This window comes from Rhipicephalus microplus, unplaced genomic scaffold, assembly GCF_043290135.1.
Source record: "Rhipicephalus microplus isolate Deutch F79 unplaced genomic scaffold, USDA_Rmic scaffold_49, whole genome shotgun sequence".
NCBI lineage: Eukaryota > Metazoa > Arthropoda > Arachnida > Ixodida > Ixodidae > Rhipicephalus > Rhipicephalus microplus.
In genome coordinates, this window is record NW_027464622.1 from 2,315,873 (window position 1) to 2,387,961 (window position 72,089).

General features: G+C 45.4%; 2 protein-coding genes across 2 annotated transcripts; both read right to left on the bottom strand.

Annotated features, from left to right (window-relative positions):
• Nucleotides 1–13,098: 13,098 nt before the first annotated feature.
• LOC119161970 (uncharacterized) lies at nucleotides 13,099–25,136 on the bottom strand. Its single transcript, XM_075884837.1, has 2 exons — nucleotides 24,940–25,136; nucleotides 13,099–13,552 (listed from the first exon to the last, which is right to left on the bottom strand). Exons 1-2 carry the CDS (start codon nucleotides 25,134–25,136, stop codon nucleotides 13,099–13,101), a joined length of 651 nt encoding a protein of 216 aa, XP_075740952.1.
• Nucleotides 25,137–45,519: 20,383 nt separating this feature from the next.
• On the bottom strand, nucleotides 45,520–45,807 carry LOC142788243 (cold-inducible RNA-binding protein-like). The gene has a single exon (XM_075884838.1). It carries the CDS (start codon nucleotides 45,799–45,801, stop codon nucleotides 45,520–45,522), a length of 282 nt encoding a protein of 93 aa, XP_075740953.1. The 5' UTR covers nucleotides 45,802–45,807.
• Between the last annotated feature and the right edge of the window lie 26,282 nt (nucleotides 45,808–72,089).

The following is a 72,089-nucleotide window of genomic DNA, read 5'->3' on the forward strand; positions in this document are numbered from 1 at the left end:
GGAGGAAACCGTGGGAAAACCTCTGGTGGCCAAGTCGTATGACACTACCCCAACAGGTTGTCGCTCTCCCTAGTAGAGGGCCCTCTCCTTATTAAAAATGTGTGAGGTCAATATATTTTTGGGGCGGAGTTCCCATCAATTAAACGCGCACGATTGGACCCATGTAGAGGTCCCTTGTCCCCAAGGAAGAGAGCGAGGAGACACGAGGGGGATTTAAGCGCAGGATTTTGCCCTGCTAGGCAGACTAGTCGCTGACCAACATGGTGAAGAAACAGATCAACAAGTATCTCTTCTAGGAGTTTTTAGTGTGGCTCTGTATCGGCTGGCCACCTGAACTTAGCCGTTCGTCTAGTTGTGACGCGATATAAACGTCTGCAACGTAGACATCGAGACTTCGCCTCGAGTTTGCTAAACCTGCCCGAAGGCACCTGCAAGCACTAGCCTCCCGGAGCCACCAGCGTTGCAACACCGCCGACATCGCAGTCGTGCCAGAACTCTCGTCGACTTCTCGCACCCGATCGTCGGGGACGCAACGCTGCCGGTCATCACACCTATGCCTTCACCTGTTTATATCTTCGAACTTTCTCCTCCGTCGTTCTATTGTTATTAGTTTGTGTAGTTTGTAATAGTTCTCTTTCGTAAGCTGATTTATTGTGTTGTTTATATACTTTTTAGTTGTATCAAGTGTTGATGTATGTTGTTAGTTGTATTGAAGTGTTGTACTAGATCCTGTGTGCTGCAATATCACTAGACTAAAGTTTGTTTTGTTTTCTCACGTCTGTGATCTCTTCACTGTCTCTGCTTGCGTATGGAATGAAATAACCAGCTGTCATTCCCGTCGCCGACTTCGCGCTGGTGACGCTAGAGTGGCATTTGTAACACGAATCAAAGAAAAAGACTGTTCGAACCTCTCCGTAGGTTGGCTTTAAATTTATATCTTCCACTGGTCCTTTCTTTTGAAGCAACTGAAAAGGGTTTTAGCCACAGGAACGTTTCCGGGGCCATGATGTGTGATTTTATAAAAAAAACACATAACAAAATTGAGTGTTAGGCTTTGGCAAAAATTCACTTTATTTCCAATCATATTAGCTTGTTGGCTTTTCTTTTTCTTAACTCAACTCCTTCTATTTCTAATCTATGGTTTACTAACCTCTTCTTTTTTGAAACATCCTCATCTAAACATCCCGTCTGGTAAAACTATTTCATCGCAAATATGAAGTACCATTCGTTTCATGGCCGATCTCCCATGGGAGGTCGCACCAGAATCTGAGGAACAACCAACCAACCAACCAATCAGTTGCGGCCGACACTTAGTGGAAAAAACAAGGTTCCTGGTCTGGTTCAACGTCTTCCTGCAGGGCTCTAGGTTAATCAGACTTGAACCCCCCCCCCCCCCCATTGGGTGCCCAACAGAATGCTCCCCGGCGTTAGAGTACGGATATCTAGGCCAATTTTAGGACGCTGCTCGAATATGTAAGTCTCGACATTTGTATGACGCTAAAATTATTTCCACAGGTATGAAGTGAGATTGAGCTATGCTACTATGGGTATGTTTCATTGGGAGAAAGAGGAGATAACGAAAAAAAAGACGTCGATGAGCTCGTGTTTATTGTAAATGATTAGACTCAAGGTCAGGTGCAAATTGCCGCGAGATCAAGCAGAGTCCCCGCCTGACGGCAACTGGCCGAAACGGTGAAGTTGGGATTGCTCCTTGCGTCGTCTGCTATAATAGCCACGTCGTGTTTCTATGTGCGCGTACGTCAAGCACGTTCTCAAAGTGTGGTCTGTCCCGTCATGTCAGCGCGAATGTAACAGTTTCTACATAAGCCTGAAGTACGAAAGGAATTGGTACAGCACACTGGAAAACTTTCCAGTGTGCTGTTTAGTGTCGTCGTACCCTCTATTAACCAGAATAATTTAGGAGCGGGTGTGCCGCTTTTTGTTTCAAGCACATTGTATAAAGCTTGCTTTAGGCCGTGGACCTCAACATTAGCCCGACACCCTCCATGCCACATTGCCTCTTCCCGAGGGGTGGACCAAGTGCCTGAACCTGCACCGTCGTCATACCCTATACATGGCCAAGAAGAAAGGTGAGGACAGGCATGTGGTGTTATGACCGGGGCTCGGCGGCATCGCACCGCTGCTGCCAGTCATTGCGGCTCGGGTTTAGCGGGTCTCATCATGGATAGCTGGCTGCCGCCACCAGATCCGTTTAGCCTAACTAATCTTGCAGGGAAGAAGGCACCTTCTTCGAAACGTGTTTACGCCGGTTTATTCACATTAAATACAGCAAGGCGTATCTCGCCAAATGACGAACATCTAGAAGTATCTGAGCACACGGGCCTACAACGTTTCCGCCTTCATCGGAAATGCAGCCGCCGCAGCGGGGATTTGAGCACGTGACCTGCGGGTCAGCAGGAGAGTACCTTAGCCACTAGACAACCGTGGCGGGGCTCTCCTGTTGACTTCTGACTTCCGTACTCGATGTTCATCATCAAATTACGCAAACACTGATCGAAGATCGACCAATAGATTTTCAATTTTGATCTTTTCTGTCTTGCGGTCTTCGGTTCGTTTATATTTTTTCATATCTTCCTAAAATCATCAGTTCATCTTGTTTGGTAGAACATCAGCATCAACATACGTAGGCCAGTGTTTCAGAAAGCTGTCTCGCATGCACTAGTACTCTTTTTTCAGTGCATGACACAGCGTCACACCTTGACAACTGATAAACGGAAAGTTGTTTGTACTCCTTTATTGAAGTCAAAAGAGTAACAACGGCACTGCATATCCAAGTGTATGTTTAAATGCAGAGAGATGTATGGTATCTTGAATAACGTGTGCCGAAAAATGTGTCCGGCTCAGACCATCTTGTAGAAAAACGACCATCACAAGACAGCGGGATGAAACGGCGACACACAAATGCCATGGCATGCAGGCGACGGCGGGCGCTCAGCTGGCGTGGCGACGTCCGGGAGGCAGAGGGGACGGTGTGTTTTTTTTTCTTTTTTTTCGCGCTCACACTTGTGACTGAACGGTTCTGCGTAAGTGGATGCGGGCTCCTGGTGCCAGGCTGGCGCGACAGTGATGACGGCTCTCCCCCTTTTTTTCTTTTTTTTTCCTTCTTGCGCCTGCTCTTGCCAGCTGTATGCGCGACTTCCGTGCCACGTGGATGTCACGGGTATTTTTTTATTGCTGGGCTCCCTATAGTAGGGATTTTAGTCAGTAAGCAAGAGCGCTCCGGCTATGTGTCGTTTGTTATCCGGCGCCCGACTTTGAGTGTACAGACCGAACATATACAGATGTAGCGCACGAACGGCGTGATGTAGTGGCGACACCATTTAAGGCTGAAGAAAAGGCTACAGGCCGGAAATTTTCAGATGTAGTGCACGAATGGCGCGATGTAGTGGCGATGCCCTTCGAGGCCGAAAAGAAGGCTAGTACCTGTAAGGACATGGTTGAGATTCGAACCCGTTGCGAAAAAAAAGAGTTCGCGATCGAAGCAGGGTGTGAGGGTTCCGTGGTTGTAGAAACGCTTATAAGATTCACAGAGTGTTCCACGAAAATTGAACCTTGCAGCCCTATAGACGATGTTGATTATATGTTTTACTCCCAGTGCCAGCTGTGTAGGATAAGAAGAACCAGAAACTCGCAATACACGAACGGCCCCTACGCTTGATAGCTGTACATGCTTGAGGCCACGTATTCAGAAATACCCTCAGGCCTGCAAACCCTACTGATGAACTTGAGTATGGCATGACTATAGCGCGAGAACAGAACGTCGACAAAGAGACAAGAAAGACACGAGCACTAACTTCTTATTGAGTTTATCGCGCAGAGTGCGAAAACATATAGATGAGACAGTAAACCATGTGACGAAAACCATGTGGCACAAAGAGCTACGCATGGGTAAAGGAAAAAATAAAAAAGCACTGAAAACACAAAGAAAAGTCTCTAAGGGAACGAAACAGAAAAGCAAAAATATAGACTAAGTAGACTGTTTTTTAGTACACAGCATATATGTTGGTGTTACGAACCACTTGCGCAGAAACCATTTGTTCCTTTTTCTTCCGCTCAGAGCAAGTTAATACAACGAGGCATAGCATGGGCCTGCCTTTAGAACGCCTTGAATAGGTCGTGCGTTCACATCATCTCTGCGAGCTTCAAAGCTCATGTGCCTCGGCTTATGGCTTCGGGTATTCCTGGGGCGTTTATCGCTTCTGTTGCTGACACTATCCTGTGGACCAATAGCAGAGCAGAGTCAGGAACAGGATCCCAGCAATACGGATACAGAGTGTGAAAAAATATATAGCCGCTGTTCCGTACAAACACCAGATATCACACAGACTCAAGAAAATCGAAAAACGTGGGGGAGTTCGTGTGATGTTCTCTGCACCGTTCAAGTTAATCAGTCTCACAAAATCTACAAAGCCCCTGAAAACGCAGTCGTCAACGGAATGTAGAGTTAAGCATAGAAACAGGTATGTGGCATGCGGCCGGGAGAATGTCTTTAGGACCCCCCTTTCCTGCGGTGCTTGTTATGTCGGAACGACCGAAAGGTGTCGGAACGATTGACTGAGAGAACATGCCAACAATGTTAGAAATGGGAAAGATGGATTTCTCACTCAGCACTTCACTGAGTGCAAGTGTTTGCCCCTTTTAAAGGACACAGTGACGTTGTCCAAGCACAGGGATAAATGCACCCAAGTCGTCGTCGAGGCCGCCCAGATGGCACACGAATAGGTATCATTCATTAGCAAGCCCTCCGTGTCTTTTTCCGAGAAGGAACTAAGGTTCCTCGAAGGGAGTACGCGCAAGTAGTTATACTACCATAGCTATAGCGCGAGAACGGAACGACGACAAAGAGGCAAGAAGGACACGAAGTAGCGCTTGTGTCGTTGTCTCTTTGCCGGCGTTCGGTTCTCGCGCTGTAACTTTCGGCATGTCATCCCAACTAGCCAAAGCTGCCACACTTCAAATTATATTACGTTTACTTTTCTGTTTCGTCACCTTATAGACTTTTCTTTGCCTTTTTCTGTGCTTTTTTCCTTACTCATACATTGCTCTTTGTGCCAAATGGTTTTCGTCCCATGGTTTAAGCTCTCCTCTATGGGCTTTCGCGCTCTGCGCAAAAAACTCAGTTGGAAGTTAGTGTTCGTGTCATTCCTGTCTTTGTGTTGTCGTTATGTAGGTGAGGCACCAGTGTTAACTTCTTGACTCAATCCTATTAAATGACTATTGTATCCAGTGACTGCATAACGTTGTGGCTCCCGAAGTATGTAAACAAATTTCGCAGAAACGCGGTGCGCCATGTGCATTACAGTTGCGATTGAGCTGCGCTTTATTTTCTGCGTATGCTCACCGGAATGAAGGGACTTGATTCATTGGGTACACTTGCGAATAACATTTACTGTGTGTATTAAGCCGCAATTCAGCAGTTTCTGCGACGATTGTCTTTACACGTGGCGGGCACCCTGGAGGCATTTAACGTTTTGGTCCAGCACATCGGTAGCGCAACTTAAACAGGTATCGGCAGTTCTGCCGTTTACCAGTATATTATCAGCCAGTTCGGGAAGGTATCGTTGTAAAGTTGGCACTTTTTGAAAGCTCAGTCAATGGTTTGCGTGGCACGGACGAAATTGCAGTGCACGCAGGCGCTTCCCAGCGCACAAGTAAGGAATTGTTTTCGTTTCACGCGCGAATGTGTTGCATATGATGCTGGTATTTCACTCAGAGAGTTTCATGCAGTATTGGGCCACAAACGCGCCAGCCTCGCGTGAATTTTGAACCTTCTTTTTGGCCTCAAATGGCATCGCCATTAAGCCATCAATCACCACTAATTGACGATTGACGGCGTTGAAGTGACGGCCTTAGTTGACACGGGTGCAGACTTTTCCATATTGAGTGAACGATTGGCAGACAAACTGATGAAAGTCAGGACGAAATGGACCGACCCTTATATCCGAAATGCTGGAGGCCAGATAACGACACCCACGGGAAAATGCACAGCAAGACTCACAATGATAATGTGATTTTTGTAGCCACATTTCTGATCCTACCGGTGCGCTCCAAACCTCTTATACTGGGAATGGACTTCTTAGGAGAGTACGGTGCTGTGGTCAACGTACGTGGTAGTGTGATAACATTCGCCGCTGACAAGCCTGTGACCCATGATCCAGACCAAGAACCCAGGGTATTACGTGTGGTCGACGACGACGTCTGCGAGCTACTACAGTCATGTAGTCTTGTTTCTGTGTGTTGTGGTGTGAACTGTAATGAAGACGTCATTGCCGAACGCATCACTGCCCTTCTTTTTCGACAAGGCATTGCCATGGCTCACGGCATCGTCAGCTTAGTGGATGGGCACGCAGACGTGCTTCTGACCAACTTCAAGTATGAGCGCCGGCACATCGGTAAAGGCACGGCTGTGGTATACCTCGAAAGGCTCGACTACTCTAACGACAGTCTTATGCAAAAGGAAGCCACAGCCCAATCAGATCCGCATATACCACCAGTCGATATCGGTCCGAGTCTAACACCGACTGAAAGATGCCGTCTTATGGAGCTGCTCACCAGTTCAAGGACTGCTTGTCATCGATATCACGAGTGGGTCAAATGCCTCTGACTAAGCATCGCATCATTGCGGAAGACACACCAAGACTGATCCGACAGAACCCATATCACGTCGCTCAGAAAGAACAACAGGTAATCCAGAAGCAAGTCAAGAAGTTGCTAGAGGATGACGTATTTCAACCATCAAAGTGTCCTTGGGCATCGCCAGTGGTACTCTTCAAAAAGAAAGATGACAGCTTGCGTTTTTGCGTCGATTATTGTAAGCTGAACCACGTTACGAAAAAATACGTTTATTTGTTACCACGGATCGATGACTGTTTGGGCATGCTCGCTGCTTCTCGTCAATTGACCTTAAAATTTGATACTGGCAAAGAGAAATAAATAAGTGCGACCGAAAAAAGAACGCCTTTGATCGTGACCGCAGACGGTATCTATGAATTCAAAGTCGTCGCTTTCGGTGTACGTAATAAATACTAATGGGTACCATTCTGTCCGGCCTGAAATGGAAAACAAGCCTGGTGTACCTCGACGACGTGATTGTTTTTTCGGCCACGTTTGAAGTACATCTAAAGCTGCTACTGTCAGTCCTTCAAGCCATATACAGGCCGCTGGACTCACACTAATACAGCAAAAATGCCACTTTGACTTCGAAGAACTCCAGCTCCTGGGACACGTGGTCAGTCGCGAAGGTGTCAGGCCTGACCCAGATGAAACTGAAACCATCGCAAAGTTCGCAAGTTCTTTTGATAAGAAAGCATTCAGACGTTTTCTAGGTCTCTGCGCCTACTACCGGTCATTTATAGCAAGCTTTACACACATCACCTCTCCACTCAACCGCTTTACAAGGGAAGACGTTGCGCTTGTATCGGAGGAAGAGCAAAAAGTGTCGTTTAACGTGCTGGGGCAGCGTCTACCAACTCCACTCGTCCTCGCTCACTTCAACGAGGATGCACCAGCACCCACCCATAAAGACGCCGGCGATGTGGGCCTAGGTGCTGTTCTTTTCCAGTGCCAAGATGGTGTGGACGAAGTAGTTGCCTACGCTAGCAGAACGTTGACGTGTACCGAGTCCAACTACTCAACAACGGAGAAGGAGTGTCTGGTTGTCGTTTGGGCAGTTGTGAAGTTACACGAAGAACAAAATTATTACTAGTCAAGATTCGCAGCAGAGGTGAAACATCACTCTTTTTTGGTTGACCAACATAAAAGACCCATCTGGACGTTTAGCACGATGGAGTTTACGGCTCCAAGATTCCGACATGGCCGTAGTTTACAAGTTCAGAAAGCAACACTTAGACTCCGACTGTTTGTCAAGGTCACTGATTGAATCACCGGCTACAGAGGATGATGAATTCACAGGTGTTTTAGGAGTTGCTGATGCGGCTATCATTTCTCGGCAATAACAAGATGAGCGTGAGAGTGATCTCAACTCGCTTATAGAATTCTTGAACTGACGAGCAGCGAATGCACCAAGAGTGTTTTCGAAGAACTCATCGTTATTCTGTTTACGGGACGTAATTTTGTACAAAAATAATTTTCACCAACAAACAGAAGCTATCTGCTGGTAGTTCCTGAAGCTCTCCGCGCCGAAAGTTTACAAGCCTGCCATGGCGAAGCCACTGTGGGCCACCTCGGTTTAACAAGAACACCGACACGCGTCAAAGAAAAATATTACTAGCGAAAAATCGCTGCAGAGGTGAAACATTACGCCCGAACATACACTGACTGTCAGCAGCGCAAGGTTCCGCCTGTCAAACCCACTGGGCTATTACATCTTGAGCTAATACCAGAAACTCCGTTTTCTCACGTGAGAATGGATCTGCTTGGCCAATTCCAAACATCGGACATCGGCAACAAATGAGTGATAGTGTGAAGCGTGAAAATTTGGGCAAGTTGGTAGGACATATCTGAATGTCCTACCAACTAACTACCTACTACCTACTAACTACCTAACTACCTACTAACTGAAGCTAGGTCCTTTGCCTACTGCATCCGTGTCAAGGTCTTGCCAGCAGAGGTGGCGTTCCTTTGTGCTGGCTTCACTCCTTCGCTTGGACATGGTGCTCGCATTTGCAAGATTTTGCGATCAGAATGGTTGCGCCAGGCTTTCCTTTGTCGTGAGAGCCTCTATCTGCAGCTACACCATTCAGAAACGCCCTCTACTGCCAAGAAGAAATGGCGCGAGCTATCTGCCTTGGCTGACAGCACGACAATATTTATGTGGCAACACACACTCCTTAGCATACCAGCTGTCCCTTCAATGAAACCAGTGTTGCCGAAGAACTGGGTACACCTCGTTAGTTATGTTGAACTTCCTGAGGAAGTGAATGAGGTTTTGGGACTTGGACCAAAGTTTGCTGTTGAACCTCGAAAAACGCCACAAGGGCTACTGACCCTCGTACGACAAGTTGCTCGACGCACCCCGGACAGCGAGATGAACCGGTGTGTTTCTGATGGTGTGGACGTTTTAACACGCTATAAACCACCTAGCAGTGCAATGCCCACTAGAAATGTTGTATCTTTCTTAAAAGCTCAGTCTTTAGCTCTTTTACCATCGAACAATGAAGGTGGCTTTGCTGTTTTGCCTTCCCTTTTGTTTAAGGACAAGGCCACCATGGCTATAAACTCTGTTTTTAAACCCAGCGACTCTTCTATAGAAGAACCTAAAATGAAAACGAAAAGGCTTTGAAACTCTCTCGGCCTAGATAAAGTTGCAAAATCAATGGACAAATAAAAAAAGCTAAGTCTTGACATCATTTTTACCGCTAAGACGAACAAGATTGACTGCCCACTGTGGGCAATAGTTTCTGAAAACGGGACCTGGCAAAACAGGTCGCCTTGTTTTACAAAAACAGCTGAACCTATTACCTATTGACGATCCTTTCCTGGTAAAAGACTCTGAGGCAGTTATTAAGTTTTAAAGGTCTAATGAGCAAGGACTGAAGGCTTTCTCGATAGACGTGAAAGACCTATATTATTCACTTCCACAAAACGCACTGCTCCAGTGCTTAGAAGAATGCATTGATTCGTTTGGCTCGTTAAACTTCCCAATTGCGTCAGGTATGCGAGTTCATTGTTTTCTGGAATTCCTTTCACTTTATTTAAAGTCAACGATTGCGTCTTGGAATGAGCAACATTTAATTCAAAAAAGTGGCGTTTGCATAGGTTCCTGTTTGGCACCAGTCCTGAGTGACATCTTTCTCGCGCATAAGGATCGCCACATTTAAAAAGATCTCCATTTGTCTCTCGTTGTGAAGGTCTGTAGGTTTGTTGATGATTTCATTGTATTTATTGACTGTTTGGATACTGTTTTTGAAGTTGTTGTCCGTAGTCTTTTTGATTCGTTTAAGAAGCACTTGTATCCTCTTGAACTTACTAATGAGCGACCGTCTGGAAATTCGATTAGGTTCTTATACCGAACGCTCCGTCTTAGAAGTAATCATTTGTGCTGGCTGCTTTCACCGAGAAGTGGTAAACCCCTTTTACCTCTCCACTCATCTCATTCAAAATTGGTGAAAATGGGTATCATAAAATGTTGCCTGGCAAACGCTCTCAAAAGGTCATGCCCACACTCGATGCAATGCAGTTTCAAAGCACAGGTAGAGCGCCTCTTAAGTGCTGGTTAGTCGAGCACCCTGATTTCGGCTGTTGCGGAGAACTTTTGAAGCAAATGAAAAATCAAGGAGGGCGATCGCAGCCTCAAAGCGCGTCTGTCCCCATGAAATATGTTGCATTTCCTTATCTGCATAACGTGTCGCATCGGCTAAAAAAAAATCGGTAAACGCGCTGGTGTCACTGTTGTGTTTTCCGCCCCAGAAAAGCTTGCAAAGTTCTGTAAGCTGGTGAATAATCCAGCTGCTATTAGAGAAAGATGCACTGTCAAACACAAAACGCGCTTTGTACCTTGTGTTATTGGTGTCGTATATCTCATTCCGCTTTCGTGCGGAATGTTATACATAAGAAACCGGAAGGTGCCTTAATAGCCGTTTAAGAGAGCGCAATAAGAATGTGCACAACGTAGTTCAAAGACACCTTGGAATTCACTGCCGAGACTGCGGCAGCGTGCCAGTTGGCGAGTGTTGCGAGGTAATAAGCAAGCAACACTCGCAGGCTACGCGTGAGATAATTGAAGCTTATCAAATAAACAAGTTTGACGGTAAATGTGTAAGTTGCCCATCGGTTGCGTTGTTGCAAGAAGAGATTGCGTATCTCGATCTTTTTTCATTGATATGTGGGGTTTAACGTCCCAAAACCACCATATGATTATGAGAGACGCCTTAGTGGAGGGCTCCGGAAATTTCGACCACCTGGGGTTCTTTAACGTGCACCCAAATCTGAGCAGACGGGCCTAGAACATTTCCGCCTCCATCGGAAATGCAGCCGCCACAGCCGGGATTTCTCGATCTTTTTTAAGTTACACATGTATTTGTTTTCAGCCTATTCAACAAGAGACAAAAGCTTTTCTGAGATTGTATCGCAGTCGTTGTTTCTGCAGCCTTCTACACATGCCCAATTTTCTCATTTTTCGCCTATATATACACACTATTCCCATATTAAATCTTTGCTGAAAGTCAGCGCTCTTTTTTGTCCTTGTTTTTTTTCGCTTCCGTAGTCACGAGGTCACAACTTTAAGGTGTCGCTGTTCCTGCATTCTGCATTGGGTTATAGTGGTGACAGACTACCTCACCCGATACGCGGAGACCAAGGCAATTGCGAGTGGCACTGCAGCTGAAGTGGCCCAGTTCTTCATTCAGAACAATGTCCTGAGACATGGGGCTCCAGCTGTCGTCATAACAGACAAAGGTACTGCGTTTACAGCCGAGTTTTCGCGCACTGTGCTCACGCTAAGTGGCACAGAGTATAGGAAGACGGCAGCTTACCACCCACAAACGAATGGGCTTCCAGAACGACTGAACAAGATAATCGGTGACATGCTTTGCTTGTACGTCGACGTGAAAAACGAGAATCGGGACGAAATCTTGCCGTACATCACATTCGCGTATAATACGGCGCGCCAGGAAAGATAAAAAATCGCGCCGTTCGCACTCATTCATGAAGGAGAAGTTACTACAATGCTTCACGTCATGCTGCCTAACGATTGCAATGATTCAGAGAAAGACGCCTCAGACTTCACTGAGCGCACCGACGACGCAAGGCAGCTTGCCCGCGTCAGAATAATCAACCAGCAGCAACTTGACGCCCAATGGTACAACCTTCACCATCGATTCGTCGCTTATGAACCAGGCGATAGAGTCTGGGTCTGGTTTTACGTACGACAGTGAGGCTTCTCGGAGAAGCTCATATTTACTCCGATACTTTGGACCCTACAAGGTTTTGGCCGTCCGTGACGTGCGAAGTCGTGCCCGACGCCTTCTGCTGTTCGAAATGTCGCCAGCGTCTGCCTGATACAATGCACGTGGTCTGCATGAACCTTTACCACTCTGAGTGATGTAAACACCCACTAGCCGCATCTCTACTGTTGAGCACCGGGACGACGCTCACTCTGGCGGGAAGGTAATGCCGTGCATAGCTGCGTCTGGCTGCGAGATAGCGACGACAACGAAAATCGCGGATTTGCTCGAGAGGCGCAGCGCAGGTGTGTGAAGAAGATGACAATCTTAGTGGCCTTCTTTTGTGAGCATCTCTATGGGTTCCACTGTCCGTGTTCCTAAATAAACCCTCTGTATTTTACAACCCACGACATGATATAGCGGGTACCACGCTTCTCCGAAGAATGAGTAAAGAGGGAATAGTGAATGCCTCCCTACTACACAAAACATATATCATGACTTACGGCATGATGAGTACTCTGCAAGTGTGCTTGTATAAGTCATTCAAGAAGTGCTTAACAAAGGCTCTGAAAGGCCGCTCTTCCAGCTATCTCTGTGACTGCGCTGCGCGTTTCGCGCAGGGCTGGAGATTTTTTGTTTGTGTTGAGTAAATGAAATTCGGCAGATGTCACGTGCTTCGCAAATCAATGTTATGCGAAGCATGCAGGGGGAAGGGGACTGTGTTGTTGAGTGAAACGTTACGAAATGACGCTAACAATACTGCTACGGCCATTGAAAGAGATTGAGCTCTATACCCGAGTGGGTAAGTGCTACTGGGAGACCGAATAGAGGACAAAAAATAGAAGTCCATGAGCTGATGTTTATTGTAAATGACTCGGCTTGACGTCTAGTGCTTTACCGAGGACGAAGGACATATCGTCTTGTATTTATCGAGACCTTTTCTCGTGGAGGGGCCGTTTAGCCTGGTGCTCGTGCCGCAAATCCCGATCCTGGTGCCACGAATGCGGTCCCATAGGCCGACTGCCAGAACGCAGCCGTCGGCAGAGCCGGTGCGTAGGTTGGTGGCGTGGCGTATGGGTTGAGCCTCACTGCCGTTGACACGTAGTCGTAGCCGTATGCTGGGGCACCAGGTGTGGCTTCAGCGGCATAGTTTCTTGAGGACTAAACGCGACCATCAACTCTGCGGCACGGCGAATCATTCTCTCTTCGAGGCCAGGCTGCTTGTACGATCCTGTCACGGCCGCGTCGCCGCCACCACGGAAGAATTGCGGTAGGAAGGGTCCGACCACGCCACCGTTGACTGCGACACCGCACGCTCACTCGACTTTTGTCGAGCTCGCTCGACCCGAAGCAGCACGCCATTGACGATAGCACCGTTCATCTCGCGCATCGCTTCGTCTACGTACGACATGTTTTCGAACTCGACGAACGCGAAGCCCGGGGATCTTGGCACCATCCACACTTCCTTGTGCTGTCCGTACTTGCCGAACTCGCGCTCCAGGTCGTCGTGGGTCATGGTGCCGTCGAGCCCTGCCACGAAGGTGCGTCCCAACAGTGAGCTGCCGCCTGGCGTGGTGGAGATGTTCGGGGTGACGACGGATAACGCTCTTGAATGCTTTTCGCCCACGCCACGATGCTCTTCAGCGCCACGACGTACCGCTTCCTTTTCTTCTTCTTCTTCTTCTTCTCTGATAGTTCATACAAGATACAGAGGATTGGCTGAGTAGGAGGTGAATTTTCGCAGTATTTTTCTCAGTTTACAACTAAGGAAAGCTAGAGCTAACTAATATGGCAAATTTAAATACGAATTATTATTGATGATAAGATTTAAGCATCGTTAAGTTGGATAGAATTTCTTTCAGACTGATTGATAAATTCCGCAATAGTGAAGAACACATGCATTTTACATATGGCAGCGGCGGCCGCGAGCGCACCGACATCAGAGAGAAGAGGATCATGATGGTCGCGGGTGCGCTCGTGGCACGCGGCAGTCGCTGATAGCGGGCAATTGAAATGGTTAACTGGTTGGAATAACACGTGATTTTAAGCCCATGCACGCTTGGATTCAGGCGTGGCTGCTCCATTTGGTTGGCTTATGTTGATTTAAAAAGCAGGATACAACTAGCTTGTTCTAGAAACATGTTTCCGCCTTAGTAACTGTAGGTATTTCTAAAGCTTATGACAGTGTAGAACACGATAAAGTAGTAAATTCGCTAACGCACGTGGGTTTACCCAATTACTTCGTTGCATGAATTTACTTCTTTTTAAAAGATAGAGAGTTTAATCGCTTTAAATCTGGCGTGCCTTCTTCGAAGTATAAACAAACTAGAGGTCTCCCCCAAGGTTCGGTCTTGTCACCATTAATATTGATTGTTTTATTCAGCCCAATTCCTGCACGATATTCGGTATTGTCACCATTATTATTTCATGTTTTATTTTGCACAATTGCTGTACAACATGACGTACATATATACTCACGTACGTATGTATACGATGAGGACCTCACAATTTTGCTACAGCTGTAGTTATACATGCACTATATTAGGTGCTACAATTTTATATGAGTGCTCTGAACCCGTGGTTGGGCGACATTAATATTTGAATAAACATCAAGAAAAGTACAATCATAATTTTTCCGCTAATTATTCTAGTGCAGATTTTTGTACTTTACAGACAATACCTTATTCCGCAGATCAAATTGATTAGGTAGTTAGAAGTTATTTATACCGAAAATCTAAATTGAAGTCCGCATGTAGCAAATATCGTAGCTAAAGGAACACGGGTGGTAGGGATGCTTCATAGACACAGCAGTAAGCGATGTTGTTTACGTCGCGATGTGCTTGTCACAATATATTGTATGTATATTAGGTCGATATTAGAGTTTGGCAGCGTCTTGGTTTCTGGAGGACCCACCCATAAATTTGACAACTGGTACTTCTCTAACGCGAAACGTTACGATTATGTTTTGGGCTGCACAAATTTGTCACAATCATATTTATATGCGGAAGTGGGCCTCCCTTCCCTTCTTGCAAGGTTCCAAATACTATCAGTTCGTACCTTATTAAAAATATATGCATCTACACATAGGAGGTCGCAGTACGTTTTCAATAATGCATTCACCTCCTTTTTTAAACAACGGTGGTCTAGACTAAGGTGCCCACAAGTCAACGTCGTACAGAAGCATTTAGAAACATTACAACCGTTGTTTAAAAAAGAAGGATGCTTCAGTTTGTGCAGAAAACGCACGAGTTGGAACTGCATCTTCAGTGTTGAATTGGTTTTTTTTTTCAATTCGTTCACCTACTTTATACCTATTTATCAAACATAATTACGTGCAATTCTCTTAGCATTACCTAAATATACTTTTTCTATAACAGATGATATCATTCTTACAGACTGCCCGTCTCTGTGTAATTCATTCCCTTCACCTAATATGTTCGATGCTCGACAAGTTTTTCACGCTTTGCCAGAAAATATTTACGCCTCATTCACTTGGTATGAACACCAGGGCATAAAGCAAGAACCTTTAATGAGTAATGTGCAGATGCACTTCCTATGGCCTCACATATTGATCCCATAATGTCTATATTTCGACGCTATTAATCATTCTCGTGACACAATTTGAGAAATACGCCACATCAGATAAATTTTGAAAACTCTCGCTTGGAAACATCTGAGTTATTTAAGGTACCCTTGAAAAAACCGTTGGTGCTTTCCTCGAAATAATGGCGGAGATATCAATTACAGGGCTACGATGCCGAATCCCCCCACTAAACTATTATTTAAAAGGCCAGGTCTGGCGCAGTCTCCCTTTTGCCTCCACTTCAAGGACAATGAATCTCGGCATCATTGTCACTTGACACGCTGGTTATTTACAAATTATCACGGACGGCCGATTTTGGCGACCCCGCGTCACGGCAATTAATGGGCGCCGTATTCCCCCACTGACCGTGGGAACGGTGGGCGCATGCAAGAGAGCCGAGAAGTGCAGAATGGGGTGCTCTTTTTCGAACGTCGCCGCCGACCTTTGATCCTTTTGTAACTGCGGCGGCGTCTGCAAGGTCGTGGAAGGCCGCGATGTACCCCGAACAAGGATTAGACTACGGGACGCACCGGCTGAAAGCGAAACAGACTGACCGTTTCCCACGGAGGAAACCGTGGGAAAACCTCTGGTGGCCAAGTCATATGGCAACACCCCAACAGGTTGTCACACTCTCCCTAGTTGAGGACCCTCTCCTAATTAAAAAGGTGTGAGGTCAATAAATATTTGGGGTGGAGTTCACATCAATTAAACGCGCACGATTGGACCCATGTAGAGGTCCCTTGTCCTCAAGGAAGAGAGCGAGGAGACACGAGGGGGATTTAAGCGCCGGATTTTGCCCTGCTAGGCAGACTAGTCGCTGACCAACATGGTGAAGAAACAGATCAACAAGTATCTCTTCTAGAAGTTTTTAGTGTGGCTCTGTATCGGCTGGCCACCTAAACTAGCCGTTCGTCTAGTTGTGACTCGTTATTAACGTCTGCAACGTAGACATCGAGACTTCGCCTTGAGTTTGCTCAACCTGCGCGAAGTCACCTGCAAGCACTAGCCTCCCGGAGCCACCAGCGTTGCAACACCGCCGACATCGCAGTCGTGCCAGAACTCTCGTCGACTTCTTGCCTCCGATCGTCGGGGACGCAATGTTGCCGGTCATCACACGTATGCCTTCACCTGTTTATATCTTCGAACTTTCTCCTCCGTCGTTCTATTGTTGTTAGTTTGTGTAGTTTGTAATAGTTCTCTTTGGTAAGCTGATTTATTGTTTTGTTTATACATTTTTTTAGTTGTATCAAGTGTTGATGTATGTTGTTAGTTGTATTGAATTGTTGTACTAGATCCCGTGTGCTGCAATATCACTAGAGTAAAGTTTGTTTTGTTTTCTCACGTCTCTGATCTCTTCACTGTCTCTGCTTGCGTACGGAACGAAATAACCTGCTGTCATTCCCGTCGCCGACTTCGCGCTGGCGACGCTAGAGTGGCAGCTTGTAACACAAATCAAAGAAAAAGACTGTTAGAACCTCTCCGTAGGTTGGTTTTAAATTTATCTCTTCCACTGGTCCTTTCTTCTGAAGCAAATAAAAAGGGTTTTAGCCACAGGAACGTTTTCGAAGCCATGATGTGTGATTTTAGAAAAAAAACACATAAAATAGAGTGTTAGGTTTTGGCAAAAATTCACTTTATTTCCAATCATATTAGCTTGTTGGCTTTTCTTTTTGCTTAACTCAACTCATTCTATTTCTGATCTATGGTTTACTAACCTGTACTTTTTTGAAACATCCTCATTTAAACATCCCGTATACTAAAACTATTTCATCTCAAAGATGAAGTACCATTCGTTTCATGGCCGATCTCCCATGGGGGGTCACTCCAGATTCTGAGGAACAACCAACCAACCAACCAATCAGTTGCGGCCGACACTTAGTGGAAAAAACAAGGTTCCTGGTCTGGTTCAAAGTCTTCCTGCAGGGCTCTAGGTTAATCAGACTTGAACCCCCCCCCCCCCCTCATTGGGTGCCCAACAAAATGCTCCCAGGCGTTAGACTACGCATATCTAGGCCAATTTTAGGACGCTGCTCGAATATGTAAGTCTCGACATTTCTATGACGCTAAAATTATTTCCACAGGTATGAAGTGAGATTGAGCTATGCTACTATGGGTATGTTTCATTGGGAGAAAGAGGAGATAACGAAAAAAAGGCGTCGATGAGCTCGTGTTTATTGTAAATGATTAGACTCAAGGTCAGGTGCAAATTGCCGCGAGATCAAGCAGAGTCCCCGCCTCACGGCAACTTGCCGAAACGGTGAAGTTGGGATTGCTCCTTGCGTCGTCTGCTATAATAGCCACGTCGTGTTTCTATGTGCGCGTACGTCAAGCACGTTCTCAAAGTGTGGTCTGTCCCGTCATGTCAGCGCGAGTGTTACAGTTTCTACATAAGCCTGAAGTACGAAAGGAATTGGTCTTGCTCGGCTGCCAATGCATGTAATAGGATTGGTGAGTTAAACTTTCCAGTGTGCTGTTTATTATCGTCGTACCCTCTATTAACCAGAATAATTTAGGAGCGGGTGTGCCGCTTTTTGTTTCAAGTACATTGTATAAAGCTTGCTTTAGGCCGTGGACCTCAACATTAGCCCGACACCCTCCATGCCACATTGTCTCTTCCCGACGGGTGGACCAAGTGCCTGAACCTGCACCGTCGTCATACCCTATACATGGCCAAGAAGAAAGGTGAGGACCGGCATGTGGTGTTATGACCGAGGCTCGACGGCATCGCACCGCTGCTGCCAGTCATTACGGTTCGGGTTTAGCGGGTCTCATCATGGATAGCTGGCTGCCGCCACCAGACCCCTTTAGCCTATCTTGCAGGGAAGAAGGCGCCTTCTTCGAAAAGTGTTTACGCAGGTTTATTAACATTAAATACAGCATGGCGGTTCTCGCCAAATGACGAACATCTAGAAGTATCTGAGCACACGGGCCTACAACATTTCCGCCTTCATCGGAAATGCAGCCGCCGCAGCGGGGATTTGAGCACGTGTCCTGCGGGTCAGCAGCAGAGTACCTTAGCCACTAGACCACCGTGGCGGGGCTCTCCTGTTGACTTCTGACTTCCGTACTTGATGTTCATCATCAAATTACGCAAACACTAATCGAAGATCGCCAAATAGATTTTCAATTTTGATCTTTTCTGTCTCGCGGTCTTCGGTTCGTTTATATTTTTTCATATCTTCCTAAAATGATCAGTTCAACTTGTTTGGTAGAACATGAGCATCAACATACGTAGGCCAGTGTTTCAGAAAGCTGTCTCGCAATGCACTAGTACTCTTTTTTCAGTGCATGACACAGCGTCACACCTTGACAACTGATGAACGGAAAGTTGTTTGTACTCTTTTATTATTGTCTCTTTGCCGGCGCTTGGTTCTCGCGCTATATCTATCGGCATGTCATACCAACTAGCCAAAGCTGCCACACTTCAAATTATATTACTTTTACTTCTCTGTTTCGTCCCCTTATAGACTTTTCTTTGCCTTTTTCTGTGCTTTTTTCCTTACTCATACATTGCTCTTTGTGCCAAATGGTTTTCGTCCCATGGTTTAATCTCTCCTCTATGGGCTTTCGCGCTCTGCGCAATAAACTCAGTTGGAAGTTAACGTTCGTGTCATTCCTGTCTCTGTGTCGTCGTTCTGTTTTCGCGCTGTAACTATTCGTGACTCCAGCAATTTATGCGGCACCTAGCGGCAATATAGTGAACATGCGTACTGAGGTCCAAACAGTCCAAGCACCAGTCGTATATGGTAGGAGCATGGTAGGATAATGACGCCCGGAAAGAAAAAACAAACGGCCAAGCAGTTCTGCTGTGTTCTTCAGTGCGCGTCAGCGAGATGGAAGGACAGCGCGATTTCGTTTCACGCATTTCCTTCCGAGGCCAAAGACCGAAGCCACGGAGCTTGGTGGATCGCGAATCTCCGCATCGGCAAGGACGTGAAACAGACGATACCGTTTGCTCAGGGCGTTTCGCACAACACGATTTCTTCTTTCCAGGTGAGGCACCACTGTTAACATCTTGACTCAAACCTACTAAATCACTATTGTATCCAGTGACTGCATAACGTTGCAGCTCCCGAAGTAAGTAAACAAATCTCAGAGAAATGCGGTGCGCCATGTGCATCTTGCGATATAGCTGCGCTCTATTTTCTGCGTATGCTAACCGGAATAAAGGAACTTGATTCATTTGGCACACTTGAGAATATTATTTGCTGCATGTATTATGCCGCAATTTAGCAATTTCTGCGACGTTTGTCTTTACACGTGGCGACCACCCTGGAGGCACTTAACGTTTTGGTCCTGCACATCGCTCGCGCAACTTAAACGGGTATCGGAAGTTCTGGCGTTTACTAGTATTGTGTTAGCCAGTTCTGGAAGCGATCGCTGTAAACTTGGCACTTTTTGAAAGCGCAGTCAATGGTTTGCGTGGCACGGACGAAATTGCAATGCACGCCGGCGCTTCTCAGCGCACAAGTAGGGAATTGTTTTCGTTTCAAGCGCGAATGTGTTGCATGTGATGCTGGTGTTTAACTCATACAGTTTCATTGCAATAATCGTCGACAAACGCGCGACCCTCGCGTGAATTTTTAGCCTTCTTTTCAGCCTCAAATGGCATCGCCACTAAGCCATCAATCGCCTCTAAGTGACGATTGATGGCGTTGAAGTGACAACCTTAGTCGACACAGGTGCAGACTTTTTTGTATTGAGTGAACGATTGGCAGACAAACTGATGAAAGTCAGGACGAAAAGGACGGGTCCTTATATCCTAAATGCTGGGGGCCAGATAATGACACCCACGGGAAAATGTACAGCAAGACTCACGATGAGAATGTGATTTTGTAGCCACAATTCTGATCCTACCAGTGCGCTGGAAACCACTGATACTGGGAATGGACTTTTTGGGAGAGTACGGTGCTGTGGTCAACGTACGTGGCCGTGTATTTACATTCGCCCCTGACAAGCCTGTGACCCATGGTCCAGATGAAGAACCCAGGTTGTTACGTGTGGTCGACGACGATGTCTGCGTGCCACTACTGTCATGTCGTCTTGTTTCTGTGTGTTGCGGAGTGCACTGTAATGAAGACGCCATAGCTGAACGCTTCACTGCCCTTCTTTTTCGACAAGGCATTGCCATCGCTCACGGCATCGTCAGCATAGTGGATGGGTGCGCAGACGTGCTTCTGACCTACTTCAAGTAGGAGCGCCGGCACATCAATAAAGACACGGCAGTGGTATACCTCGAGGAGCTCGACTACTCTCAAGACTGTCTTATGCAAAAGGAGGCCACAGCCCTATAAGCTCCGCATACACCACCAGTCGATATCGTTCCGATTCAAACACCGACTAAAAGATGCCGTCTTATGGAGCTGCTCAACCAGCTCAAGGACTCCTTCTCATCGATATCACGAGTTGGTCAAATGCCTGGGACTAAGCAACGCATCAACGCGGCAGACACATCAAGACTGATCAAACAGAACCTATATCGCGTCGCTCAAAAAGAACGTCAGGTAATCCAGCAGCAAGTCAAGAATATGCGAGAGGATGATGTAATTCAACCATCAAAGTGTCCTTGGGCATCTCTAGTGATACACGTGAAAAAGAAAGATGGCAGCTTGTGTTTCTTCGTCGATTATCGTAAGCTTAACCAGGTTACAAAAAAAGACGTTTATTCATTACCACGGATCGATGACTGTTAAAAAACAGGCTACAGCATACTCGCTGCTTCTCGTCAATGGACCTTAAAATTTCATACTGGCAAACAGAAGTAGATGAGCGCGACTGAGAAAAGACCGCTTGTAGTCGTGACGCCATACGGGATTTATGAATTCAAAGTCGTCGCTTTCGGCTGGCGTAATATACAAATTGGTACCATTCTGTCCGGCCTGAAATGGAAAGCATGCCTGGTGTACCTCGACGATGTGATTGTTTTTTCGGCCACGTTTGAAGAACATCTAAAGCTGCTACTGTCGGTCCTTCAAGCCATATACAGACCGCTGAACTCACATCAAAACCGGAAAAATGCCACTTCGACTTCGAAGAACTCCAGCTCCTGGGACACGTGGTCAGTCGCGAAGGTGTGAGGCCTAACCCAGATAAAACTGAAACCATCGCAAAGTTCGACACACCTGAGGATAAGAAAGCAGTCAGACGTCTCCTGGGTCTCTGAGCCTACTACCAGCCATTATTGCAGGCTTTGCACACATCGCGCCTATTCACCGAACCGCCTTACAAGGGAAGACGTTGCGTTTGTATGAGAGGAAGAGCAAGAAGTTTCGTTCAACGAGCTGGGGAACCGTCTGCACACTTCACTCGTCCTCGCTCACTTCGACGAGGATTCACCAACAGCCATCCATAAAGATACCGATGATGTGGGCCTAGGTGCTGTTCTTGTCCAGTGCCAAGATGGTGTGGAGGGAGTAGTTGCCTACGCTAGCAGAACGTTGACACGTGCCGAGTCCAACTACTCAACAACGGAGGAGTGTCTGGTTGTCGTTTGGGCAGTTGCGAAGTTACACGAAGAACAAAAGTATTACTAGCCAAGAATCGCAGCAGAGGTGACACATCACTCTTTGTTGGTTTACCAACATGAAAGACCCATCTCGCCCCGCCGCGGTGGTCTAGTGGCTAAGGTACTCGGCTGCTGACCCGCAGGGCGCGGGTTCAAATCCCGGCTGCGGCGGCTGCATTTCCGATGGAGGCGGAAATGTTGTAGGCCCGTGTGCTCAGATTTGGGTGCACGTTAAAGAACCCCAGGTGGTCTAAATTTCCGGAGCCCTCCACTACGGCGTCTCTCATAATCATATAGTGGTTTTGAGACGTTAAACCCCACATATCATCATGAAAGACCCATCTCGACGTTTAGAACGATGGAGTTTACGGCTCCTAGAGTTCGACATGGCCGTAGTTCACAAGTTCGGAAAGCAACACTTAGATGCCGACAGTCAAGCTCACTGAATGAATCACCGGCTACAGAGGATGATGAATTCGCAGGCGTTTTAGGAGTTGCTGATGCGGCTATGATTTCTCGGCAACAACAAAATTAGTGGGAGCTCAACTCGCTTATAAAATTCTTGAACGGACGAGTCGCCAATGCACAAAGAGTGTTTTCGAAGAACTTATCGCTATTCTGTTTACGGGACGGAATTCTTTACAAAAAGAGTTTTTATCAACAAATAGAAGCTATCAGCTGGTAGTTCCTGAAGCTCTCCGTGGTAAAAGTTTACAAGCCTGCTATGACGAAGCCACTGTGGTCCTCCTCGGTGTCACAAGAACACCGACATGCGTTAAAAAAATATTACTAGCCAAAAATCACAGCAGAGATGAAACATTACGCCCGAACATGCACTGACTGTCAGCAGCGCAAGGTACCGCCTCTCAAACCCACTGGGCTAATACATTCAGTGCTAGTGCCAAAAGCTCTGTTTTCTGAATCAGAATGGATCTGCTTGGCCCATTCCTAACATCGGACATCGGCAACCAATTGGTTATAGTGGCGACAGACTACCTCACCCGATACGCAGAAACCGAGGCGATTGCGAGTGGCACTGCAGCTGAAGCGGCCCAGTTATTCATTCAGAACAATGTCCTGAGACATGGGGCTCCAGCTGCCGTCATAACAGACAACGGTACCGCGTTTACCGCCGAGCTTTTTGCGCACTGTGCTCACGCTAAGTGGTACAGCGTATAGGAAGACGGCAGCTTACCACTCACAAACGAATGTGCTTACAGAACGACTGAACAAGGTAATCGCTGACATGCTTTGCATGTACGTCGACGTGAAAAACGAGAATGGGGACCACATCTTGCCGTACTTCACATTCGCGTATAATACGGCGCACCAGGAAAGAACGAAAATGACGCCGTTCCCACGAATTCATGACAGAGAAGTTACTACAATGCTTCACGCCATGCTGCCTTATGATTGAAATGATTCAGAGACAGACGGTTCAGACTTCACTGAGCGCACCAAGGCAGCAAGGCAGCTTGCCCGCGTCAGAATAATCAATCAGCAGCAACTTGACAACCAATCGTACAACCTTCGCCATCGATTCGTCGCTTAAGAACCAGGCGATAGACTCTGGGTCTGGTTTTCCGTACGACGCCGAGGCTTCTCGGGGAAGCTCCTATACGCCGATACTTTGGACCCTACAATGTTTTGGCCGTCTGTGACGTGCGAAGTCGTGCCCGATGCCTTCTCCTGTTCTAAACGTTGCCAGCATCTGTCTGAGACAATGCACGTAACCTGCATGAAACTTTACCACTCTGAGTGATGTAAACACCCGCTAGCCGAATCTCTACCTGGTGAGCACCGGGACGACGCTCACTGTGGTGGGAGGGTAATGCCGTGCATAGCTGCGTCTGGCTGCGAGATAGCGATGACAACGAAGATCGCGGATTCGCTCGAGAGGCGCAGCGCAGGTGAGTGAGGAAGACGATAACCTTTGCGGCCTTCTTTTGAGAGCGTCTCTATCCCCCTTTGTGGGTGAGCGCCATCCATAAGAAGTCATCATCAACATCATTACTATCATCATCATCATCATCTATGAGTTCCACTGTCCTTGTTCCTAAATAAACCCTCTGTATTTTATAACACACGACATGATATAGCGGGTACCACGCTTCTCTGAAGAATGAGTAAAGAGGGAATAGTGAATGCCTCCCTACTGCACAAAACATATGTCATGACTCACGGCATGGTGGGTACTCTGCAAGTGTGCTTGTATAAGTCAATGAAAAAGTGATCAACAAAGGCTCTCAAAGGCCGCTCTTCCAGCTATCTCTGTGACTGCGCTGCGCGTTTCGCGCAGGGCTGGAGATTTTTTGTTTGTGTTGAGTAAATGAAATTCGGCAGATGTCACGTGCTTCGCAAATCAATGTTATGCGAAGCATGCAGGGGGAAGGGGACTGTGTTGTTGAGAAATGTCGCTAACAGTATTGCCGCGGCCATTGAAAGATATTGAGCTCCATACCTCAGTGCGTATGTGCTATTGGGAGACAGAATACAGGATGAAGAAGAGAAGTCGATGAGCTCGTGTTTATTGTTAATGGCTCGGCTTGACGTCTAGTGCTTTACCATGGACAGAGGTCATATCGTCTTTTATTTATCGAGACCTTTCCTCGTGAAGGTGCCGTGTATTTCGGTGCTCGTTCCGCTAATCCCGATGCTGGTGCCGCGTATGTGGTCCCATAGAGCGATTTCCAGAACGCAGCCACCGGCAGAGCTGGTGTGTAGGCTGGTGGCGCGGCGTATGGGTTGGCCATCACTGTCGTCGACGCGTAGTCGTAGCCGTATCCTGGGGCACTGAGCGTGGTATCAGCGGCATAGTTTCTTGACGACTAAACGCGACCATCAACTCTGGGGCGCGACGAATCATGCTGCGTTCGAGGCCAGCCTGCTGGTACGATCCTGTCACGGCCGCGTCGCAGCCATCACGGCGCGATCGCGGTATGAAGGGTCCGACCGCGCCACCGTTGACTGCGAGACCGCACGCCCACCTCCACTTTTGTCGAGCTCGCTCGACCCGAAGCAGCACGCCATTGACGATAGCACCGTTCATCTCGCGCATCGCTTCGTTTACGTACGACATGTTTTCGAACTCGACGAACACGAAGCCCGGGGTTTTTGGCGCCATCCACACTTCCTTGTGCTGTCCGTACTTGCCGAACTCGCGCTCCAGGACGTCGTGGGTCATGGTGCCGTCGAGGCCTGCCACGAAGGTGCGTCCCAACAGTGAGCTGCCGCCTGGCGTGGTGGAGATGTTCGGGGTGACGACGGATAACGCTTTAGAATGCTTTTCGCCAACGCCACGATGCTCTTCAGCGCCAGATGATGATGATGATGAATCCACAGACATGGCTCGTACCCACTCAGGGGGATTGGCCAAGAATCGATTGCTTAATTAAGTAAGTTTTTTTTTTAATATCGAAACCACCCACCAGAAAAAAGAATGAAAAAAGTAAAGACACCCTAGTCAGAATGAATGGAGTGCAATAGTTGCTAGTCACTCGTGCAGATAAGACAACTATTCATTACCTTGAATAAGAATCAGGATAGTTAAACAATGCTCTTGTGTTCGTTGGAAATATTATTATTATTTTTTGCATGATTAATAATCACGCAATTAAAAGCTTAATTCTTTTACTTTCATTCAGGTACTTGCAAACTGCGTAGAAAACGTTCTCGTGGCTGAAGCCCAGATCGAAAGCACCGAAGGAAAGTATGTTTTCTATAGTGAAATTCAACCCCAGGCTAGTCAATGGGAGGGCTAAGAATGTTTTCCTAAGCAATTTGTATCGGCGGCATGATAAAAAATAGTGCTCTATTGTTTCCAATTCTGAACAAAAGTTGCATAGTGGTGATATCGCCAGACCAGCCCTATGTGAATAGAAATTTAACGGGGGGACACGACATCGAAATCTGGTTATTATGGTTTCCAACTGTTTTGTAGGACACCAATGACTTTTCCATGGAAATCTTAAGTGAGTAAATTCTGGTGTTGACAATATTGCTTCCATAGCGTCTGCACTGAGCGCAAGCTTTCTGTATCTGGTCGCTGTTATAGTGGCCACTTCGGGAAGGACTGATAGTACTGGCCCTTCCAATGCTGCTCGTGCTAGAGAATCGGCGATTTCATTTACTTCTAAGCCGCAATGACCGGGTACCCATACTAATTTCAGTAGCTGCAGCTGAGGAGGAACTAGCATATGGAGCGTCTTTAGGGCCATCGATTTTGTTGACGCCGTAATCGACGTACATACTGACAGGGAATCCGTTATTATGATCGCATTAGCGGCATGCAAAGGTAGCTTTCGCAGCGCTAGAACTATTGCCAACAGCTCAGCTTCAAAAACTGGGGTGAAATCCGGTAATCTTAATGAAAAAGACCAGTCAAGCGAATGTGAGTATATACCTACACCTGTCTTTTCATCCAATACTGAAGCATCTGTGGCTATAATGTTATTCGTTTCCGCGTGTGCAAGATAATCCTGCAGTCGGCTATTTAAGACCCTATAGGATTGTAATTTGGGCTTAGAGGGAAAAATCTCATCGAATTCAATCTTAAGAAATTGATTTGTATCCTGCGCAGCAATCACATCTCGTATTTTTACATTTAACCTATCTAGTTGTTTCTGGACAAAAGCAATTTGAGGTGTTCGAAAGCGTGGCCAATGGGCAAGAAAAAATCTGTCTGGGTCATTTATAAAATCATACTCAGATCGTCTCTGCGCATAGCTATAAAATTTCAGAAACGTCTGAACCGTTAGGATACAAAAACGGCAAGGCAATGTAGGTAATCGTGCTTCCTGATACAAAACATTGTTTCTTACAAACCTCGGAAGTCCTAGACACAATCTCAAGGCTTCTCGTTCCAGCATAACCAGAGGCTTTATTTTATAGGCAGGGCCACCTGAGAACAATACGCACCCGAATTCTAGGATTGGTCGCATATACATTTTACAGATCATCACCATTGTGCTTCTGCGTAGACCATATCGGCGGCTGCTCAGTCTACGAAGAATTCCTAAGGCGCGTTGTGCTTTAGATGCCATGCTTTCTATGTGAGGAGTCAAGTTTAGGTTGGCATTATAAGTTACTCCCAATTATTTAAGAGATTCCACATGTGGAATGGGCTCTTGTTTATAACATATTGAAATTGAGATGGGATCAGATAACTTGAATATCAATACTGCACTCTTATTTACATTTAAGGTCATGCAGACTGCATCTAGCCATCTCTCCAGCATATTGACATATCTCTGTAGCGTTTGATATAAAGAATATATGACACTATGTGCCGTGAAAAATGCAATATCGTCAGCATATACAAACACCTTCACGTCCTGGCAATGCGGTATAGTGCTCATTAAGATGTTAAATAGAACTGGCGATAATACAGCGCCTTGGGGGACACCACGTGTTTGTTTGCACTTTGACGATGCGCAACCATCCTTAAAGCAATAGAACTCCCTTCCTCTCAAAAATTCCCTCACCCACGCCAATATATATTTTGGGAGATTGTGGCTCTCTAATATGTCTAATAATACTGAATGTTCTACACTATCGTATGCCTTAGCTATATCCAATGTCACTAGTGCCGCATGTTGTCTTTTTTTGCGAGCAAGCTGAATGCGGCTTTCTAAATCTGCGTGTGCACACCAGATTGAACAATCTGTTCTGAAGCCAATTCGATTTGGATTTAATATCGAATTTTCCTCCATGCATATTAAAACTCTTTTATTGGGCACTCTTTCGATGAGCTTCACCACATTAGATGTAAGAGAAATGGGTCGAATGTTTTCTATGACATATCCGAATCCTTGTCTTTTTTGTATCGGCACTATTTTAGCTAATTTCCAATCATACGGAATCCAGGCAGATTTTAACGAATAATTTACAGTGTCTAGTTGGTCACATGGTGATAATTTGAATAATATTTTTATCATAGCAGTTGTGATTCCGTCCGGACCAGGAGCTGACGAGGGCAAACCTCCTTGTATCACTTGTGCTAACTCTTCCTCTGTAACTTCAGTAACTTCAATCGTTGACGCTGGTTTTTGTGGATCGTAAGGCTTAGTTGATGTAAATCTACACTCCAGGCCTTTAGCCATGGTTTCTAAGGATTTCTGTGTTTCTTCCAAGCACATAATCTCAAACCCTATATTATTTTGAGATGGCATCATTTTACGTGATCTCATGAACCTGAACAGCGCCTTTTTGTTACAAGCTTTTGAAAGGTGATCATAATGTTTTCTATCATATTGTTCCTTAGCTAAAGAGACCGTGCGTTTGAAAATTGCAGCGTGATACTTGTAATCAGACCAGTTTTGAGGGCACTGGTTATAAATAAGTTTTTTCCAAGCTGCCTTTCTTCGTCGGAAATCCCGGGCACAATCCGAGTTCCACCACGGACTGTGGATTGTGCTCTTTGCGGATTCCACAACGAATTCTGCGTTTTTATATGTTCTTTTGATCAGTGCACTTAGTCTCATGGCTTTTGTATCTTCTTGCTCTTCAGAATGAGTTGCCAAAGCAGATTCCAAATCTTTCCTAAATTTGGTGTAATTAATAAACACTCGAGTCTTAGAGCCTGACATTATAACTTGGCAAGCAATCTCGAATAATATTGGCAAATGATCACTGTTAGTTGCACAATCACACGCACTCCACGACAAACTAGTGAGTGATGAACTCACAAAGCTTAAATCTAAGGCTGAACGAGACCTATCACTAATGTAAGTGGGTGTTCTTGAATTCAGGCCACACAAGTTATTATCCGCTGTCCACTCCCATAATCTCTTACCACATTGATCAGTTCGGAAACCCCAGCACGTATGATGAGAATTGAAATCGCCGATTAGAATTTTATTTTGATAACTAGAAGTCACTGCAGCGTCTAAACATCGAGTATCTATTACACCTTCAGGAAAGTATGCATTCACCACCAAAAAAGGCATGCAGCCTGGTAAGGTTATTTCTAAAGCGAGAATTTCACTGTCAGGTGACATGAGCTTATACGCAATTTTTGCTTTGAGACTTATTCTATTATTATTAAAAAATGCCAAACCTCCACCTTTCGATGGACGGTCTAGACGGAAAGATCTGAATCTATTTAATTGAAAAGACTGATGCATTGAAAGCCAAGTTTCTTGCAGTGCAATAATATCTGGAGAAAATTTCGATGCCAAATATATTAGATCAGTTGCTGCAGAGTGAATTGATCGGCAATTCCAATGAAGAATTTTAAGTGACCCTATTTTTGCTCTAAAATAGCCTCAGCGATGGCCTTGTTTAGAATATTTTCTTTAAGAAAATCAGCTATAGACAGGGTGTTCTTCTGGTACTTTTTGGTTTTTGAATCGACAGGTGCGATGCCTTTTTTGTATAAAGGGGATCTCGAGCGCTTTAGCGATCGGGGATCCATCTCCATTTCGTCTGAGTCCTCCACTTTCTTGGTAAGATCGCATTGAAATACGCTACCTTCCTCTACTGAATCTGCAGCTACCATAGGTTGCTGTGGCGTATCAGAGCCATACTTCTTTGAAATTTTAGGGGAGTCACGAATGTGAAGGGCTTCCGTAGCCTGATGTGGCGTAGCAGAGTCATACTTCTTTGAGAACTCCGAGGAGTCAATAATGTTACGTGGTGCACTGTGGTTGTTTTCCGCTGTACCCAACATTTGAGCCATCTGGTTCGATAGAATCTGGGCCAAGGACCCACAAATATTCCCAGCGATGCGCTCCATTGCCTTCTCCACTGCCTTCTCAATCGCTTCCGCAATAGGGACAGAGAGAGCTTCCATTGTTGGCATATTACGAGCTGTAACACCGGCGTAGCCTTGTGTTTGTGCTTGTATTTCAAGTGCTGCTTCCTTCCGTGAACACCGTCTTCGTTCTACTATCTCTAGAATTTCCAGTTCACGTACCGTTGCCAAACAACTAGAGCTATCGGCCGCATGAGCTTCGCTACATAGGCAACACTTTTCGTTATCACTCAGACAGTCGCTAGAATTGTGACCTTCCCCGCATACCTTACAACTGACCGCTGACGTACAACATTTCATTGTGTGAACATAACGCCAGCACTTTATGCATCGGAGCGGACGAGGAGAGAGTGCCTCTACTCTGTAAATTAAAGGCCAAGCCTTAATTTCTGATGGTCGGACTGATCCTGCAAATGTCACAATTACAGACTCAGTTGGTATTTTGTTGTTATCAACCACCCGTCCACACCGATAGACTGAAATAGCACCTGCTGGCGAAAACAGCTCTAGTACTTCGGAGGGTGGCATGTTGTCATCGACGCCACGCGCTAGACCTCGGGTACATGCTAAATGAGAAGGTATGAACGCGCTCACCGGCTGGGATGCAAACGTTGAGCACTTTAGCAGATCTAGGACAGAGGACTGGTCTGGCGAAAAGCACAGTATGCCTCCTCTGCCGAACTGGCGGACCTCCGTTATGGACTGGTATTGGGCCGTCACTGACCGTAATTCCGCCTGAATGATCTTCGGGTTTTTCATCCGAATGATGCCGTCATTGTTCGGGACTAGAGCCACTGGAACCGATGATATTCCGTTGCTCAAAAAAAGATCCACTGGCACCTCCTTTGGATCCGTAGAAGCAGACCAAAGAAAAGCCCCTGGCCCTGGCGAAAATAAGGGCATCTTGTCTTGTCTGAACTGCACAAAAAACACTGATCAAACAACTATTGCAGTATAAGAAACGATGGTAGATCAATTAATCAACAACAGCTACTTAATTCTTGGCCACACCCCGAGAGCAAGCTTCTACGACTAGAGCCTTGGCGAACAGGAGCCAGTCCGCGAAAGCGCCACGACGTACCGCTTTTTCTTCTTCTTCTTCTTCTTCTTCTTCTCTGATAATTCATGCAAGATACAGAGGATCAGCTGAGTATTAGGTGAAATTTCTCAGTATTTTTCTCAGTTTGCAACAAAGGAAAGCTAGAGCTAACTAATATGGCAAATTTAAATACGAATTATTATTGATGATAAGTTTTAGACATTGTTAAGTTGGATAGAATTTCTTTTAGACTGATTGATAAATTCCGCAATAGTGAAGAACACATGCATTTTACATATAGCAGCGGCGGCCGCGAGCGCACCGACATCAGAGAGAAGAGGATGATGATGGTCGCGGGTGCGCTCGTGGCACGCGGCAGTCGCTGGTAGCGGGCAGTTGCAGTGGTTAACTGGTTGGATGAACACGTGATTTTAAGCCCATGCACACTTGGATTCAGGCGTGGCTGCTCCATTCGGTTGGCCCATGTTCATTTGGAAAGCAGGATACAACTAGCTCGTTCTAGAAACATGTTGCCGCCTTAGTAACTGCGGTTATTTCTAAAGCTTATCACAGTGTAGAACACGGTAAAGTAGTAAATTCGCTAACGCACGTGGGTTTACTAAATTACTTCGTTGCTTGAGTTTACTTCTTTTTAAAAGATAGAGAGTTTATTCGCTTTCAATCTGGCGTGGCTTCTTCAAAGTATGAACAAACTAGAGGTCTCCCCCAAGGTTCGGTCTTGTCACCATTATTATTGATTGTTTTCTTCAGCCCAATTCCAGCACGATGTTCGCTATTTTCGCCATTATTATTTCTTGTTTTATTCTGCATAATTGCAGTACAACATGACGTACATATATACTCACGTACGTATGTATACGATGACGACCTCACAATGTTTGCTACAGCTGAAGTTATACATGCACTATATTAGGTGCTACAATTTTATATGAGTGCTCTGAACCCGTGGTTGGACGACATTAATATTTGAATAAACATCAAGATAAGTACAATCATAATTTTTCCGCTAATTATTCTAGTGCAGATTTTTGTACTTTACAGACAGGACGTTATTCCGCAGATGAAATTGATTCGAAATTTAGAAGTTATTTATACCGAAAATCTCAATTGAAGTCCGCATGTAGCAAATATCGTAGCTAAAGGAGCACGGGTGGTTGGGATGCTTCGTAGACAGAGCAGTAAACGATGTTGTTTACGTCGCGATGTGCTTGTCACAATATATTGTATGTATATTAGGTCGATATGAGAGTTTGGCAGCGTCTTGGTTTCTGGAGGACCCACACATAAAATTTGACAACTGGTACTTCTCTAACGCGAAGCGTTACGATTATGTTTTGGGCTGCACAAATTTGTCGCAATGATAATTTATATGCGGGAGTGGGCCTGCCTTCTCTTCTTGCAAGGTTCCAAATACTATCAGTTCGTACCTTATTAAAAATATATGAATCCACACATAGGAGGTCGCAGTACGTTTTCAATAATGCATTGACCTCCTTTTTTAAACAACGGTGGTCTAGATTAAGATGCCCACAAGTCATCGTCGTACAGAAGCATTTAGAAACATTACAAGTAAACCTTCGTGAAGTATTGGTACTAAGATGTATTCAGACAATTAAAATATGCTTTGACATATATTTCCCGAAAATTGTAAAAATCTTCCCTACAGGTACCTAAATGCCATTTTGAAAAACCACTTCGCAAGATTAGTATTAAAAATTTTAATAGCAACTGATGCTGCAGTTTGTGAAGAAAACGCACAAGTTGGAACTGCATCTTCAGTGTTGAATTGGTTTTTTTTTTCAATTCGTTCACCTACTTTTACACCTAGTTATCAAACAGAATTACTTGCGATTCTCTTAGCATTACCGAAATATAGTCTTTCTATAAAAGATGATATCATTTTTACAGACTGTCCGTCTCTGTGTACTTCATTCCCTTCTCCTAATATGTTCAATGCTCTACAAGTTTTTCACGTACTTGTCAGAAAATATTTTTGCCTCATTCACTTGGTATGAATACCAGGGCATAAAGGAAGAACCTTTAATGAATGTGCAGATGCACTTCCTAAGGCCTCACACATTGATCCCATAATTTCTATATTTCGACGCTATTAATAATTGTCGTGGCACAATTTGAGAAATACGCCACATCAGATAAATTTGAAAAGTCTCGCTTGGAAACATCTGAGTTACTTAAGGTACCCTTGAAAAAACCGTCGGTGCTTTCCTCGAAATAATGGCGGAGATATCAATTACAGGACTACGATGCCGAATCCCCCCCACTAAACTATTATTTAAAAGGCCAGGTCTGGCACAGTCTCCCTTTTGCCTCCACTTCAAGGACAATGAATCTCAGCATCATTATCATTTCACACAAGGGTTATTTACAAATTTTCACGGACGCCCGATTTTGGCGACCCCGCGTCACGGCAATTAACGGGCGCCGTATTCCCCCACTGACCGTAGGAACGGCGGGTGCATGAAAGAGATTCGAGAAGTGCAGAATGGGGTGCTCTTCTTTGAACGTCGCCGCCGACGTTTGATCCTTTTGTAACTGCGGCGGCGTCTGCAAGGTCGTGGAAGGCCGCGATGTACCCCGAACAAGGATTAGACTACGGGACGCACCGGCTGAGAGCCAAAGAATCTGACCGTTTCCTACGGGTGAAACCGTGGGAAAACCTCTGGTGGCCAAGTCGTGTGACACTACCCCAACAGGTTGTCGCTCTCCCTAGTAGAGGGCCCTCTCCTAATTAAAAAGGTGTGAGGTCAATATATTTTTGGGGCGGAGTTCCCATCAATTAAACGCGCACGATTGGACCCATGTAGAGGTCCCTTGTCCCCAAGGAAGAGAGCGAGGAGACACGAAGGGGATTTAAGCGCAGGATTTTGCCCTGCTAGGCAGACTAGTCGCTGACCAACATGGTGAAGAAACAGATCAACAAGTATCTCTTCTAGGAGTTTTTAGTGTGGCTCTGTATCGGCTGGCCACCTAAACTTAGCCGTTCGTCTAGTTGTGACGCGATATTAACGTCTGCAACGTAGACATCGAGACTTCGCCTCGAGTTTGCTCAACCTGCCCGAAGGCACCTGCAAGCACTAGCCTCCCGGAGCCACCAGCGTTGCAACACCGCCGACATCGCAGTCGTGCCAGAACTCTCGTCGACTTCTCGCATCCGATCGTCGGGGACGCAACGCTGCCGGTCATCACACCTATGCCTTCACCTGTTTATATCTTCGAACTTTCTCCTCCGTCGTTCTATTGTTGTTAGTTTGTGTAGTTTGTAATAGTTCTCTTTCGTAAGCTGATTTATTGTGTTGTTTATAAACTTTTTGGTTGTATCAAGTGTTGATGTATGTTGTTAGTTGTATTGAAGTGTTGTACTAGATCCTGTGTGCTGCAATATCACTAGAGTAAAGTTTGTTTTGTTTTCTCACGTCTCTGATCTCTTCACTGTCTCTGCTTGCGTACGGAATGAAATAACCAGCTGTCATTCCCGTCGCCGACTTCGCGCTGGTGACGCTATAGTGGCAGCTTGTAACACGAATCAAAGAAAAAGACTGTTAGAACCTCTCCGTAGGTTGGCTTTAAATTTATATCTTCCACTGGTCCTTTCTTTTGAAGCAACTGAAAAGGGTTTTAGCCACAGGAACGTTTCCGAGGCCATGATGTGTGATTTTAGAAAAAAAACACATAACAAACTAGAGTGTTAGGCTTTGGCAAAAATTCACTTTATTTTCAATCACATTAGTTTGTTGGCTTTTATTTTTTCTTCACTCAACTCATTCTATTTCTAATCTATGGTTTACTAACCTCTTTTTTTTGAAACATCCTCATCTAAACATCCCGTCTGGTAAAACTATTTCATCTCAGAGATGAAGTACCATTCGTTTCATGGCCGATCTTCCATGGTGGGTCGCACCAGATTCTGAGGAACAACCAACCAACCAACCAATCAGTTGCGGCCGACACTTAGTGGAAAAACCAAGGTTCCTGGTCTGGTTCAACGTCTTCCTGCAGGGCTCTAGGTTAATCAGCCTTGAACCCCCCCCCCTCCATTGGGTGCCCAACAGAATGCTCCCAGGCGCTGGACTACGGATATCTAGGCCAATCTTAGGACGCTGCTCGAAGATGTAAGTCTCGACATCCGAATGACGCTAAAATTATCTCCACAGGTATGAAGTGAGATCGAGCTATACTACTATGGGTATGTTTCATTGGGAGAAAGAGGACAGAACAAAAAAAGACGTCGATGAGCTCGTGTTTATTGTAAATGATTAGACTCAAAGTCAGGTGCAAATTGCCGCGAGATCAAGCAGAGTCCCCGCCTGACGGCAACTGGCCGAAACGGTGAAGTTGGGATTGCTCCTTGCGTCGTCTGCTATAATAGCCACGTCGTGTTTCTATGTGCGCGTACGTCAAGCACGTTCTCAAAGTGTGGTCTGTCCCGTCATGTCAGCGCGAATGTAACAGTTTCTACATAAGCCTGAAGTACGAAAGGAATTGGTCTTGCTCGGCTGCCAATGCATGTAATAGGATCGGTGATTGAAACTTTCTAGTGTGCTGTTTATTGTCGTCGTACCCTCTATTCACCAGAATAAGTTAGGAGCGGGTGTGCCGCTTTTTGTTTCAAGCACATTGTATAAAGCTTGCTTTAGGCCGTGGACCTCAACATTAGCCCGACGCCCTCAATCCCAAATTGCCTCTGCCCGACGGGTGGACCAAGTGCCTGAACCTGCCCCGTCGTCATACCCTATACATGGCCAAGAAGAAAGGTGAGGACAGGCATGTGGTGTTATGACCGGGGCTCGGCGGCATCGCACCGCTGCTGCCAGTCATTGCGGCTCGGGTTTAGCGGGTCTCATCATGGATAGCTGGCTGCCGCCACCAGATCCGTTTAGCCTAACTAATTTTGCAGGGAAGAAGGCGCCTTCTTCGAAACGTGTTTACGCCGGTTTATTCACAATAAATACAGCAAGGCGTATCTCGCCAAATGACGAACATCTAGAAGTATCTGAGCACACGGGCCTACAAAATTTCCGCCTTCATCGGAAATGCAGCCGCCGCAGCGGGGATTTGAGCACGTGACCTGCGGGTCAGCAGCAGAGTAACTTAGCCACTAGACAACCGTGGCGGGGCTCTCCTGTTGACTTCTGACTTCCGTACTCGATGTTCATCATCAAATTACGCAAACACTAATCGAAGATCGGCCAATAGATTTTCAATTTTGATCTTTTCTGTCTTGTGGTCTTCGGTTCGTTTATATTTTTTCATATCTTCCTAAAATCATCAGTTCATCTTGTTTGGTAGATTATGAGCATCAACATACGTAGGCCAGTGTTTCAGAAAGCTGTCTCGCATGCACTAGTACTCTTTTTTCAGTGCATGACACAGCGTCACACCTTGACAACTGATAAACGGAAAGTTGTTTGTACTCCTTTATTGAAGTCAAAAGAGTAACAACGGCACTGCATATCCAAGTGTATGTCTAAATGCAGAGAGATGTATGGTATCTTGAATAACGTGTGCCGAAAAATGTGTCCGGCTCAGACCATCTTGTAGAAAAACGACCATCACAAGACAGCGGGACGAAACGGCGACACACAAATGCCATGGCATGCAGGCGACGGCGGGCGCTCAGCTGGCGTGGCGACGGCAGGGAGGCAGGGGGACGGTGTGTTTTTTTTTCTTTTTTTTTTCGCGCTCACACTTGTGACTGAACGGTTCTGCGTAAGTGGATGCCGGCTCCTGGTGCCAGGCTGGCGCGACAGTGATGACGGCTCTCCCCCTTTTTTTCTTTTTTTTCCTTCTTGCGCCTGCTCTTGCCAGCTGTATGCGCGACTTCCGTGCCACGTGGATGTCACGGGTATTTTTTTATTGCTGGGCTCCCTATAGTAGGGATTTTAGTCAGTAAGCAGGAGCGCTCCGGCTATGTGTCGTTTCTTATCCGGCGCCCGACTTTGAGTGTACAGACCGAACATTTACAGATGTAGCGCACGAATGGCGTGATGTAGTGGCGACACCATTTAAGGCTGAAGAGAAAGCTACAGGCCGGAAATTTTCAGATGTAGTTCACGAATGGCGCGATGTAGTGGCGATGCCCTTCGAGGCCGAAAAGAAGCCTAGTTAGTACCTGTAAGGACATGGTTGAGATTCGAACCCGTTGCGAAAAAAAAGAGTTCGCGATCGAAGCAGGGTGTGAGGGTTCCGTGGTTGTAGAAACGCTTATAAGATTCACAGAGTGTTCCACGAAAATTGAACCTTGCAGCCCTATAGACGATGTTGATGATATGTTTTTACTCCCAGTGCCAGCTGTGTAGGATAGGAAGAACCAGAAACTCGCAAATCACGGCCCCTGCGCTTGATAGCTGTACATGCTTGAGGCCACGTATTCAGATATACCCTCAGGCCTGCAAACCCTACTGATGAACTTGAGTATGGCATGACTATAGCGCGAGAACAGAACGTCGACAAAGAGACAAGAAAGACACGAGCACTAACTTCTTATTGAGTTTATCGCGCAGAGTGCGAAAACATATAGAGGAGACAGTAAACCATGTGACGAAAACCATGTGGCACAAAGAGCTACGCATGGGTAAAGGAAAAAATAAAAAAGCACAGAAAACACAAAGAAAAGTCTCTAAGGGAACGAAACAGAAAAGCAAAAATATAGACTAAGTAGACTGTTTTTTAGTACACTGCATATATGTTGGTGTTACGTACCACTTGCGCAGAAACCATTTGTTCCTTTTTCTTCCGCTCAGAGCAAGTTAATAGAACGAGGCATAGCACGGGCCTGCCTTCAGAACGCCTTGACTAGGTCGTGCGTTCACAACATCTGTGCGAGCTTCAAAGCTCATGTGCCTCGGCTTATGGCTTCGGGTATTCCTGGGGCGTTTATCGCTTCTGTTGCTGACACTATCCTGTGGACCAATAGCAGAGCAGAGGCAGGAACAGGATCCGAGCAATACGGATACAGAGTGTGAAAAAATATATAGCCGCTGTTCCGTACAAACACCAGATATCACACAGACTCAAGAAAATCGAAAAACGTGTGGGAGTTCGTGTGATGTTCTCTGCACCGTACAAGTTAATCAGTCTCACAAAATCTACAAAGCCCCTGAAAACGCAGTCTCAACGAAATGTAGAGTTAAGCATAGAAACAGGTATGTGGCATGCGGCCGGGAGAATGTCTTTAGGACCCCCCTTTCCTGCGGTGCTTGTTATGTCGGAACGACCGAAAGGTGTCTGAACGATTGACTGAGAGAACATGCCGACAATGGTAGAAATGGGAAAGATGGATTTCTCACTCAGCACTTCACTGAGTGCAAGTGTTTGCCCCTTTTAAAGGACACAGTGACGTTGTACAAGCACAGGGATGAACGCACCCAAGTCGTCGTCGAGGCCACCCAGATGGTACACGAACAGGTATCATTCATTAGCAAGCCCACCATGTCTTTTTCCGAGAAGGAACTAAGGTTCTTCGAAGGGAGTACGCGCAAGTAGTTATATACCATAGCTATAGCGCGAGAACGGAACGACTACAAAGAGGCAAGAAGGACACGAAGTAGCGCTTGTGTCGTTGTCTCTTTGCCGGCGTTCGGTTCTCGCGCTGTAACTTTCGGCATGTCATCCCAACTAGCCAAAGCTGCCACACTTCAAATTATATTACTTTTACTTTTCTGTTTCGTCACCTTATAGACTTTTCTTTGCCTTTTTCTGTGCTTTTTTCCTTACTCATACATTGCTCTTTGTGCCAAATGGTTTTCGTCCCATGGTTTAATCTCTCCTCTATGGGCTTTCCCGCTCTGCGCAAAAAACTCACTTGGAAGTTAGTGTTCGTGTCATTCCTGTCTTTGTGTTGTCGTTATGTAGGTGAGGCACCAGTGTTAACTTCTTGACTCAATCCTACTAAATGACTATTGTATCCAGTGACTGCATAACGTTGTGGCTCCCGAAGTATGTAAACAAATTTCGCAGAAACGCGGTGCGCCATGTGCATTACACTTGCGATTGAGCTGCGCTTTATTTTCTGCGTATGCTCACCGGAATAAAGGGACTTGATTCATTGGGTACACTTCCGAATAACATTTACTGTGTGTATTAAGCCGCAATTCAGCAGTTTCTGCGACGATTGTATTTACACGTGGCGGACACCCTGGAGGCATTTAACGTTTTGGTCCAGCACATCGGTAGCGCAACTTAAGCAGAAATCGGCAGTTCTGGCGTTTACCAGTATATTGTCAGCCAGTTTGGGAAGGGATCGTTGTAAAGTTGGCACTTTTTGAAAGCGCAGTCAATGGTTTGCGTGGCACGGACAAAATTGCAGTGCACGCAGGCGCTTCCCAGCGCACAATAAGGAATTGTTTTCGTTTCACTCGTGAATGTGTTGAATATGATGCTGGTATTTCCCTCGGAGAGTTTCATGCAGTATTGGGCCACAAACGCGCCAGCCTCGCGTGAATTTTTAGCCTTCTTTTTGGCCTCAAATGGCATCGCCATTAAGCCATCAATCACCACTAAGTGACGATTGATGGCGTTGAAGTGACGGCCTTAGTTGACACGGGTGCAGACTTTTCCATATTGAGTGAACGATTGGCAGACAAACTGATGAAAGTCAGGACGAAATGGACCGGCCTATATATCCAAAATGCTGGAGGCCAGATAACGACACCCACGGGAAAATGTACAGCAAGACTCACGATGATAATGTGATTTTTGTAGCCACATTTCTGATCCTACCGGTGCGCTGCAAACCTCTTATACTGGGAATGGACTTCTTAGGAGAGTACGGTGCTGTGGTCAACGTACGTGGTAGTGTGATTACATTCGCCGCTGACAAGCCTGTGACCCATGATCCAGACCAAGAACCCAGGGTATTACGTGTGGTCGACGACGACGTCTGCGTGCTACTACAGTCATGTAGTCTTGTTTCTGTGTGTTGTGGTGTGCACTGTAATGAGGACGTCATTGCCGAACGCATCACTGCCCTTCTTTTTCTACAAGGCATTGCCATGGCTCACCGCATCGTCAGCTTAGTGGATGGGCACGCAGACGTGCTTCTGACCAACTTCAAGTATGAGCGCCGGCACATCGGTAAAGGCACGGCTGTGGTATACCTCGAGAGGCTTGACTACTCTAACGACAGTCTTATGCAAAAGGAAGCCACAGCCCAATCAGCTCCGCATATACCACCAGTCGATATCGGTCCGAGTCTAACACCGACTGAAAGGTGCCGTCTTATGGAGCTGCTCAACCAGTTCAAGGACTGCTTGTCATCGATATCACGAGTGGGTCAAATGCCTCTGACTAAGCATCGCATCATTGCGGAAGACACACCAAGACTGATCCGACAGAACCCATATCACGTCGCTCAGAAAGAACAACAGGTAATCCAGAAGAGAGTCAAGAAGTTGCTAGAGGATGATGTATTTCAACCATCAAAGTGTCTTTGGGCATCGCCAGTGGTACTCTTCAAAAAGAAAGATGACAGCTTGCGTTTTTGCGTCGATTATCGTAAGCTGAACCACGTTACGAAAAAATACGTTTATTTGTTACCACGGATCGATGACTGCTTGGGCATGCTCACTGCTTCTCGTCAATTGACCTTAAAATTTGATACTGGCAAAGAGAACTAAATAAGTGCGACCGAGAAAAGAACGCCTTCGATCGTTACCGCAGACGGTATCTATGAATTCAAAGTCGTCGCTTTCGGTGTACGTAATAAATACTAATGGGTACCATTCTGTCCGGCCTGAAATGGAAAACAAGCCTGGTGTACCTCGACGACGTGATTGTTTTTTCAGCCACGTTTGAAGTACATCTAAAGCTGCTACTGTCAGTCCTTCAAGCCATATACAGGCCGCTGGACTCACACTAATACAGGAAAAATGCCACTTTGACTTCGAAGAACTCCAGCTCCTGGGACACGTGGTCAGTCGCGAAGGTGTCAGGCCTGACCCAGATGAAACTGAAACCATCGCAAAGTTCGCAAGTCCTTTTGATGAGAAAGCATTCAGACGTTTCCTAGATCTCTGTGCCTACTACCGGTCATTTATAGCAAGCTTTACACACATCACCTCTCCACTCAACCGCTTTACAAGGGAAGACGTTGCGCTTGTATGGGAGGAAGAGCAAGAAGTGTCGTTTAACGTGCTGGGGCAGCGTCTACCAACTCCACTCGTCCTCGCTCACTTCAACGAGGATGCACCAGCAGCCACCCATAAAGACGCCGGCGATGTTGGCCTAGGTGCTGTTCTTTTCCAGTGCCAAGATGGTGTGGACGAAGTAGTTGCCTACGCTAGCAGAACGTTGACGTGTGCCGAGTCCAACTACTCAACAACGGAGAAGGAGTGTCTGGTTGTCGTTTGGGCAGTTGTGAAGTTACACGAAGAACAAAAATATTACTAGTCAAGATTCGCAGCAGAGGTGAAACATCACTCTTTTTTGGTTGACCAACATAAAAGACCCATCTGGACGTTTAGCACGATGGAGTTTACGGCTCCAAGATTCCGACATGGCCGTAGTTTACAAGTTCAGAAAGCAACACTTAGACTCCGAATGTTTGTCAAGGTCACTGATTGAATCACCGGCTACAGAGGATGATGAATTTGCAGGTGTTTTAGGAGTTGCTGATGCGGCTATCATTTCTTGGCAACAACAAGATGAGCGTGAGAGTTATCTCAACTCGCTTATAGAATTCTTGAACTGACGAGCAGGAAATGCACCAAGAGTGTTTTCGAAGAACTTATCGTTATTCTGTTTACGGGACGTAATTCTGTACAAAAATAATTTTCACCAACAAACAGAAGCTATCTGCTGGTAGTTCCTGAAGCTCTCCGCGCCGAACGTTTACAAGCCTGCCATGGCGAAGCCACTGTGGGCCACCTAGGTTTCACAAGAACACCGACACGCGTCAAAGAAAAATATTACTAGCGAAAAATCGCCTTAGAGGTGAAACATTACGCCCGAAAATACACTGACTGTCAGCAGCGCAAGGTTCCGCCTGTCAAACCCACTGCTGGGCTATTACATCTTGTGCTAGTGCCAGAAACTCCGTTTTCTCACGTCAGAATGGATCTGCTTGGCCAATTCCAAACATCGGACATCGGCAACAAATGAGTTATAGTGTGAAGCGTGAAAATTTGGGCAAGTTGGTAGGACATATCTGAATGTCCTACCAACTAACTACCTACTACCTACTAACTACCTAACTACCTACTAACTGAAGCTAGGTCCTTTGCCTACTGCATCCGTGTCAAGGTCTTGCCAGCAGAGGTGGCGTTCCTTTGTGCGGGCTTCACTTCTTCGCTTGGACATGGTGCTCGCATTTGCAGGATTTTGCGATCAGAATGGTTGCGCCAGGCTTTCCTTTGTCGTGAGAGCCTCTATCTGCAGCTACACCATTCAGAAACGCCCTCTACTGCCAAGAAGAAATGGCACGAGCTATCTACCTTGGCTGACAGCACGACAATATTTATGTGGCAACACACACTCCTTAGCATACCAGCTTTCCCTTCAATGAAACCAGTGTTGCCAATGAACTGGGTACACCTCGTTAGTTATGTTGAACTTCCTGAGTAAGTGAATGAGGTTTTGGGACTTGGACCAAAGTTTGCTGTTGAACCTCGAAAAACGCCACAAGGGCTACTGACCCTCGTACGACAAGTTGCTCGACGCACCCCGGACAGCGAGATGAACCGGTGTGTTTCTGATGGTGTGGACGTTTTAACACGCTATAAACCGCCTAGCAGTGCAGTGCCCACTAGAAATGTTGTATATTTCTTAAAAGCTCAGTCTTTAGCTCTTTTATCATCGAACAATAAAGGTGGCTTTGCTGTTTTGCCTTCCCTTTTGTTTAAGAACAAGGCCACCATGGCTATAAACTCTGTTTTTAAACCCAGCGACTCTTCTATAGAAGAATCTAAATTGAAAACGAAAAGGCTTTGAAACTTTCTCGGCCTAGATAAAGTTGCAAAATCAATGGACAAATCAAAAAAGCTAAGTCTTGACATCATTTTTACCGCTAAGACGCACAAGATTGACTGCCCACTGTGGGTAATAGTTTCTGAAAACGGGACCTGGCAAAACAGGTCGCCTTGTTTTACAAGAACAGCTGAACCTATTACCTATTGACGATCCTTTCCTGGTAAAAGACTCTGAGGCAGTTATTAAGTTTTAAAGGTCTAATGAGCAAGGACTGAAGGCTTTCTCGATAGACGTGAAAGACCTATATTATTCACTTCCACAAAACGCACTGCTCCAGTGCTTAGAAGAATGCATTGATTCGTTTGGGTCGTTAAACTTCCCAATTGCGTCAGGTATGCCAGTTCATTGTTTTCTGGAATTCCTTTCACTTTATTTAAAGTCAACGGTTGCGTCTTGGAATGAGCAACATTTAATTCAAAAAAGCGGCGTTTGCATAGGTTCCTGTTTGGCACCAGTCCTGAGTGACATCTGTCTCGCGCATAAGAATCCCCACATTTAAAAAGATCTCCATTTGTCTCTCGTTGTGAAGGTCTGTAGGTTTGTTGATGATTTCATTGTATTTATTGACTGTTTGGATACTGTTTTTGAAGTTGTTGTCCGTAGTCTTTTTGATTCGTTTAAGAAGCACTTGTATCCTCTTGAACTTACTAATGACCTACCGCCTGGAAATTCGATTAGGTTCTTATACAGAACGCTCCGTCTTAGAAGTAATCATTTGTGCTGGCTGCTTTCACCGAGAAGTGGTAAACCCCTTTTACCTCTCCACTCATCTCATTCAAAATTGGTGAAAAGGGGTATCATAAAATGTTGCCTGGAAACGCTCTCAAGAGGTCATGCCCACACTCGATGCAATGCAGTTTCAAAGCACAGGTAGAGCGCCTTTTAAGCGCTGGTTAGTCGAGCACCCTGATTTCGGCTGTTGCGGAGAACTTTTGAACCAAATGAAAAATCAAGGAGGGCGATCTCCGCCTCAAAGCGCGTCTGTTCCCATGAAATATGTTGCATTTCCCTATCCGCATAACGTGTCGCATCGGCTAAAAAAAAATCGGTAAACGCGCTGGTGTCACTGTTGTGTTTTCCGCCCCAGAAAAGCTTGCAAAGCTCTGTAAGCTGGTGAATAATGCAGCTGCTATTAGAGAAAGATGCACTGTCAAACACAGAACGCGCTTTGTACCTTGTGTTATTGGTGTCGTATATCTCATTCCGCTTTCGTGCGGAATGTTATACATAAGGCAAACCGGTAGGTGCCTTAATTGCCGTTTAAGGAAAGATCAAAAATCACGCCGTTTGCACTCATTCATGAAGGAGAAGTTACTACAATGCTTCACGTCATGCTGCCTAACGATTGCAATGATTCAGAGAAAGACGCCTCAGACTTCACTGAGCGCACCGACGACGCAAGGCAGCTTGCCCGCGTCAGAATAATTAACCAGCAGCAACTTGACGACAGATAGTACAACCTTTACCATCGATTCGTCGCTTATGAACCAGGCGATAGAGTCTGGGTTTGGTTTTCCGTACGACGGCGAGACCTCTCGGAGAAGCTCCTATGCGCCGATACTTTGGACCCTACAAGGTTTTGGCCGTCCGTGACGTGCGAAGTCGTTCCCGATGCCTTCTCCTGTTCGAAACGTCGCCAGCGTCTGCCTGATACAATGCACGTGGTCTGCATGAAACTTTACCACTCTGACTGATGTAAACACCCACTAGCCGCATCTCTAGTGGTGAGCACCGGGACGACGCTCACTCTGGCGGGAGGGTAATGCCGTGCATAGCTGCGTCTGGCTGCGAGATAGGGGCGACAACGAAAATCGCGGATTTCCTCGAGAGGCGCAGCGCAGGTGTTTGAAGAAGATGACAATCTTAGTGGCCTTCTTTTGTGAGCGTCTCTATGGGTTCCACTGTCCGTGTTCCTAAATAAACCCTCTGTATTTTACAACCCACGACATCATATAGCGGGTACCACACTTCTCCGAAGAATGAATAAAGAGGGAATAGTGAATGCCTCCCTACTACACAAAACATATATCATGACTTACGGCATGATGAGTACTCTGCAAGTGTGCTTGTATAAGTCATTCAAGAAGTGCTTAACAAAGGCTCTGAAAGGCCGCTCTTCCAGCTATCTCTGTGACTGCGCTGCGCGTTTCGTGCAGGGCTGGAGATTTTTTGTTTGTGTTGAGTAAATGAAATTCGGCAGATGTCACGTGCTTCGCAAATCAATGTTATGCGAAGCATGCAGGGGGAAGGGGACTGTGTTGTTGAGTGAAACGTTACGAAATGACGCTAACAATATTGCCACGGCCATTGAAAGAGATTGAGCTCTATACCCGAGTGGGTATGTGCTACTGGGAGACCGAATAGAGGACGAAAAATTGAAGTCCATGAGCTGATGTTTATTGTAATGACTCGGCTTGACGTCTAGTGCTTTACCGAAGACAAAGGACATATCGTCTTGTATTTATCGAGACCGTTTCTCGTGGAGGGGCCGTTTATCCTGGTGCTCGTGCCGCAAATCCCGATGCTGGTGCCACGAATGCGGTCCCATAGGCCGACTGCCAGAACGCAGCCGTCGGCAGAGCCGGTGCGTAGGTTGGTGGCGTGGCGTATGGGTTGAGCCTCACTGCCGTTGACACGTAGTCGTAGCCGTATGCTGGGGCACCAGGTGTGGCTTCAGCGGCATAGTTTCTTGAGGACTAAACGCGACCATCAACTCTGCGGCAAGGCGAATCATTCTCTCTTCGAGGCCAGCCTGCTTGTACGATCCTGTCACGGCCACGTCGCCGCCACCACGGAAGAATCGCGGTAGGAAGGGTCCGACCACGCCACCGTTGACTGCGACACCGCACGCCCACTCGACTTTTGTCGAGCTCGCTCGACCCGAAGCAGCATGCCATTGACGATAGCACCGTTCATCTCGCGCATCTCTTCGTCTACGTACGACATGTTTTCGAACTCGACGAACGCGAAGCCCGGGGATCTTGGCGCCATCCGCACTTCCTTGTGCTGTCCGTACTTGCCGAACTCGCGCTCCAGGTCGTCGTGGGTCATGGTGCCGTCGAGCCCTGCCACGAAGGTGCGTCTCAACAGTGAGCTGCCGCCTGGCGTGGTGGAGATGTTCGGGGTGACGACGGATAACGCTCTTGAATGCTTTTCGCCCACGCCACGATGCTCTTCAGCGCCACGACGTACCGCTTCTTTTTCTTCTTCTTCTTCTTCTCTGATAGTTCATACAAGATACAGAGGATTGGCTGAGTAGGAGGTGAATTTTCGCAGTATTTTTCTCAGTTTACAACTAAGGAAAGCTAGAGCTAACTAATATGGCAAATTTAAATACGAATTATTATTGATGATAAGATTTAAGCATCGTTAAGTTGGATAGAATTTCTTTTAGACTGATTGATAAATTCCGCAATAGTGAAGAACACATGCATTTTACATATGGCAGCGGCGGCCGCGAGCACACCGACATCAGAGAGAAGAGGATGATGATGGTCGCGGGTGCGCTCGTGGCACGCGGCAGTCGCTGATTGCGGGCAATTGAAATGGTTAACTGGTTGGATTAACACGTGATTTTAAGCCCATGCACACTTGGATTCAGGCGTGGCTGCTCCATTTGGTTGGCCCATGTTGATTTAAAAAGCAGGATACAACTAGCTTGTTCTAGAAACATGTTTCCGCCTTAGTAACTGTAGGTATTTCTAAAGCTTATGACAGTGTAGAACACGATAAAGTAGTAAATTCGCTAACGAACGTGGGTTTACCAAATTACTTCGTTGCATGAATTTACTTCTTTTTAAAAGATAGAGAGTTTAATCGCTTTAAATCTGATGTGCCTTCTTCGAAGTATAAACAAACTAGAGGTCTCCCCCAAGGTTCGGTCTTGTCACCATTAATATTGATTGTTTTATTCAGCCCAATTCCAGCACGTTATTCGGTATTGTCAGCATTATTATTTCTTGTTTTATTCTGCACAATTGCTGTACAACATGACGTACATATATACTCACGTACGTATGTATACGATGAGGACCTCACAATTTTGTTAAAGCTGTAGTTATACATGCACTATATTAGGTGCTACAATTTTATATGAGTGCTCTGAACCCGTGGTTGGGCGACATTAATATTTGAATAAACATCAAGAAAAGTACAATCATAATTTTTCCGCTAATTATTCTAGTGCAGATTTTTGTACTTTACAGACAGGACGTTATTCCGCAGATCAAATTGATTAGGTAGTTAGAAGTTATTTATACCGACAATCTAAATCGAAGTCCGCATGTAGCAAATATCGTAGCTGAAGGAACACGGGTGGTTGGGATGCTTTATAGACACAGCAGTAAACGATGTTGTTTACGTCGCGATGTGCTTGTCACAATATATTGTATGTATATTAGGTCGATATTAGAGTTTGGCAGCGTCATGGTTTCTGGAGGACCCACCCATAAAATTTGACAACTGGTACTTCTCTAACGCGAAACGTTACGATTATGTTTTGGCTGCACAAATTTGTCCCAATCATATTTATATGCGGAAGTGGGCCTGCCTTCTCTTCTTGCAAGGTTCCAAATACTATCAGTTCGTACCTTATTAAAAATATATGCATCTAACATAGGAGGTCGCAGTACGTTTTCAATAATGCATTGACCTCCTTTTTTAAACAACGGTGGTCTAGACTAAGGTGCCCACAAGTCATCGTCGTACAGAAGCATTTAGAAACATTACCACCGTTGTTTAAAAAAGAAGGATGCTTCAGTTTAAGAAGAAAACGCACGAGTTGGAACTGCATCTTCACTGTTGAATTTGTTTTTTTTTTTCAATTCGTTCACCTACTTTACACCTATTTATCAAACAGAATTACTTGCAATTCTCTTAGCATTACCTAAATATACTCTTTCTATAACAGTTGATATCATTCTTACAGACTGCCCGTCTTTGTGTACTTCATTCCCTTCACCTAATATGTTCAATGCTCTACTAGTTTTTCACGCTCTTGCCAGAAAATATTTTTGCCTCATTCACTTGGTATGAATACCAGGGCATAAAGGAAGAACCTTTATTGAATGTGCAGATGCACTTCCTAAGGCCTCACATATTGATCCCATAATTTCTATATTTCGACGCTATTAATTATTGTCGTGGCACAATTTGAGAAATGCGCCACATCAGATAAATTTGAAAAGTCTCGCTTGGGAACATCTGAGTTATTCAATGTACCCTTGAAAAAACCGTTGGTGCTTTCCTAGAATTAATGGCGGAGATATCAATTACAGGACTACGATGCCGAATCCTCTAATTAACTATTATTTAAAAGGCCAGGTCTGGCACAGTCTCCCTTTTGCCTCCACTTCAAGGACAATGAATCTCAGCATCATTATCATTTCACACAAGGGTTATTTACAAATTTTCACGGACGGCCGATTTTGGCGACCCCGCGTCACGGCAATTAACGGGCGCCGTATTCCCCCACTGACCGTGGGAACTGTGGGCGCATGCAAGAGAGCCGAGAAGTGCAGAATGCGGTGCTCTTCTTCGAACGTCGCCGCCGACCTTTGATCCTTTTGTAACTGCGGCGGCGTCTGCAAGGTCGTGGAAGGCCGCGATGTACCCCGAACAAGGATTAGACTACGGGACGCACCGGCTGAAAGCGAAACAGACTGACCGTTTCCCACGGAGGAAACCGTGGGAAAACCCCTGGTGGCCAAGTCATATGGCAACACCCCCACAGGTTGTCACTCTCCCTAGTTGAGGATCCTTTCCTAATTAAAAAGGTGTGAGGTCAAAATATTTTTGGGGCGGAGTTCCCATCAATTAAACGCGCACGATTGGACCCATGTAGAGGTCCCTTGTCCCCAAGGAAGAGAGCGAGGAGACACGAGGGGGATTTAAGCGCAGGATTTTCCCTGCTAGGCAGACTAGTCGCTGACCAACATGGTGAAGAAACAGATCAACAAGTATCTCTTCTAGAAGTTTTTAGTGTGGCTCTGTATCGGCTGGCCACCTAAACTTTGCCGTTCGTCTAGTTGTGACTCGATAATAACGTCTGCAACGTAGACATCGAGACTTCGCCTCGAGTTTGCTCAACCTGCCCGAAGTCACCTGCAAGCACTAGCCTCCCGGAGCCACCAGCGTTGCAACACCGCCGACATCGGTTTCGTGCCAGAACTCTCGTCGACTTCTCGCCTCCGATCGTCGGGGACGCAATGTTGCCGGTCATCACACGTATGCCTTCACCTGTTTATATCTTCGAACTTTCTCCTCCGTCGTTCTATTGTTGTTAGTTTGTGTAGTTTGTAATAGTTCTCTTTGGTAAGCTGATTTATTGTTTTTTTATACATTTTTTAGTTGTATCAAGTGTTGATGTATGTTATTAGTTGTATTGAAGTGTTGTACTAGATCCCGTGTGCTGCAATATCACTAGAGTAAAGTTTGTTTTGTTTTTTCACGTCTCTGATCTCTTCACTGTCTCTGCTTGCGTACGGAACAAAATAACCTGCTGTCATTCCCGTCGCCGACTTCGCGCTGGCGACGCTAGAGTGGCAGCTTGTAACACAAATCAAAGAAAAAGACAGAACCTCTCCGTAGGTTGGCTCTAAATTTATCTCTTCCACTGGTCCTTTCTTTTGAAGCAACTGAAAAGGGTTTTAGCCACAGGAACATTTCCGAGGTCATGATGTGTGATTTTAGAAAAAAAAACACATAACAAAATAGAGTGTTAGGCTTTGGCAAAAACTCACTTTATTTCCAATCATATTAGCATGTTGGCTTTTCTTTTTTCTTAACTCAACTCCTTCTATTTCTAATCTATGGTTTACTAACCTCTTCTTTTTTGAAACATCCTCATCTAAACATCCCGTCTGGTAAAACTATTTCATCTCAAATATGAAGTACCATTCGTTTCATGGCCGATCTCCCATGGGGTGTCGCACCAGATTCTGAGGAACAACCAACCAACCAACCAATCAGTTGCGGCCGACACTCAGTGGAAAAAACAAGGTTCCTGGTCTGGTTCAACGTCTTCCTGCAGGGCTCTTGGTTAATCAGACTTGAACCCCCCCCCCCCCCCCATTGGGTGCCCAACAGAATGCTCCCAGGCGTTAGACTACGGATATCTAGGCCAATTTTAGGACGCTGCTCGAATATGTAAGTCTCGACATTTGTATGACGCTAAAATTATTTCCACAGGTATGAAGTGAGATTGAGCTATGCTACTATGGGTATGTTTCATTGGGAGAAAGAGGAGATAACGAAAAAAAAGACGTCGATGAGCTCGTGTTTATTGTAAATGATTAGACTCAATGTCAGGTCAAATTGCCGCGAGATCAAGCAGAGTCCCCGCCTGACGGCAACTTGCCGAAACGGTGAAGTGTAAATTGCTCCTTGCGTCGTCTGCTATAATAGCCACGTCGTGTTTCTATGTGCGCGTACGTCAAGCACGTTCTCAAAGTGTGGTCTGTCCCGTCATGTCAGCGCGAGTGTAACAGTTTCTACATAAGCCTGAAGTACGAAAGGAATTGGTCTTGCTCGGCTGCCAATGCATGTAACAGGATCGGTGAGTTAAACTTTCCAGTGTGCTGTTTATTGTCGTCGTACGCTCTATTAACCAGAATAATTTAGGAGCGGGTGTGCCGCTGTTTGTTTCAAGCACATTGTATAAAGCTTGCTTTAGGCCGTGGACCTCAACATTAGCCCGACACCCTCCATGCCACATTGCCTCTTCCCGACGGGTGGACCAAGTGCCTGAACCTGCACCGTCGTCATACCTTATACATGGCCAAGAAGAAAGGTGAGGACCGGCATATGGTGTTATGACCGAGGCTCGACGGCATCGCACCGCTGCTGCCAGTCATTACGGTTCGGGTTTAGAGGGTCTCATCATGGATAGCTGTCTGCCGCCACCAGACCCCTTTAGCCTATCTTGCAGGGAAGAAGGCGCCTTCTTCCAAAAGTGTTTACGCAGGTTTATTAACATTAAATACAGCACGGCGTTTCTCGCCAAATGACGAACATCTAGAAGTATCTGAGCACACGGTCCTACAACATTTCCGCCTTCATCGGAAATGCAGCCGCCGCAGTGGCGATTTGAGCACGTGACCTGCGGGTCAGCAGCAGAGTACCTGCCACTAGACCACCGTGGCGGGGCTCTCCTGTTGACTTCTGATTTCCGTACTTGATGTTCATCATCAAATTACGCAAACACTAATCGAAGATCGACAAATAGATTTTCAATTTTGATCTTTTCTGTCTCGCGGTCTTCGGTTCGTTTATATTTTTTCATATCTTCCTAAAATCATCAGTTCAACTTGTTTGGTAGAACATGAGCATCAACATACGTAGGCCAGTGTTTCAGAAAGCTGTCTCGCATGCACTAGTACTCTTTTTTCAGTGCATGACACAGCGTCACACCTTGACAACTGATGAACGGAAAGTTGTTTGTACTCTGTTATTATTGTCTCTTTGCCGGCGTTTGGTTCTCGCGCTATAACTATCGGCATGTCATACCAACTAGCCAAAGCTGCCACACTTCAAATTATATTACTTTTACTTCTCTGTTTCGTCCCCTTATAGACTTTTCTTTGCCTTTTTCTGTGCTTTTTTCCTTACTCATACATTGCTCTTTGTGCCAAATGGTTTTCGTCCCATGGTTTAATCTCTCCTCTATGGGCTTTCGCGCTCTGCGCAATAAACTCAGTTGGAAGTTAACGTTCGTGTCATTCCTGTCTCTGTGGCGTCGTTCTGTTTTCGCGCTGTAACTATTCGTGACTCCAGCAATTTATGCGGCACCTAGCGGCAATATAGTGAACATGCGTACTGAGGTCCAAACAGTCCAAGCACCAGTCGTATACGGTAGGAGCATGGTAGGATGATGCCGCCCGGAAAGAAAAAACAAACGGCCAAGCAGTTGTGCTGTGTTCTTCAGTGCGTGTCAGCGAGATGGAAGGACAGCGCGATTTCGTTTCACGCATTTCCTTCCGAGGCCAAAGACCGAAGCCACGGAGCTTGGTGGATCGCGAATCTCCGCATCGGCAAGGACGTGAAACAGACGATACCGTTTGCTCAGAGCGTTTCGCACAACACGATTTCTTCTTTCCATGTGAGGCACCACTGTTAACATCTTGACTCAAACCTACTAAATCACTATTGTATCCAGTGACTGCATAACGTGGCAGCTCCCGAAGTATGTAAACAAATCTCGGAGAAATGCGGTGCGCCATGTGCATCTTGCGATATAGCTGCGCTCTATTTTCTGCGTATGCTAACCGGAATAAAAAAACTTGATTCATTGGGCACACTTGAGAATATTATTTGCTGCATGTATTATGCCACAATTTAGCAATTTCTGCGACGTTTGTCTTTACACGTGGTGACCACCCTGGAGGCACTTAACGTTTTGGTCCAGCACATCGCTCGCGCAACTTAAACGCGTATCGGCAGTTCTGGCGTTTACTAGTATTGTGTTAGCCAGTTCTGGAAGCGATCGCTGTAAATTTGGCCCTTTTTGGAAGCGCGGTCAATCACTTGCGTGGCACGGACGAAATTGCAATGCACGCCGGCGCTTCTCAGCGCACAAGTAGAGAATTGTTTTCGTTTCAAGCGCGAATGTGTTGCATGTGATGCTTGTGTTTCACTCATACAGTTTCATTGCAATAATCGTCGACAAACGCGCGACCCTTGCGTGAATTTTTAGCCTTCTTTTCAGCCTCAAATGGCATCGCCACTAAGCCATCAATCGCCTTTGAGTGACGATTGATGGCGTTGAAGTGGCAGCCTTAGTCGACACAGGTGCAAACTTTTTTGTATTGAGTGAACGATTGGCAGACAAACTGATGAAAGTCAGGACGAAAAGGACGGGCCCTTATATCTTAAATGCTGGGGGCCAGATAATGACACCCACGGGAAAATGTACAGCAAGACTAACGATGAGAATGTGATTTTGTAGCCACAATTCTGATCCTACCAGTGCGCTGGAAACCACTGATACTGGGAATGGACTTTTTGGGAGAGTACGGTGCTGTGGTCAACGTACGTGGCCGTGTATTTACATTCGCCCCTGACAAGCCTGTGACCCATGGTCCAGATGAAGAACCCAGGTTGTTACGTGTGGTCGACGACGACGTCTGCGTGCCACTACTCTCATGTCGTCTTGTTTCTGTGTGTTGCGGTGTGCACTGTAATGAAGACGCCATAGCTGAACGCTTCACTGCCCTTCTTTTTCTACAAGGCATTGCCATCGCTCACGGCATCGTCAGCATAGTGGATGGGTGCGCAGACGTGCTTCTGACCTACTTCAAGTTTGAGCGCCGGCACATCGATAAAGACACGGCTGTGGTATACCTCGAGGAGCTCGACTACTCTCAAGACTGTCTTATGCAAAAGGAGGCCACAGCACTATCAGCTCCGCATACACCACCAGTCGATATCGGTCCGATTCAAACACCGACTAAAAGATGCCGTCTTATGGAGCTGCTCAACCAGTTCAAGGACTCCTTCTCATCGATATCACGAGTGGGTCAAATGCCTGGGACGAAGCAACGCATCATCGCGGCAGATAAATCAAGACTGATCAAACAGAACCCATATCGCGTCGCTCAAAAAGAACGTCAGGTAATCCAGCAGCAAGTCAAGAATATGCGAGAGGATGATGTAATTCAACCATCAAAGTGTCCTTGGGCATCTCTAGTGATACACGTGAAAAAGAAAGATGGCAGCTTGTGTTTCTTCGTCGATTATCGTAAGCTTAACCAGGTTACGAAAAAAGACGTTTATTCATTACCACGGATAGATGACTGTTAAAAGACAGGCTACAGCATACTCGCTGCTTCTCGTCCATGGACCTTAAAATTTGATACTGGCAAACAGAAGTAGATGAGCGCGACTGAGAAAAGACCGCTTGTAGTCGTGACGCCATACGGGCTTTATGTATTCAAAGTCGTCGCTTTCGGCCGGCGTAATATACAAATTGGTACCATTCTGTCCGGCCTGAAATGGAAAGCATGCCTGGTAAACCTCGACGACGTGATTGTTTTTTCGGCCACGTTTGAAGAACATATAAAGCTGCTACTGTCGGTCCTTCAAGCCATATACAGACCGCTGAACTCACATCAAAACCGGAAAAATGCCACTTCGACTTCGAAGAACTCCAGCTCCTGGGACACGTGGTCAGTCGCGAAGGTGTGAGGCCTAACCCAGATAAAACTGAAACCATCGCAAAGTTCGACACACCTGAGGATAAGAAAGCAGTCAGACGTCTCCTGGGTCTCTGAGCCTACTACCAGCCATTTATAGCAGGCTTTGCACACATCGCGCCTATTCACCGAACCGCCTTACAAGGGAAGACGTTGCGTTTGTATGAGAGGAAGAGCAAGAAGTTTCGTTCAACGAGCTGGGGAACCGTCTGCACACTTCACTCGTCCTCGCTCACTTCGACGAGGATTCACCAACAGCCATCCATAAAGATACCGATGATGTGGGCCTAGGTGCTGTTCTTGTCCAGTGCCAAGATGGTGTGGAGGGAGTAGTTGCCTACGCTAGCAGAACGTTGACACGTGCCGAGTCCAACTACTCAACAACGGAGGAGTGTCTGGTTGTCGTTTGGGCAGTTGCGAAGTTACACGAAGAACAAAAGTATTACTAGCCAAGAATCGCAGCAGAGGTGACACATCACTCTTTGTTGGTTTACCAACATGAAAGACCCATCTCGACGTTTAGAACGATGGAGTTTACGGCTCCTAGAGTTCGACATGGCCGTAGTTCACAAGTTCGGAAAGCAACACTTAGATGCCGACAGTCAAGCTCACTGAATGAATCACCGGCTACAGAGGATGATGAATTCGCAGGCGTTTTAGGAGTTGCTGATGCGGCTATGATTTCTCGGCAACAACAAAATTAGTGGGAGCTCAACTCGCTTATAAAATTCTTGAACGGACGAGTCGCCAATGCACAAAGAGTGTTTTCGAAGAACTTATCGCTATTCTGTTTACGGGACGGAATTCTTTACAAAAAGAGTTTTTATCAACAAATAGAAGCTATCAGCTGGTAGTTCCTGAAGCTCTCCGTGGTAAAAGTTTACAAGCCTGCTATGACGAAGCCACTGTGGTCCTCCTCGGTGTCACAAGAACACCGACATGCGTTAAAAAAATATTACTAGCCAAAAATCACAGCAGAGATGAAACATTACGCCCGAACATGCACTGACTGTCAGCAGCGCAAGGTACCGCCTCTCTAACCCACTGGGCTAATACATTCAGTGCTAGTGCCAAAAACTCTGTTTTCTGAATCAGAATGGATCTGCTTGGCCCATTCCTAACATCGGACATCGGCAACAAATTGGTTATAGTGGCGACAGACTACCTCACCCGATACGCGGAGACCAAGGCAATTGCGAGTGGCACTGCAGCTGAAGCGGCCCAGTTCTTCATTCAGAACAATGTCCTGAGACATAGGGCTCCATCTGCCGTCATAACAGACAAATGTACCGCGTTTACAGCCGAGCTTTTTGCGCACTGTGCTCACGCTAAGTGGCACAGCGTATAAGAAGACCGCAGCTTACCACTCACAAACGAATGGGCTTACAGAACGACTGAACAAGATAATCGCTGACATGCTTTGCATGTACGTCGACGTGAAAAACGAGAATGGGGACCAAATCTTGCCGTACGTCACATTCGCGTATAATACGGTGCGCCAGGAAAAAAAGAAATGACGCCGTTCACACTAATTGATGACAAAGTTGTTTCTACAATGCTTCACGCCATGCTGCCTTATCATTCAATTTTCGTTTCTGGCCGATCGAACGGTGCTTCCTCCGGTGCTTGCTGAGGCCTCAGCGTCCGGTTTAAATTTGGTATCTACCCCCGCTACTACTTCAAGGGCACATTCGTGCTTCTTCCTGCGGGGGAGCGGCCGGATCGGGCGGTGCTGTTAAGCCTATTAACCTTATGCCTGTTTCCTCTCCAGGCCAGGCATATTCTGCCTGGTCGGCTTCCCTTCCTAACAGTAATTTGTCAATTATTCTATTTTTTGTGCAGTGGTCTGAAGAGCGTTCCTGTGGCCCTGGTTCCAACCAACGGCGTGTTCATTCGCTTGAAAAATCCGAAACTAATTCAGGAAGATCTCCGGAAGATTTGCTATTATTACCAAATGATTACTGAGGTGCGTCAATTTGAGCGTGGAGGCATCCTGTGCTGCTCGCCGGACCAGGCCTGCATCACAGATCTTCTAAAATGCACAACGTTTGCCTCAAATCCGGTGAGCTGTTTCGTACCTGTCCATTTGGCCTGTGTGAAGGGACTGGTTCGAGGAGTGGACTTGAGCCTCACACCACCCGAAATACATGAAATGTTTGCGGCCGCAGGAGCAGTCTCTGTATTTCGATGCTCGCGAAACGTTGAGAACAAAAAGGTCCCCACAAAATCAGTCATCGTGACTTTTGCCGACACGGCTCGACCGACCGAAATTAAGGCATGACCACTAATTTATCGTGTAGATGCGCTATCCCCTCGTCCACTGCAGTGCAAAAAATGCTGGAGGTATGGGCATACCATCAAGGGATGTAGATCGGATGTGAGGTGTCGCACATGTACTCACCAACATAAACCCGACAAATGTTCAACCCAAAAGGTGAGAGGCTGTCTATGCAGAGGAAATCACCCGGCTGACGATGAATGTCCCCATGAGGACATGTGAGTTGCAACTTCTAGAGATCATCGATCAACAACGATGCTCCCGACGTGAGGCCCGATCTATTCTTTCTGAGCGCTCACGTGGCTATGCCTCCGTTGCCAACTGGGCAAACCAGATGCTTGAGTCGTCGTTGCCACATTCAATAACTTCAACGGTAGAAAATGGCATGACGAAACTTATGGAATCTCTATTCGTGAGCCTAACGGAGTCATTGGCACGAATAGTGAGCACTCAGTTGAATCAAATATTGCAGGGAGGTAACCAACCTACCATCCCACCTTCTCTACCTTCACCAGTTAAGGTTACTGATATTCCATCTGAACCAGGCCCTTCGAAGTCAAAGCCAGACACGCTGAGCACTGGCCATAGAATGATTATGCCTCTTGTACAGGACCTAGATTGGAGCTCGGACTCCGATTCTCATGTCTCACAACCAGAACAAATGGACTCTGGCTCAAGAAATATCAAACGACGTGCTTCTACTGAGGCACAACGGTCCTCAATTAGTTCTAAATCAAGAAATAAGAGATATCAGAAGAAAAACCCATCAAAAAAAGCATTTTTTAAAGGATAGCATCTTAGAAAAAGCACTGAGTGCTGCTGGTATCTCTTCAAAATAGGGAATTTTGAAGAGATACCAGCAGCTAAGACTTCCTTCAACTTTGCGATAATTATTCCCCTTGATAATGTTGCTTTACAAGAAGCTTGGCATGCAGAAATTAGGTATTTTAGGAATAAAAATTAGCCCACATTTCGTCTAGACCGCCCAACTCAGGGTGGAGGTTTGGCAATATTTATCTCATCTAAAATCGTCCATAGAGCTAAAATTATTTATCAGTCATTGTCTTCAGAAAGCGTGATATTAGCAATAAGCATTACTATTTCTGGGTCCCTCGAATTCTCATTTATTAATGCTTATTTTCCTGCGGGTGTTCTAAATTCTTCCGTCCTAGATACTGCAGTTCAATATTGTCAAAAATATATCGTATTAGTAGGTGACTTCAATTCTCATCATATTTCTTGGAGTTTTAAAACTGATCTGAATGGCAAACGTTTATGGGATTGGGTGAACAATAATAACTTCATATGCATAAACACAAAAACTCCTGCTTTTATGTGTATTCAGTCCTCCTCGGTACTCGATCTAACTTTTTCTAACGCTAGCCTCTCCATCTTATCATGGTCTGCGATTAACTCGGGAACAAGTAGTGACCATATGTCAATATTGTTCGAGGTGGTATATCCAACAACCTCCAAGAATAGATCTTCCGTAACACATGTAAACTTTAATACTTTCGAGAAATCCTTACGAGGCGCTTTATCTAACCAAACGAATGATGCAGAACTAGACGCCATCAGAATTAGCGACGTTTTAAAAGAGTCGTTAAATAAATCAAAATTCACCATTGAAAACGCTAAACCGTCTACCAACCCTTGGTGGAATGCGGACTGTTCGCGGGCTTATCGACTAAGAAAGGCTGCATGGAAAAAATTAATCTTCAACCAGTGTCCCAGGAACTGAAGTGATTATAAGTATGCAGCCGCTATTTTTAAGAGAACCATCGCTAATGCGAAGGACAAATTTAACAACGACCGATCTGAGTTCCTGTCAAAGCCGGTCAATAGAAAAGCACTTTTTCGCTTTCTGAGAACTAAGAAAGTTCTTCCGGTACAAAGAAATATAGAATCTGTAGTATCATCACCAGTTGAACTGAAGGCCCTTCTAGAAGATATAGCTCAGGGCCGAGAAAGTCGCTTTACGACACTTCTCTCATACCAAGCCCAGTCCCGCCAAAGCGCTGAGAATTTTGAAGATGTTACGCCTGCAGAATTAGCAAACGTAGTCAGAACACTACCCTATTCGGCTCCTGGTCCTGATGACATGAAGACATCGGTGATAAAATCAGTACATAAAATATACCCACTTAGCCTACTCGGAATTATTAATCACTCAATTAGAAGCTCTTGGATGCCACCTGATTGGAGAGTGACAAAAGGGATTCCATTATTAAAAAAAAGCAAGGCGCTTGGTTTACCTTAGATAATATCAGGCCAATTTCACTTACATCGAACCTAGTAAAACTTGTTGAAAGAATTTTGTATAGACGTATAGATCGATGGATGTCAGAAAAACTGACACTGAGCCCATGTCAGATTGGATTCAGGCGTGGTTGCTCCATTTGGTGTGCGCACGTGGATCTCGAAAGCAGAATTCAACTTGCTCGATATCAGAAACGATACTCCGCTTTGGTAACCTTAGATATCACAAAAACCTATGATAGCGTGGAGCATGTTAAACTGCTAGATTCACTTCAGGATTTAGGACTGCCTCAATGCTATGTCGCCTGGATCCATGCTTTCTTAGGTGATAGAGAATTTTACTGCTCGCAATCCTGTGTCAACTCTTCAATATACAGGCAAACGAGAGGTCTACCGCAAGGGTCAGTATTATCGCCCTTATTATTTAATGCACTACTATGTACCTTTCCCATACAGCAACATGTACAGGTCTATGTGTATGCCGATGATATTGCATTTTTTGCTGCGTCGGTGGACATTCACACACTGTACCTGATTCTGCAGACATACATGAATAGTCTGGAAACGTGGCTGGAGGATATCAACCTATGCCTCAATACAAACAAAAGTACAATCATAGTTTTCGCACAAAATGCCCCAGTGCGAGTTTCACTATTGTACCGACAGAACGCCATACCTCAGGTCGAGTCAGTTAGGTACTTGGGGGTAACCTACACCGAAACACTTAACTGGAGTACCCACATAAAAAACATGGCTGCTAAAGGAGCACGTGCCGTAGGGATGCTGCGCAGGCTCATTTTTATTGTGCCGGTTTGCGTAGAGACGTGCTCGTTATGATATATTGCATGTACATTCGACTGATATTAGAATTCGGCTGTGTTTTGTTTTCTGGTGCTCCGGCCTAGAAAGTTCGACCACTGATTCTGCTAGAACGCGAATCTTTACGCTTATGCCAAGGGCTACCCAAATATGTTGCCAACAATATCCTATACGAAGAATCCCGCCTGCCTTCTCTTATCAAAAGATTTCATATTCTAACAGTACGTACATTCCTTAAAATATATGCATCACCTCAGCGGAGGGCACAGTATGTGTTCATTAACCAGCAGACCTCCTTCTTCAACCACCAATGGCCTTAATTAAGGTGTTCTCAAGTAATGTTTACTCAGAAACTTTTGCAGCCCTTAAGAGTTATCCTTTAGGAAACACTTGTGCTCAACACTGTAGGTGCAATTAGGATAGAATTTGACTATATATATCCCAAGAATGCAAAAAAATTACCACATCAGTATATAAATGGCATTTTGGAAGATGATTTGGCCAATCCAGAAACATCCAATGTAATAGCGACAGACGCTTCGGTTGATGAAGAGAAGGCTGGCGTAGGAATCTTATCAACCACTCTAGATTGTGCTTTCTCAATTCGATTACCCGACTTCACACAATATATCAAGCAGAACTACTGGCAATAGTCCTTGCATTGCGTAAAGTGCCGCAAGATCTATCAGCGGTGATTGTTCTAACAGACTGTCTTTCGGTCTGTACTGCCTTAAGCTCACCAAATTTTTCGCGTACCATAAAAACTTTCTACTCGCTCATTCCTACACATGTGCGACTCGTCCGACTAGTTTGGGTACCAGGCGATAGAAGTTTAGCTCTGAATGAGCATGCAGATGCACTAGCTGTATCTTCCCTTGATTGTCATGTTTTACCTGTTTTGCCTACTTCGGAATATATCACAGCAGCACGCTTTGAAAAACGCACAACGACCAATAACTTTGAAAAATCCCCTTTGTTTGTATCAGACTTCCCGCAGTTATAGTTCCCTTGGAAGAACAAGTGGTGTTCATCTAGACAGGAAGAAATAGTGATTACCAGGCTGCGTTGTCGAGTCCCCTCATTGAACTTTTACCTTCACAGGTCGGGTCTGGCACAGTCGCCTTTGTGCCTTTATTGTAATGAGATGGAATCTTTGGAGCACTTCTTTTTGTCATGCCGAAAATTCAAAACTCAAAGGGAAAATCTACCAGAAGAACCCCTACTAAAGTTGGGCTTAAACTTGACACTTCCGGTGATTCTTTAATTTGGCGCAGTCGCATTTGGATTCAGCCACAGGAGCGTTTTTACCGCTGTTACAAAGTTCTTACGAGAATCTAAAAGCATGGAATGCTAAAAATAAGTAAATTCAGTTGTTTTATGTATATTTTTTGTATGTCTATATGTTTTCTTTTCAAGGTTTCTTTTTTTAGAAATTTAACACCTTTTTATTATTGCCTATATTACCTAATTATTCCAACCCTCTCTTTCAAGAAGTGAATTTATTTAAAAAGCAAGGCACCATCCCATTCATGACCTATCCCCCTAGGTGGGTTGCGATAAAGTGTTGAGGAACCAACCAACCAACCAAGCCATGCTGCCTTATCATTGCAATTATTCGAAGACAGAAGACTTCATTGAGCGCACCGAGGAAGCAAGGCAGCTTGGCCGCGTCAGAATAATCAACCAGCAGCAACGTGACGCCCAATGCTACAACCTTCGCCATCAATTCGTCGCTTATGAACCAGGTGATAGAGTCTGGGTTTTCTTTTCCGCATGAAGGCGAGGCTTCTCGGAGAAGCTTCTACCCCGATACTTTGGACCCTAGAAGGCTTTGGTCGTCTTAGCATCGTGACGTGCGAAGTCGAGCCCGACACCTTCTCCTGTTCGAAACGTCGCCAGCATCTGCCTGAGACAATGAACGTGGTCTGCATGAAACTTTACCACTCTGAGTGACGTAAACACCCGCTAGCCGCATTTCTACCTGGTGAGCACCGGGACGACGCTCACTCTGGCGGGAGGGTAATGCCGTGCATAGCTGCGTCTGGCTGCGAGATAGTGACGACAACGAAGATTGCGGATTTGCTCGAGAGGCGCAGTGCGAGTGAGCGAAGAAGACGACAATCTCAGCGGCCTTCTTTGCTTGAAAAAATTGGAATGTCTCTAAACGTAAACAAAAGCGCGCTTCTAGCGTTCTCGTTCAGGGATCCTGTCAACATCTCCTTGATGTATGGCACAGAGCAGATTCCCCAGGTGGATTCACTCAAATACTTAGGCATCATATATAACAGCTCGTTAAATTGGAAAAGCTACACCGATCACATTGCGTCCAAAGCAACACGAACCATGGGGTGGTTACGCAAGCTCAGCAACATAAAAAGGGGGTTGCGAAGAAATACATTGGTAATGGTGTATAAAATTTACATTCGTCCTATCATGGAATTCGGCTGTGTCTTATTTTCGGGCAGTGCGACATATAAAATGAGACCGCTAATACTATTAGAAAGGGAGGCTGTGCCTGTGCCTTGGACTGCCCAAGTTTGTTGCTAACAATGTGCTATACATGGAAGCGCGTCTACCGTCATTGTTGAATAGATTCAAAATGCTTACTATCCAAACATTTTTAAAACTATACACTGTGCCCCAGAGAGCATCGTTTTATGCTTTTATTAAAGAACCAAGCTTATTTTTTGAAACTTGGTGGTCACGATTCTACTGCCCACAGATCTTGTTCGTTCAAGCGCTGCTAGGACCACTGAACGTCACATTCAAATATACCTTCTCAACAAGAAACGTTAATTTAGATCTTAAGATAGAATTTCAGAATATTTGTCCCTCTAACGCAAAGCAAATGCCATTTCAATATTTAAATGATCGGCTGCAGGATTACTTGGCACATGTGAACATGAACAACATAATTGCGACTGATTCATCCGTATCAAATGAAAAGGCTGGGGCACGTATCTTCTCACGTTCCCTTGAGTGGTCCTTTTCGGTTAGAGTCCCAGATTACACACCAATATTCATAGCAGAATTATTTGCTATTGTACTGGCACTACGTAAACTTCCTTTGGGCAAATCGGAAGCAGTCGTAATTACAGATTCTTTTTCAGTATGTGCTGCTCTGTCTTCAGGAGCCAACTTAACACTTATGCACATGTTTCGACAACTCATACCGACAAACTTGAAAAAACTACAGCTCTTATGGGTACCAGGCCATCGTGACATATATCTCAATGAGATGGCGGATGAACTAGCCACAGTATCTTTTAGCGGTCCCCTTATCCCGATTTTGCCTGATACGGCTTACGCGACAGCAATAAGGTTTAGAAACCACTGTTTGCATGAATACGACTGCTACTCATTGGATAAATATCGAGATCTCGCACATCTAAGATGCCGCTGGAATAGACAGTGGTGTGCAACACGGCACTTGGAAGTTACTTTTACAAGATTTCGTTGCAGAATTCCGCAACTGAATTATTATTAGCATAAAGTTGGTTTAAAGGTGTCACCTTTATGTCAGACTTGCGAAGAAATGGAAACGATAGATCACTTCTTTTAGTTCTGTCGTCGATATTCTCATCAGCCGAAAAGATACCTGGTAGCTCCACTTAAAAATTGGGATTATAATTAAATGTGGCAGTAATTTTGTCGTTTGGCAGCATTAAATTCGGTTATAGCCACAGGGACGTCTGCTCTGCGGTATTTGAATACATAATTGAAACAAAGCGATTGCCATGTTAATCTGCCTCTCTCTCTCTCTCTCTCTCTCTCTCTCTCTGTATATATATATATATATATATATATATATATATATATATATATATATATATATATGCGTCTCTACGAGTTACACTGTCCGTGTTCCTAAATAAACCCTCTGTATTTTACAACCCACGACATGATATAGCGGGTACCACGCTTCTCCGAATAATGAGTAAAGAGGGAATAGTGAATGCCTCCCTACTACACAAAGCATATATCATGACTTACGGCATGGTGGGTACTCTGCAAGTGTGCTTGTATAAGTCATTCAAGAAGTGCTTAACAAAGGCTCTGAAACGCCGCTCTTCTAGCTTTCTCTGTGACTGCGCTGCGCGTTTCGCGCAGGGCTGGAGATTTTTTGTTTCTGTTGAGTAAATGATATTCGGCAGATGCCACCCGCTTCGCAAATCAATGTTATGCCAAGCATGGAGGGGAAGGTTACTGTGTTGTCGATTGAAACGTTAGGAAATGACGCTAACAATATTGCCGCGGCCATTGAAAGAGCTGGAGCTCTATACCCCAGTGGGTATGTGCTATTTCGAGACAGAATACAGGACGAAGAAGAGAAGTCCACGAGCTTGTGTTTATTGTAAATGGCTCAGCTTGACGTCTAGTGCTTTACCCTGTACAGAGGACATATCGTCTTTTATTTATCGAGACCTTGCTTCGTGGAGGTGCCGTGTACCCCGGTGCTCGTTCCGCAAATCCCGATGCTGGTGCCGCGTATGTGGTCCCACAGGGCGACTGCCAGAATGCAGCCGCCGGCAGAGCCGGTGCTTAGGCTGGTGGCGTGGCGTATGGGTTAGCCATCACTGTCGTCGACGCGTAGTCGTAGCCGTATCCTGGGTGCACCGGGCGCGGTATCAGCGGCATAGTTTCTTGAGGACTAAACGCGACCATCAACTCTGGGGCGCGATGAATCATTCTGCGTTCGAGGCCAGCCTGCTGGTACGATCCTGTCACAGCCACGTCGCAGCCATCACGGCGCGATCGCGGTTGGAAGGGTCCGAACGCGCCACCGTTGACTGCGACACCGCACGCCCACCTCGACTTTTGTCGAGCTCGCTCGACCCGAAGCAGCACGCCATTGTCGATAGCACCGTTCATCTCGCGCATCGCTTCGTCTACGTACGACATGTTTTCGAACTCGACGAACGCGAAGCCCGGGGATCATGGCGCCATCCGCACTTCCTTGTGCTGTCCGTACTTGCAGAACTCGCGCTCCAGGTCGTCGTGGGTCATGGTGCCGTCGAGGCCTGCCGCGAAGATGCGTCCCAACAGTGAGCTGCCGCCTGCCGTGGTGGAGATGTTCGGGGTGACGACGGATAACACTCTTGAACGCTTCTCGCCTACGCCACGAGGCTCTTGATGCTGATGCTGATGACCTCTGATGGATGGCGCTTACCCACAAAGGGGGATGGGCCAAGAACCGGGCGGCAGGATACTTAAATGAAACTAAACTGAAAATGAAGCCAATCTGGAAAAGTAGCTTAAAATAATACTACCAAAAAACAAAACTCTGAGCTGAGCAAGCGGTCAAACCATCTTTTGTTTTTGAAAGACATAACTACGAATTATAAACTAAAGATCTGAAAAGGTAGTGGTTCACTAGCATGATAATCTTTTAGTTGCGTTGATGTAATCAAACACAGCGGAGCATACATCCCTGTGGCAGTAACCATATGAAGTTCCGCCAAGTGATAAAATTACTGGTAAGTTTACTTGTATTCCTAGCTTTTGTAATGGGGCTACTAAAAATCTTTTTCTCGGATAAGAATAACGATGACAGAATAAAAAGAAATGTTCAATTGTTTCAATTTCGTTGCACCAAATGCATAGCGGTGACGCCTTGAGCTGAGCTTTATTAAGGTAATAATTTAGTTGTGGAACTACACAGCGCAATCTGGTATAAGTGACCTCTAACTGGCGAGATACACACCACTGTTTATTCCAGCAATAGCTCAAATGCTCGAAATCTTTGAATTTATCTAAATTACCTTTTCCCCATTGCAGGCAAGCATTTCGGAACCTTAGCGCGGTTACGTAAGCCGTATCTGGCAAAACTGGGATGGTGGGCCCACCCAGGGATACTGCTGCCAAAGAGTCCGCCATTTCGTTCAAATATAATCCGCGGTGGCCTGGTACCCATAGCAAATGCAGTTTTTTTGCGTTTTTCGGTACTAAATGCCGAAACGTATTCATCAGCTCTGAATTTACTGCCGCAGAAAGTGCATTACAAACGGATAACGAATCTGTAATGATAACTGCTAATGATTCGCTTGAGGGTAATTTGCGTAGGGCAAGAACAATGGCGAATAATTCTGCCATGAATACCGAGGTATAATCTGGGAGTCGAATCGAAAAGGACCAGTCCAAAGAAGGAGAGAAGATGCCAACCCCAGCCTTTTCTTTTGACACAGATGCATCAGTCGCTATGATATTGCTAATCTCTAGGTAAGCTAGATAATCTGCTAACTGGTCATTTAAATACCTATATGCCAATTGTTTTGCGTTATGAGGAAATATATCATCGAATTGTATGCTAAGCATTGACTTTAGGTTGTGTATTGGACCAATATGTCTAATTTTTACATTCAGTTGCTTTAGTAGCGCTTGTGCAAATACTATTTGCGGGGTGTGTAGTCGCGACCAATGGGTTTCGAAAAATAAAGTCGGTTCTTGAATGAAAGCGTAAAATGAGAGTTTTTGGTGTGAACTGCTGTATATCTTTAAGAATGCTTGCACAGTAAGAATTTTAGACCTATTTAGCAGAGAAGGTAGGCGAGCTTCCATATACAACACGTTATTTGCAACAAACTTTGGTAGACCCAGACACAAACGCAACGCTTCTCTTTCCAGCAGTATAAGGAGTCTCATTTTATAGGCTGCGCTGCCAGAAAATAATACACATCCGAATTCCATGATGGGCCGCACATAAAGTTTATCTATCATTATTAGCACATCTCTTCTTAAACCCGCTTTCCGGTTTGCAAGCTTCCGTAGACACCCCATGGCCCGTGTTGCCTTGGAGTACACATCATCAATGTGACTTCTCCAATTTAATGTGTCATTATATATGATGCCCAAATATTTAAGGGAATTCGCCTGCGGAATGAGCTCATTACTGTACATTAACGAGATGTTGATAGGCTGCAGAAAAGAGAATGCAAGGAGCACACTTTTCTTTACGTTCAGGGTCATATGAATATTTTTAAGCCATCTTTCTATCATATTGAGATAATTTTGTAGACTCTGGTATAATGATTGAAAGTCGGTATTACTTGCGAAAAAAGCAATATCGTCCGCGTACACATATAACTGAATATCCTTAGTTGATGGAATGGAGCTTAAGAAAATGTTAAATAAAACTGGTGACAGGACAGCCCCCTGTGGTACGCCACGTGTCTGCTTATATCTATTCGATGAGTACCCATCTTTAAAGCAGTAATATTCTCTCCCTCTTAAAGACTCCGACACTCACGCAGTGATGTAGTTGGGAAAGTGGTGATATTCCATCTGTTTTAATAAAATTGAATGCTCAACCCTATCGTACGCTTTAGCCAAATCTAATGTAACTAAAGCACAGTATTGGCGCTGACGCCGAGCCAGTTGTATTCGGCTCTCTAAATCAACATGCGCACACCATATTGAGCAACCGGATCTAAAACCAATTTGACTGGGGTTTAATATTGCGTTATTATTAATATATTTTATTACCCGGGCATTCAAAACTCTTTCAGTTAGCTTAACCAGATTTGACGTGATTGATATCGGCCTTACATTGTCCAAGGCGAATCCTTTTCCTGCTTTTTAAGAAGTGGAATCACTTTAGACAGCTTCCATTCCGCAGGTATCCAAGCTTTTGTCAAAAACAAATTCACCAGATTAAGTACTTCAGTTGGACAAATCTCGAATATTACTTTTATCATTGAATTTGTTAACCCGTCTGGTCCAGGTGCCGAAGGAGATAAGTGCCTTATTATCTCTGCCAGCTCATCTAAAGTAACCTCCTCGAAATCCTCGCCTGCCATTGGGTTCACAATGTGCAGTGGTAGAGTTGACATAAATTTATCTTGGAGCCCTTTCGCAATATTTTCTACTAAATCAGAGAGCTCACGGGGGAAAGAACAGAAGAGTCAATATTTTCAGCGGGTGGTAACATCTTTTGAGATCTTAAAAATCTGAAGAGCGCTTTTTTGTTTTTAGCCCTAGAAAGATACTCATGTCGTTTCATATAATAACCATCTTTTGCTGTACTTACTGTGCGTTTGAAGCCTGCTGCTGAGAATTTATATACACACCAATTTTTTGGACATTGGTTGACCAGCAGTTGTTTCCATGCAGCTTTCCGTTTTCTATAGCTCCTCGTGCACTCTTCAGTCCACCATGGACTAAAAGAACCTCTTGTGGACGAGGCTCTTCAACGCCACGACGTACCACTTTTTTTTTCTTCTTCTTTTTATCTGATAGATCATACAAGATACAGAGAATTGGCTGAGTAGGAGGTGAATTTTCCCTGTATTTTTCTTGGTTTACAACTAAGGAAAGCAAGAGCTAACTAATATGGCGAATTTAAATACGAATTGTTATTGATGATAAGCTTTAAGCATTGTTAATTGGCTAGAATTTCTTTTAGACTGATTGATAAATTCCTCAATAATGAAGAAAACATGCATTTTTCATAAGGCAGCGGCGGCCGCGAGCGCACCGACATCAGAGACAAGAGGATGATGATGGTCGCGGGTACGCTCGCGGCACGCGGCAGTCGCTAGTAGCGGGCAGTTGCAGTGGTTAACTGGTTGGATGAACACATTATTTTAAGCTCATGCCAACTTGGATTCAGGCGCGGCTGCTTCATTTGGTGGGCCCATTGATTTGGAAAGCGGCATACAACTAGCTCGTTCTAGAAACATGTTGCTTTCTTAGTAATTGTAGTTATTTCTAAAATTTATGACAGTGTAGAACGCGCTAAAGTAGTAAATTCGCTAACACATGTGGGTTTATCAAATTACTTGGTTGCATGAGTTTACTTCTTTTTAAAAGATACAGTGTTTAATAGCTTTCAATCTGGCGAGTCTTCTTCAAAGTATAAACAAACTAGAGGTACTCCCCAAGGTTCGGTCTTGTCACCTTTAATATTGAATGTTTTATTCAGCCCAATTACAGTACGAATTTCGTCCCAATTCTTATTTCTCGTTTTACTCTGAACAATTCCAGAACAACATGACGTACATATGTACGCACGTACGTATGTATACGATGACGACCTCACAATGTTTGCTACAGCTGCAGTTATACATGCACTATATTAGGCGCTACAATTTTATATGAGTGCTCTGAACACGTGGTTCGACGACATAAATCTTTGAATAAACATCAAGAAAAGTACAATCTTAATTTTTCCGCTAAATGTTCTGGTGCAGACTTTTGTATTTTACAGACAGGACGTTATTCCCCAGGTGAAATTGATAAGGTATTTATGATTTACTTATAATGAAAACCTAAATTCAAGTCCGCATGTAGAAAATATCGTAGCTAAAGGAGCACGGGTGGTTGGGATGCTTCGTAGGAACAGCAGTAAACGATGTTGTTTACGTCGCAATGTGCTCCTCACGATATATTGTATGTATATTAGGTCGATATTAGAGTTTGGCTGTGTCTTGGTTTCTCGAGCACACACCTATAAAATTTGACTCCTGGTACTTCTATAACACGAAGCGTTACGATTATGTTTTGGGCTCCACAAATTTGTCGCAATTAGAATTTATATGCCGAAGCGTGCCTCCCATCTCTTCTTGCAAGGTTCCAAATACTAGCAGTTCGTACCTTCTTTAAAATATGTGTATCTCCACATAGGAGGTCACAGCACGTTTTCATTAATGCACCGACCTCCTTTTTTAAACAACAGTGTTCTAGATTAAGGTGCCCACAAGTCATCGTCGTACAGAACCTTTTAGAAACAATACAAGTGAACCTTCGTGAAGTATTGGTACTAAGATGTATTCAAACCATTAAAATAGACTGACAATATATTTCCTAAAATAGCAAAAATCAGTTTTTTTTCTTTTGCAGGTACCTTAACGCCGTTTGGAAGACCACTTCACAACATTAGTATTAAAACTTGTAATAGCAAGTGATGCTTAAGTTTGTTAAGAAAAGGCACGAGTTGAAACTGCATCTTCAGTGTTGGATTGTTTTTTTTTTCAATTTGTTCACCCACTTTTACACCTTTTTATCAAACAGAATTACTTGCCATTCTCTTAGCATAACGGAAATGGCCTCTTTCTATAACAGTTGCAATCATTCTCACAGACTGCCCGTCTCTGTGTACTTCATTACCTGCACCTCATATGTTCAATGCTCACGCACTTGCCAAGTTTTCACGCACTTGCCAGAAAATATTTACACCTCATTCACTTGGTATTAACACAAGGGCATAAAGGAATAACCTTCAATGAATATGCAGATGCACTTCCGATGGCCTCACATAATGATCCCATAATTTCTATATTTCGACGGTATTATAATTTGCCGTGGCACAATTTGAGAAATACGTCACATCAGATAATTTTGAAAAGTCTCGCTTGGCAACGTCTGAGTTATCTTAAGTACCTTTAAAAACCGATAGTGGTCTCCTTGAAATAATGGCGGAGATATCAATTACAAAACTACGATGCCAAATCCCCCAGCTAAGCTATTATTCAAAAGGTCAGGTCTGGCACAGTCTCCCTTATGCCTTCACTTTAAAGAGAATGAATCTCAGCATCATTATCTCTTGACACGCTAGTTCTTTACAAATCAAAGAAAAAGACTGTTAGAAACTCTCCATAGGGTGGCTTCAAATTTATCCCTTCCACTGGTCCTTTCTTGTGAAGCAACTGAAAAGGGATTTATCCACACGAACGTTTGCGAGGCCAGGATGTGTGATTTTGAAAAAAGAACATTACAATAGAATAATAGGCTCTGGCATAAAATCATTTAATTTCCAATCATATTAGCTTGTTGACTTTTTTTCTTTTTTCTTAACCAAACTCATTCTATTTCTAAAATATAGTTTAGTAACCTGTTCTTTGTTGAAACATCCTCATCTAAACATCCCGTCTGCTAAAACAATTTCACCTCAAAGATGAAGTACCATTTGTTTCATGGCCGATCTCCCATGGTGCTTCGCACCGGATTCTGAGGAAAAACCAACCTACTCATCAGTTGTGGCCGACACTTATAGGAAAAAACAACGTTCCTGGTCTGGTTCCGCGTCTTTATGCAGGGCTCTGGGTTAATCAGCCTTGAAACCCATCCATTGGGTGCCCAACAAGATGATCACAGCTGCTGGACTACGCATATCTAGGCCAATTATGAGGACGCTGCTCCAAGATGTAATTCTCGACATCCAAATGACGCTAAAATATTTCCACAGGTGTCAAATGAGATTGAGCTATGCTACTATGGATATGTTTCATAGGGTAAAAGAAAAGAGGACAAAAAAAGACGTCGATGACCTCTTGTTTATTGCAAATTGTTAGGCTCGATGACAGGTGCAATTGGCCGCGAGATCAAGCAGAGTCGTCGCCTGACGGCAACTGGCCGAAACGGTGAAGTTGGGATTGCTCCTTGTGTCGTCTGCTATAATAGCCACGTCGTGTTTCTATGTGTGCGTAGGTCAGCACGTTCTCAAAGTGTGGTCTGTCCGGTCATGTCAGCGCGACTGTAACTGTTTCTACGTAAGCCTGACGTACGAAAGGAATTGGTCTTGCTCGGCTGCCAATCGGTGACTGCCACTTTCCAGTGTGCTGTTTAATGTCGTCGTACCCTCTATTCACCAGAATAATTTCAGAGTGGGTGTGCCGCTTTTTGTTTCAAGCACATTGTATAAAGCTCGCTTTAGGCCATAGACCTCAACATTAGCACGGCGCCCTCCATGCCACATTGCCTCTGCCCGACGGGTAGACCAAGTGCCTGTACCTGCACCGTCGTCATACGCTATACACGGCCAAGAAGAAAGGTGAGGACAGGCATGTGGTGTTATGACCGGGGCTCGACGGCATCTTACCACTGCCATCAATTGTTATGACCGGGGCTTGACGGCATCCCACCTCTGCTGCCAGTCGTTGCGGCTCTGGTTTAGCGGGTCTCATCGTGGATAGCTGGCCGCCGCCACAGGACCCGTTTAGCCCATCTTGCAGGGAAGAAGGCGCCTTCATCGAAAGGTACTTACGTAGGTTTATATACATTAAATAACGGACAGCTTTTCTCGCCAAATGACGAACACCGAGAAGTATCTGAGCACACGGGCCTACAACATTTCCGCCTTCATCGAAAATGAGGCAGCCGCAGCCGGGATTTGAGCCCACGACCTGCGGGTCAGCAGCAGAGTACCTTTGCCAATACACCACCGCGGTGGGGCTCTCCTATTGAATTCTGACTTCTGTACTTGATGTTCATCATCAAATTACGCAACCACTAATCAAAGATCGACCAACAGATTTTCAAATTTGACCTTTTCTGTCTCGCGGCCTTTGGTTTGTTTATTTTTTGCCATGCTTTCCTAATATCATCAGTTCAACTTGTTTGGTAGAACATGAGCATCAACATACATAAGCCAGTGTTTCAGAAAGCTGTCACGCATGCACTAGTCTTCTTTTATTTGGTGCATGTCACAGCGTCATACCTTGACAACTGATGAACGGAAAGTTGTTTGTACTCTTTTATTCAAGTCAAAAGAGTAACAACAGGACATGCACATCCAAGTGTATGCCCAAATGCAGAGAGATGTATGATATCTTGATATCTTGATATCTTTCCATATAGCACTGGAAAATGTTTCCGGCTCAGACCATCTTGCAGAAAAACGACCATCACAAGACAGCGGGACGAAATGGCGACGCACAAATGCCATGGCTTGCAGGCGACGGCGGGTGCCCAGCTGGCGTGGCGACGGCAGGGGGCAAGGGTGGACAGCGTGTTTTTCTTTTTTTTTTCCACGCTCACGCTTGTGGCTGAACGGTTCTACGTAAGTTGATGTCGGCTCT

Excerpts from the sequence above, each read along its gene's own strand:
- LOC142788243 (XM_075884838.1), bottom strand. The coding sequence starts at position 45,801 with ATGACCCACGACGACCTGGAGCGCGAGTTCGGCAAGTACGGACAGCAC.
- LOC119161970 (XM_075884837.1), bottom strand. The coding sequence starts at position 25,136 with ATGACCCACGACGTCCTGGAGCGCGAGTTCGGCAAGTACGGACAGCAC. Across the intron at positions 13,553-24,939 it reads CGAGCTCGACAAAAGTGGAG|AGAAGAAGAAGAAGAAGAAG; the intron begins GTGGGCGTGCGG and ends ATGAACTATCAG.